General features: G+C 37.0%; 3 protein-coding genes across 5 annotated transcripts; 2 read left to right on the plus strand and 1 right to left on the minus strand.

The window, feature by feature from the left end:
• Nucleotides 1–12,268: 12,268 nt before the first annotated feature.
• LOC117337172 lies at nt 12,269–15,762 on the plus strand. Its single transcript, XM_033898019.1, has 3 exons — nt 12,269–12,801; nt 13,157–13,178; nt 14,755–15,762. The coding sequence occupies exons 1-3, from the start codon at nt 12,325–12,327 to the stop codon at nt 15,003–15,005; spliced, it is 750 nt and encodes a 249-aa protein (XP_033753910.1). The 5' UTR covers nt 12,269–12,324; the 3' UTR covers nt 15,006–15,762.
• Nucleotides 15,763–16,223: 461 nt separating this feature from the next.
• LOC117338583 (putative uncharacterized protein FLJ46204) lies at nt 16,224–16,604 on the minus strand. The gene has a single exon (XM_033899941.1). It carries the CDS (start codon nt 16,602–16,604, stop codon nt 16,224–16,226), a length of 381 nt encoding a protein of 126 aa, XP_033755832.1.
• Nucleotides 16,605–17,691: 1,087 nt separating this feature from the next.
• On the plus strand, nt 17,692–57,630 carry LOC117337305 (purine nucleoside phosphorylase-like). 3 transcript variants are annotated; one of them, XM_033898212.1, is made up of 6 exons: nt 17,692–17,825; nt 44,344–44,519; nt 48,562–48,665; nt 50,922–51,097; nt 52,055–52,248; nt 55,484–57,630. In XM_033898212.1, the coding sequence occupies exons 1-6, from the start codon at nt 17,794–17,796 to the stop codon at nt 55,684–55,686; spliced, it is 885 nt and encodes a 294-aa protein (XP_033754103.1). In that variant the 5' UTR covers nt 17,692–17,793; the 3' UTR covers nt 55,687–57,630. The 3 variants fall into 3 exon arrangements, with proteins under 3 accessions (XP_033754103.1, XP_033754104.1, XP_033754105.1); XM_033898213.1 differs by lacking the exon at nt 17,692–17,825 and adding an exon at nt 35,767–35,937 and having other exon boundaries at nt 55,484–55,686; XM_033898214.1 differs by lacking the exon at nt 17,692–17,825 and adding an exon at nt 41,995–42,411 and having other exon boundaries at nt 55,484–55,686.
• Nucleotides 57,631–72,089: the final 14,459 nt, after the last annotated feature.

The raw sequence follows: 72,089 nt of genomic DNA on the forward strand, positions 1-72,089 counted from the left end.
GTTAACATTGTATGGGATATCGTTAACATTGTGTAGGACACCGTTAACATTTTGTGGGACAACGTTAACATTGTGCGGGGTACCGTTAACATTGTATGGGACACCGTTAATATTGTGTGGGACACCGTTAACATTGTGTGGGACACCGTTAACATTGTGTAGGACACCGTTAACATTGTGCGGGGTACCGTGAACATTGTGTGGGACACCGTTAAAATTGTGTGGGACACCGTTAACATTGTGTGGGACACCGTTAACAATGTGTGTGACACCGTTAAAATTGTGTGGGGTACCGTTAACATTGTGTGGGACACCGTTAACATTGTGTGGGACACCGTTAACATTGTGTGTGACACCGTTAACATTGTGTGGGACACCGTTAACATTGTGTGTGACACCATTAACATTGTGCGGGGTACCGTTAACATTGTGTGTGACACCGTTAACATTGTGTGTGACACCGTTAACAATGTGTGGGACACCGTTAACATTGTGTGTGACACCGTTAACATTGTGTGGGACACCGTTAACATTGTGTGGGACACCGTTAACATTGTATGGGACACCGTTAACATTGTGTGGGACACCGTTAAAATTGTGTGTGACACCGTTAACATTGTGTGGGACACCGTTAACATTGTGCCGGACACCGTTAACATTGTGTGGGACACCGTTAACATTGTGTGGGACACCGTTAACATTGTGTGGGACACCGTTAAAATTGTGTGGGACACCGTTTACATTGTGTGGGACACTGTTAACAATGTGTGGGACACTGTTAACATTGTGTGTGACACCGTTAACAATGTGTGTGACACCGTTAAAATTGTGTGGGGTACCGTTAACATTGTGTGGGACACCGTTAACATTGTGTGTGACACCGTTAACATTATGTGTGACACCGTTAACATTGTGTGGGACACCGTTAACATTGTGTGGGACACTGTTAACATTGTGTGGGACATTGTTAACATTGTGTGGGACACCGTTAACATTGTGTGGGACACCGTTAACATTGTGTGGGACACTGTTAACATTATGTGTGACACCGTTAACATTGTGTGGGACACTGTTAACATTATGTGTGACACCGTTAACATTGTGTGGGACACCGTTAACATTGTGTGGGACACCGTTAACATTGTGTGTGACACCATTAACATTGTGCGGGGTACCGTTAAGATTGTGTGGGACACTGTTAACATTGTGTGGGACACCGTTAACATTGTGTGTGACACCGTTAACATTGTGTGGGACACCGTTAACATTGTGCCGGACACCGTTAACATTGTGTGGGACACCGTTAACATTGTGTGGGACACCGTTAACATTGTGTGGGACACCGTTAACATTGTGTGTGACACCGTTAACATTGTGTGGGACACCGTTAACATTGTGTGGGACACCGTTAACATTGTGTGGGACACCGTTAACATTGTGTGGGACACCGTTAACATTGTGTGGGACACCGTTAACATTGTGTGGGACACCGTTAACAATGTGTGTGACACCGTTAACAATGTGTGGGACACCGTTAACATTGTGTGTGACACCGTTAACATTGTGTGGGACACCGTTAACATTGTCTGGGACCCCGTTAACATTGTATGGGACACCGTTAACATTGTGTGGGACACCGTTAACATTGTGTGGGACACCGTTAACATTGTGTGGGACACCGTTAAAATTGTGTGGGACACCGTTAACATTGTGTGGGACACTGTTAACAATGTGTGGGACACCGTTAACATTGTGTGGGGTACCGTTAACATTGTGCGGGGTACCGTTAACATTGTGTGTGACACCGTTAACAATGTGTGTGACACCGTTAACATTGTGTGGGGTACCGTTAAAATTGTGTGGGACACCGTTAACATTGTGTGGGACACCGTTAACATTGTGTGTGACACCGTTAACATTGTGTGGGACACCGTTAACATTATGTGTGACACCGTTAACATTGTGTGGGACACCGTTAACATTGTGCCGGACACCGTTAACATTGTGTGGGACACCGTTAACATTATGTGGGACACCGTTAACATTGTGTGGGACACCGTTAACATTGTGCCGGACACCGTTAACATTGTGTGGGACACCGTTAACATTGTGTGGGACACCGTTAACATTGTGTGGGACACCGTTAAAATTGTGTGGGACACCGTTAACATTGTGTGGGACACCGTTAACATTGTGCCGGACACCGTTAACATTGTGTGGGACACCGTTAACATTGTGTGGGACACCGTTAACATTGTGTGGGACACCGTTAACAATGTGTGTGACACCGTTAACATTGTGTGGGACACCGTTAACATTGTGTGGGACACCGTTAACATTGTGCCGGACACCGTTAACATTGTGTGGGACACCGTTAACATTGTGTGGGACACCGTTAACATTGTGTGGGACACCGTTAACATTGTGTGGGACACCGTTAAACACTGTATGGGGTACCGTTAACAATGTGTGGGACACCGTTAACATTGTGTGGGACACCGTTAACAATGTGTGTGACACCGTTAACATTGTGTGGGACACCGTTAACATTGTGTGGGACACCGTTAACATTGTGTGGGACACCGTTAACATTGTGTGGGGTACTGTTAACATTGTGTGGGACACCGTTGATATTGTGTGGGACAATGTTAACATTGTGCGGGACACCGTTTACATTGTGCGGGGTACCGTTAACATTGTGCGGGGTACCGTTAACATTATATTTGGCACCGTTAAAACTGTATGGGATATTATTAACACTGTGACGCCCTACTCGTCACAATATTGACATTTCTGTTGTCAAGGCAATAGTGATCCTGATTGAGTTTTGATGTCGTCCTCTATCTACCACAGGTATCCATTCAAAAATATTTATCTATTTTCTGGTCCATTGACGATAGCAGTGCCCTTATTCCAGTAACCAGGGACCCCTCCCCAGCAATGACCGACACGGCACGTCCACATGCGCCACCTCCTAATCGATCACGTTATTTTACCTAACTGTACCAAACGGAGCTGACGCGCATCATTTTACCAGGAAACTTGTGATTATAACATATAAATGAAATGTTTGTCCTTGTATACATTGTTGACTCGAGAAGCAAAACTACATATAAAGAAGTGATCTTTTGAAAACAACTGTTGGAAATCAGATTTATGTGTGGAATTCTAACCTGTATCTTATGCTGCTTCCTTGGTAAGTATCATATCTCTAAAACGGAATTGTCATCGTTACAAAAATTGGTTTATTGGAGTACATTGCGCATATAACGTAATACCGATGCTCCGCATTAAACTAAATTCTGTACTACGGAGGTACCGATACTCCAAATTTAACTAAATTCTGTACTACGGAGGTACCGATACTCCAAATTAAACTAAATTCTGTACTACGGAGGTACCGATACTCCAAATTAAACTAAATTCTGTACTACGGAGGTACCGATACTCCAAATTTAACTAAATTCTGTACTACGGAGGTACCGATACTCCAAATTTAACTAAATTCTGTACTACGGAGGTACCGATACTCCAAATTAAACTAAATTCTGTAATATGGAGGTACCGATACTCCAAATTAAACTATATTCTGTACAACGAAGGTACCGATACTCCAAATTAAACTAAATTCTGTAATATGGAGGTACCGATACTTCGTATTTAACTATATTCTGTACTACGGAGGTACCGATACTCCAAATTAAACTAAATTCTGTACTACGGAGGTACCGATACTCCAAATTAAACTAAATTTTGTAATATGGAGGTACCGATACTCCGCATTAAACTAAATTCTGTACTACGGAGGTACCGATACTCCAAATTTAACTAAATTCTGTACTACGGAGGTACCGATACTCCAAATTAAACTAAATTCTGTAATATGGAGGTACCGATACTCCGCATTAAACTAAATTCTGTACTACGGAGGTACCGATACTCCAAATTAAACTAAATTCTGTAATGTGGAGGTACCGATACTCCAAATTTAACTATATTCTGTACTACGGAGGTACCGATACTCCAAATTTAACTAAATTATGTACTACGGAGGTACCGATACTCCAAATTTAACTATATTCTGTACTACGGAGGTACCGATACTCCAAATTTAACTATATTCTGTACTATTGCACAATGTCATGCACGATACAGGTATTAGCGAATGTCCTAACTTACTATTGGTTCGTATATAACATGCGGACGTCCCATGGTTCCCCAACAATACTCATGTTAAAGACGCGCGACACTGGACGAACACTGGGACATGGGACGAGAACTGGGACTTGGGACGAACACTGGGACGTGGAACGAGAACTGGGACCCGGGACGAACACTCGGACGAGAACTTGGACCTGGAACATGGGACGAGAACTGGGACTTGGGACGAACACTGGGACGTGGAACGAGAACTGGGACCCGGGACGAACACTCGGACGAGAACTTGGACCTGGGACATGGGACGAGAACTGGGACATGGGACGAACACTGGGACGTGGGACGAGAACTTGGACATGGGACGAACACTGGGACGAGAACTTGGACCTGATACCTGGGTTGAGAACCGGAAGCTTGGACAATAACCGGGACCTGGGACGACGAGAACTTGAACCATATGAAATACATTATAACATGATCTAACTTATTGTCACTTTTCTGATTCTACATAGATTCCGAATTTTAAACACAATTTCAGTGCGTAGATGTAATCGAAGTCGAATTTTTTTTAAGAACGGCGATACACAGTGCTGACATTATTAACATTATTCATACGGGACTGATATGAACGCAGTCTTCTCAAATACGATCTCCACCGTGAAAACTTGGTCCAAAACCCAATTGTATAAGTCATGGCTACCATTGTGAAAATGTCCATCACTTGAATATCAGTCTTATACAATGCTCGTGATGCACGTTTTAGTCATTAAAAGCATCGAAGGTTCATACAAATAGCCAATCCAGTGATATTTCACAAACATCAGTAGCCAATCCAGTTAAATCAAACGTATCTTGACCAATTGTTAATATGTATCATGGCTATCCATGGAATTGCTTTTGACATTTAGTTTGTTACTCTACCTGTTAATTTCGGCATAAAAAATGCGTAAAATACAAGTTTCATGAGAACACAGAAGCTCATGTGGATCAGACATATTGCACAAATTAACCATGCCGTTATTATGTTCACAAGTATCAATATCAGACAACGTGAGCTTAATGCGAATATAACTTAGGGATTATTACAGTTTGGCAATGAAATCTGACATTGGATACAAACTCCGATGTATTCAAACAAGTGCAAACTTCACTTCATATATTATAAACATGAATAATAATTGACAGGTTTTTTTTTATGTTATCTTTGGAATTATTGTTGTAAGGAAACGGCTTCATAATTAGTCACCGCTGCACAATTTATGATTGAATGCTTAATATGGGGGTCAACATTACAAATTGGTCAATAATTTCAACAGGCTAATGTAAATTCGAAAATCAATTATGACAGTTTATAATGTATAAATTTACTGTTATTTTGATACCTAATATGCCATACTGACATACATGAAGTAAGTGTAGTGACACATTTAATTAGAATAACATGCAATTATTTCACAAAATTAGAAATGTATGCAATCTGGTCAATTTGAATTAGTATAGGTGTAATCACAGTCAATATGTTATACTTCTTTAAAAACATTCCATATAGGTATTCTTTCTACAGAATTATTTTGAGAAAATTAAAAATCAGTAAATTACTTTTAGAGCTCATATTTCATTTTATTTGTACAGAAAAAGTCTGCATGTAAATGAAGGAAATAGCTAAAACTTCAGTACCAAGAAAAGACAAATACACAATATACTTGTAAAAATCATTTATTGTTGTTAGGTGAGGTAATAATAAGCGTAAAGGTCTTGTTTGACTACACGGTAGGGAGTGTAGTAAACTTCGAGCGTACAGGTACCTGACAGCCACAGAAAAAAATCCTCGTTCTACTCGACCGACACGGCCTCCTCTCTCCTCCATCATCTGATTTCCGGTATTTGTACGACTTTATCATTGCCGTGTCGTCATTCTCTCGCTGATTCCGATACTTTAGTGACCTATTAGGTAACCACTACTACTAGGACCCACGTCAGTAATTTTCTGTTTTGTTAGTGAGCTTGTCTGCGTATGCTCTTATGTGTAATCGTTGGCGGCGATTGATTTTGTTAGTGAGCTTGTCTGCGCATGCTCTTATGTGTAATCGTTGGCGGCGATTGATTTTGTTAGTGAGCTTGTCTGCGCATGCTCTTATGTGTAATCGTTGGCGGCGATTGATTTTCTTATTTCGGGTCGAAGTTACAATCTCAAAGACTTCACTTTCTGATTTTGGTTTATTTTTGGATTTTGGTTTATTTTTGGATTTTGAATGTAGTATTACGGTAAAGTTTATAACTTTTACTGGTTAAGAAAAAATACAAGATCTCCGTTTACATTAATTATCAAAGTACAAAATCATTTCAACGACGGAATTAACATATTACCCTTTAATGTAAACATTTCAAAACATAATGGAAATGTCGTTACTAAGACATTTCCATGTATTCCTGTTCTCTGATAAGGTTTTCCTGTGGACAAGCTTAAAAATGTGAAACGTAGCCAAATAGTGAAGCGTTTTAAACTGTCTCGTAAAACCTTAAACGAAATGGATTGAAATTGTTATTAATTGTTTATGCGAACATAGCATGACGTGATGCCGATAGAGACTACACTAGCGTCCCTGTTAAATCGCGTGGCCATACTGACTTGGACAAACAAATCATCGATGAATTATAAGCCTGATCACGACAACCGATTCATTTGTTTGTTGAATTGGTAATAGGTACACGTTATGAAATATTTTGCGAGCTTTCAGTTAATTAAATGCGGCATTGTACCGACACACATCAGTGAAATCCGCGACAGTTGTAAAGATTATGCTGGTTATACTATGCAGATTTTATCATTCCAATTTTGGATTTGTTTTTCTCCACAATTCAGAAGTCAGCTAAATGATGGCGTCCATCCCTACATACCCCTCCAGGGAACACTCGAGAAAGCTGTCATCATGAGAAAATCTTGCATAACAATATCAAAGATCGGTCACCATTTCGTTCTCAACTGACCACGCCCTTTCTACCGACACCCCTCAGCCACTCTTCTGCACTCGGTCAGTCTGTGTTTCAATCCTTATACCATGTACTTAGGGGGCTCCTACAGTCTGATAAATCTAATAAGTTATATCACCCTCTACAATACGGCAATAGCTGAAAGTGACTATATATCGCTTTACGTGACCGATCTGCTGCCAGCAATGCCATCCGTTTTATCAAACCTGTTTACACAGGGCCGGTAAACAAGATGGCTTATCGCTGACGTATTGTGGGACGATGATGCTAATGAATTTATTTAGTAACTGTAGGCATTAATATCCGGTGTAATAGGGTCTACTAATTAATTTCTCAATCAATTCAATCACGACGTTGGCTTAACATAACTTCCCGAAGCGTTAACTTTGGTGTAAAGGCACGGATGATTACATGTGTTATGTATAAAGAAAAGGACAAATTTTTTTCTATCCAAAATGAAATTATTTAGAAAACCTCGACCAGCTTTGAATAACAGTATCTAAAGATATCTGTATAAAAGTAAAGTGAGCGGGGCGTGCACAGATATACCTCACCCTCTCATCCACAGGGGCTTGGCACGATTTTCCAAATGATAGTCTATATATATATGTATACTATATACATATATATATAGACTATCATTTGAAAAATCGTGCCAAGCCCCTGTGCTCTCATCAATAAAATAAATATGGCCGGAAGTTTCATGAGATATCTTGCACAACAACTTTTCTTATTTTGAAAATGGTCAAATGCAACCTTTGACCTGGTGTGAATGTGAACTAAACACTCCAGATGTTCATGGGACATCTTGAACATTAGTTTTGTTTTCTTTTAAAAGTGGTCAAGTGTGACCTTGACCTGTAACCTTGACCGATCACCACCAAAATCTTATCAGGTGAATACCACTATGGTGTGATGGCACTGTATACACGAAATAAATATGTCCAGAGGTACATGGGATCTTGAACACACTCATAAAAGTTTTCAAGTGTGACCTTTTTACCTTTAACCTTGACCGATGACCACCAATGTCATACCAGGTGTGCATCTTGATGATGTGATGTTATTGTGTGACTATAAACTAAATATGTCGAGTCGTTCTGGAGATATCGTCTAGGCGATCTATATCTGCAAGTAATCAGGTCAGGAATCATCAAAGTTCCCTTACTTAGGGGAATTCCTAAACTTAGGGAAACTACTGAGGGAAGCTCCTTAACTTCGGGAAATTCCTTAACTCAGGGAAATTCCTTTACGTAGGGAAATTCCTTTACGTAGGGAATAATTCCGTTACTTAGGGAAATTCCGTTACTATGGGGAATTCCTAAACTTAGGGAAACTACTGAGGGAAGCTCCTTAACTTAGGGAAATTCCTTAACTTAGGGGAATTCCTAAACTTAGGGAAATTACTGAGGGAAGCTCCTTAACTTAGGGAAATTACTGAGGGAAGCTCCTTAACTTAGGGAAATTCCTAAACTTAGGGAAATTACTGAGGGGAGCTCCTTAACTTAGGCAAATTCCTCAACTTAGGGAAATTCCTTTACTTAAGGAAATTCCATTACGTAGGGAAATTCCTTTACTTCGGGAAATTCCTTAACTTAGAGAAATTCCTTTACTTAGGGAAATTCCTTTACTTAAGAGAAATTCGTTTACTTAGAGAAATTCCTTTACTTAGGGAAATTCCTTTACTTTGAGAAATTCCTTTACTAAGGGGAAATTCCGTTACTTCGGGAAATTCCTTAACTTAGAGAAATTCCTTAACTGAGGGAAATTCCTTAACTTAGGAAAATTCCTTTACTTAGATATGTAAAAATAGCATTGATCTCCCTCTTAAGTTGGTACAACTCGATATATACCTCTGCTACAAAGCAAAGGGCATCTTTGTTTTCAATGTCCGTTGAAAAACATCCTTATTTTGTCAATGGCTGTCGAAATGACATCCTTGTTTGTCAATGTCTGTCCAAATGACATCCTTGTTTGTCAATGTCTGTCCAAATGACATCCTTGTTTGTCAATGTCTGTCCAAATTCGTTCATGTTCATATCATTTGTAAAATAAGGCAACAAAAGTCTATTCACAATAACCTCCACCGCTGTATGAAGATTTTAAATGAATATCAAGATATTAAAAGCTGAGACAGAATAAAAGCTAGCCGTGCTGTTAGTGTATTGGCGTTAATGCCACGTGGTGTATTTAATCCAATCTGCTGTACCAATCCGTCATAGTAATGCTGTACTTTATCATGACGTATCTGGTTTAAAGTCTCTCTGTTTTCGAAACATTCACATTATGACAAAATTATAAAACAATATATTGAATATATACCCTAATGCTGATTCAATACGATACTTTTTCATAATTGCAATTAAAACCGTGAATCTACCTGTGGATTGCGGGTAATCTCAAATGCTGTGCTCCACTATCTATGTGTAAATGAGTCGCGGGGAAATGTCATACACACATGCACAAACTAGTTCGTTTTGAGGAATGGCGGACTGGCGATCAAAGCCATGCACCAGAAGCCCAAAGTCGATCCGACGTACTGATGGTTATTGCCGCGAAGGCAGAAAAAAGAAGTGGTCAAATTCACAACATCAACTACGACATACAGGGTCAACATGCTTCTGTTGTACAAAATAAAAAGATAGGTTAAACGTGAAAAGCCACCATGAATTGGCAGTAAAACATCTCGGCATATGATAAAATCAAAGTAATGGAAGTACTGTAGCGCTAAAACTCTTGTGTAATTTTATCAGTTGACAATGTTTCACAATTTTGTTTCTGTTGGAATGGTAACATAAGCAGAATTTCCCTTTATTTTTGAGCAAGCCAATATTCAGCTCTCCCATTGGTTCATTACTCTACTTTGACAGATGACATATTTGAAACCTGACCAACCTCAAATGTTCATTGTATGCATTTTAGTTAGTCAAAAGCCGTTTGAATGTGTTTACACATTTGTGACATTGAATATGGGTGATGTTAACTTGTTCCAGCAAACTTTGTTGAGTTACAGGAACGCACCACTCAAAAATGACTAAAGGGCATTTTGATTTTGTGAAATAGATTCAAGAAATGAATGTCGGACGGACACTGCAACATTTTGAAGCGTTTTACCTGGTCATTGTATTGAGGAGGTTCAATGATTAGACTCTTCCGACTCTAAACTCTAAGATTAGTCGAATCGGAAAGAATCGGGAAATCGCCGAAAAGGCCCGAGTGGTTTTCCGATTTTATGTAAACAAAGTACGAACGTACAGGCTTGGAAGGTTTATTAACAGATGAAAGAGGGCCCACACAGACTGATTTGATATTCATAAAGACATAAGTTTAAGATATTGAAATAATTATAAAATCATATTTGCATATGAGTTAATTGAAGATATACCCATAGGTTGTTATGAAGTTTAGCTAACTATAGCTTTTTTACTTTTTTATTTTTTAATTATAAGCAAAAATAAAGAGAGACCTTAAATGTTTGTAAGTATGGACGATATACACTTTATAGTGACCGATACCAATTGATTAAAATCTATTTACTTTCAGAACGAGCGTTAACATCGCAGAAATGAAGGCGTTCTGTACCATTTTTCCAGTGCTGTGGATGTTTTTGGACTTTAGTCAATCAAAGGTAAAATGACGACCCACGGGCCATTTCCACACAAATACGTCACCAGCACAGAACTACTTGTCATTTTGGTAGATAACAAATAAATTGACAACAGTGAAGAACAGCAATATCAGTATCTAGTGTTATTTAAGATTGACGACAGCTACCATTATCATTTAATCTGACCTGTTTTATATTACCGTGTAATTTGCGCACCTTCTAGATAGTATATCATCTTGATGATAACTCATGAGGGTTCCCATTGTTCAATTACTGTTCAGTTATATCTAGCATTATGGTACTGTATGCTGTATGATATAGCGTACAGGAAGGTAGTGCTGTCAAAGAACGTGACGAGCTGACTTCTCTAGCGAGGAGTTTATGTCAGCTCGTCCCGGATGTAATGTTCGGTCGTGCATGACAACAATCGGCGTAATCTACACGTGGTCAAGCATGTGTACGGACTTAGTTACGTATCAGCGCTAGCGTGATCGTAGACAACACTTGCCATTGTCGGCATATTATACTCATTACATTATATATAGATATATCATATTCGGTCATCTTTCATAACAATTTTGTAGGACATGCATAGTTCGGTTGGAATCTCGGTCTGGTCGTTGCTTTTCCTCTCTCCTGATACAGTATATTGTAGAACATATAGGAGTACATTGGAGAAAAGAATTGTATAATATGTAGACATTGACAAAGAGTGATATAAATGTACATGTAACGATGATTCTACTTCACTCCTTTTGCAGATGTGCCATGACCACGCCGGTAAAGAATTCATTATTGTACCCTTCACAATCACAACATCGGGGGAGGTTTTCCAGATACATATTGCCGCAAACCCAACAATGACGTCATCAACATCTGGAACCATCGGAACACCTATCCTTAAACAGGATTCAGATTCTAAATTTTCTTCTGCATTTTCAATACCTCCGTCAAATCGAGTAAGCATCAATATTCAAAATTTTGCAGCAGTTCCCGTAAACGTCATAACAGACACTGCAATTGTCTTACGCACGAGCCATGACGTGATCGTTTCGGTGACTTATGGGAAAACCGAAAGTGCTGGTAGTATTCTTGTGTTCCCTACAGAAACACTGGGGACAGAATATGTTGTTGTCACGTACAGCCCCATACCGCCGTCCACAGACAAGGCAATCCTTGTCATAGCAGCCGCGTACGAGGACACGGCAATCAAACTCTTCCCCGGAAGTGAACAAGTGGACTTAACGATTGATGGCATTTATTACATGGGAACAGATACGGCAACTCTTAATTTAGCCCAATATGAAAGTATCGTGATAGCTTCGTCAGAAGACCTTACTGGTATCCGGGTGGTAGCCACTAAACCGGTGGCTGTGTACAGCGGCAATATCAACCTGTCTATAAAGAACGACGGCGAGACTGACGCGGCCCTCGAACAAATGCCGCCTCTGTCGGAATTAGGGATGTCGTACATCGTAGTCAGCAATCCAAAAGTTAAAAAAGACTTCATAAAAATCGTGAGTGCCGTAGATAATAATAAGGTATACGTAGACAGTGTTTACTATAACATGTCACTGGCCGGAGACTTTGTAATGACAGAATTGATATCCGGATTTACGAGTTCATCTTTTGCCACTGTGACCTCGTCTTATCCTGTTCTTGTTGCCTTAATTAGTGATAAAGATGAAAATTTCGATAATGTAATGAGTGATGTAACTTTGACGATTGTTCCGCCAATAAGCAATTACGGTAACAGTTTTGTCATTCTTACGCCGACCAAGTCACTTCCGTATGAACATCACGTGGTGGTGATCTCCTCCCTGGGGTTTTCGGATGACATCCGATTGGACGGAAGCAGTATCAGTCAGTCCTGGATACCAGTGACGGACACAGCCAAGGATGTCCACCACGAGTTCGTGTCATCCATTGTGATTCCCGAAGGAGTACATGTTCTCACATCCGTCAACGACACTCATGAGTTTGGAGGGTATTTGTACGGAACTACGGCTGGGCAGTCTTACGGTACAGCTCTCGCTGCATTTTCGGTGTGTATTCAGTACTGATACGTAGGTCTAGTAAATCTCTGACCCCAGTTTAACGAACATTCCTCAACTTTCCATTGTAAACGAATTACTTTGGTCTGAGAAGCCATGTTTAGTTTTCTCACAGATAATGATTTTTCTCCCAGAGAACCTGGGCCCTGATCTCTATACAATATTTCTACATCTGTACACAATATGTGTCGTTATTTACACCATTGAAACCACTTACGAACCTTTGACGACATAGAATGAAATATAATGCCATAAAAGCGCTGTTAACCCTGTTACAAATGTATGTATATCTGTCATCGCTATGGATTTCGATGAGTCGAGCTGACCATAATTTTTTTTTTTTCAGGAACAGACATGGGATGTACAAGGTGAGAGTCTAGTGTTACAGTGTTAATGTTGGTAAAATGGAGTTTTATTAATTAAGTAACTGGCGACCGTTTGTTGACGCTTATATTGATATCCACATTTTTCGTCCCGATAATCACTGACGAGTCCTAGGAGACCAATGTAGTTGTACGATGCTTTTAAGTATAGGTCTAATGAAAGTTATCTTAGTCCCAAACCGGTCTCTCCGTCTAAAGTATGGGTACAATGCTTATTATCTTAGACCAAAATCAACCCCTCCCCCTGTTAAGTATTGACCTAAAGCTGATTATCCAGGGCCCAAACCGGCCTCTCATTCGAAAGGAATGGGAACAGCACTGATTATTATAGACCAAAACCATCCTCTCCTTGTAAAGTATAGGCCTAACTCTGATTATCTTAAGCCCAACCTAGCCTCCCCTTGTAAAGTATAGGCTTAACGACAATTATCTTAGGCCCAACCTAGAATCTCCTTGTAAAGTATAAGCTTAACGCCAATTATCTTAGGCCCAACCTAGCCTCTTCTTGTAAAGTATAGGCCTAACTCTGATTAGCATAGGCCCAGCCTAGCCTCTCCTTGTAAAGTATAGGCCTAACTCCGATTATCTTAGGCCCAGTCTAGCCTCTCCTTGTAAAGTATAGGCCTAACGCCGATTATCTTAGGCCCAACCCAGCCTCCCCTTGTAAAGTATAGGCCTAACTCTGATTAGCATAGGCCCAGCCTAGCCTCTCCTTGTAAAGTATAGGCCTAACTCCGATTATCTTAGGCCCAGTCTAGCCTCTCCTTGTAAAGTATAGGCTTAACGCTAATTATCTTAGGCCCAACCTAGCCTCTCCTTGTAAAGTATAGGCCTAACTCTGACTATCTTAGGCCCAACCTAGCCTCTCCTTGTAAAGTATAGGCTTAACGCCAATTATCTTAGGCCCAACCTAGAATCTCCTTATAAAGTATAAGCTTAACGCCAATTATCTTAGGCCCAACCTAGAATCTCCTTGTAAAGTATAAGCTTAACGCCAATTATCTTAGGCCCAACCTAGCCTCTTCTTGTAAAGTATAGGCCTAACTCTGATTATCTTAGGCCCAACCTAGCCTCTCCTTGTAAAGTATAGGCTTAACGCCAATTATCTTAGGCCCAACCTAGCCTCTCCTTGTAAAGTATAGGCCTAACTCTGACTATCTTAGGCCCAGCCTAGCCTCTCCTTGTAAAGTATAGGCCTAACTCTGATTATCTTAGGCCCAGCCTAGCCTCTCATTGTAAAGTATAGACTTAACGCCGATTATCTTAGGCCCAACCTAGCCTCTCCTTGTAAAGTATAGGCTTAACGCCGACTATGTTAGACTCAAATCATTCTCCCCTTGTAAAATATATGCCTAAAGTTGATTTTTCTGGACCCAAACTAGCATCTCCTTGTTAAGTATAGGCCTAACTCTGATTATCTTAGGCCCAAATAATCATTTTCTTGTAAAGTGTGTGTATAACAATGATGATCTTATTCCTAAATCAAGCAATGTTTTCTGATTTCCGAAAGGATATTATCCACGTTTAGTAAATTAAATGCAATCTCTTTTTCTCCACCAAGATCCATGTTTCAACTCTAAATTTGTGAAGATTGTCGATGACAAATTGCCATTTCCTGTTGAGCTGAGCAAGCAAACGACACCCAACTTCTTCCGCTGTTACCAGCTATGTTCTTTAAGCACCACGTGTGGAGTAGTTGCAGTTTCCCACCAATCGTCGACTGCCGTCGAATGTCGTTTTTATGAATCAGAAACCAAGTGCGGGCCTTTTCAGGACGCTGCCGGATTCAAACTTTACGCCAGACAAAAGTAACCAAAATCAATTCGAATATACATCGTTAGACGATCCCTTAAGACTTTTGGAAATTTGAAATTAAAGGTATAATAGTAAACCTAAGTAATGACAAATCCCCTGGTATAAGCAGTATATCAAATGAGTGTGGTTGTGTACCGGAATCGTGGACTGTTGGAGTCGTGAAACCGATCAACAAAAAGAAGCGCGACCCGAAAAATCTCGATAATAATTATTTGAAAAAATATTTAACTATGCTAAGCAAAATGATACAATAAATATATGTATATTCAGAACCAGTAATATATTTCTTCCAGTAGAGACAGGGCGATGGACTGGAACGTCTCGTGAAAATAGAATTTGTCCATTATGATTAATGTAACCCATCTATTCATATGAAAGGATTATTATCATTATGCAATAAGAGTATTATCAAATTTATCTATGTTCATCCAATTACCAGAAAGACATTTGAAAAATAATATGTGAATTTCAAACATTAATTTGTAAAATATAAATATTGTAAAATTATTGAAATGATATGTTCCAAAACATACATGATATCATAAGTACTATTGTATGGTTAAATATATCACCCTGTATTGAACGAACGTTTAAATGCAGATTATACTACATGTACAAACTTAGTCTAAATGTATGTGTTTCACTGTTCTGTACAAAATTATATACATGTATTGTATTATGCTGTTGTATTTTTGTTGACCTCTTGTCGCACATAATAGTGTGCCTGAGTGCTAATAAAAATCTTGAAAAATCATGCAAACATATCTTACCTTCGGGGCGGAAAATGAATATAGCAAATTTGCAATCATTCGGGATCAGGTGCGGATCCAGGATTTTCGGAAGGTGGGGTTCCTGTAATTTAGTGATACTCCGAACGCCGTTGGCGCGAGCCGAATTTTTTTTTTGGCGAGGGGTCTGGGGGCCTAGCGGGTCCAGGGCAGTGCCCTGGTAGGGGGTCGAGTGGGGATTCAGGTGAGAGTGGATTGCGGTGGCGGTGTTGTAATGGACAATTATGTGAGGTGGATTGTGGTGGTGTTGTAGTGGAGATTCAAGAGAGAGTGGATTGCGGTGGCGGTGTTGTAGTGGGGATTCAGGTGAGAGTGGATTGCGGTGGCAGTGTTGTAGTGGAGATTCAGGTGAGGTGGATTGAGGTGGCGGTGTTGTAGTGGGGATTCAAGTGAGAGTGGATTGAGGTGGCGATGTTGTTGTGGGGATTCATGTGAGGTGGATTGCGGTGGAGGTGTAGTAGTGGGGATTCAGGTGAGAGTGGATTGTGGTGGCGGTGTTGTAGTGGGGATTCAGGTGAGAGTGGATTGAGGTGGCAGTGTTGTAGTGGGGATTCAGGTGAGAGTGGATTGCGGTGGCAGTGTAGTAGTGGGGATTCAGGTGAGAGTGGATTGAGGTGGCAGTGTTGTAGTGGGGATTCAGGTGAGAGTGGATTGAGGTGGCAGTGTAGTAGTGGGGATTCAGGTGAGAGTGGATTGCGGTGGCGGTGTTGTAGTGGGGATTCAGGTGAGAGTGGATTGAGGTGGCAGTGTTGTAGTGGGGATTCAGGTGAGAGTGGATTGCGGTGGAGGTGTTGTAGTGGGGATTCATGTGAGGTGGATTGCGGTGGCGGTGTTGTAGTAGGGATTCAGGTGAGAGTGAATGCAGATATTTTATTTGTTACTTGTTAACTATTATAATTCAGCATGTGTCTTGTTAAGTTTTGTCGAGTTTAGAACAGGAGGTATTTCTCTTTCTTATACTCATATAGTTAACGAAGATAAGTATCTTATAGGTATCTATTGTCATATATGTCATTTAAACACCAATAAAATCCTTTTAACGTTCAGTTGCAATATATACCTAAACCGATCTGTAATGTAATATATGGTGTTGTTGTGAAATGAACATATTCTATTGTCACGCATTCAAAAGAAACATGTAAAGTTCATGAAAACAAGTCTTATCAACATTTTTGAAGGTAATAATTATGAAACAAGTCAGAACGTTAATCAGTATTCTTATTGGTTCGGGTGGAAGCGCTCAGTGGTTTTAATTAATGTTAGTGAATAAGTCGGATTACGAAACGTATGCCATTCGCAAACCGCAAAAACATATATTATGACAGTGAAAAGGGGGAGATAGGGTGATAGTTTGATAAAAAAAAAAAGATAAATATCAAACTAGATATAGAACTATATAGAAAAAAAAATCTCGATGATGCAACCGGGCAATTGCAATATTGTAACTGTAAGCTTCCTGGGCCTTTGACCCATCAAAGAACAGTACAAAAAGGAGTGCTTATAACTTGATTTTTTTTGATACTGCATATCTGAGAATAAACCACATTGTGTCATCATTGTCATTTGAAATAATACTATTTTAATTAAATCCTATTGTATTCTACAAGCAGAGGTATCAACTGCTACAATGTAATTAAGCTAACCAGTCATAAGGCGCACAATGTCAACAAACATTGCACTCATAACCGTAATGGGGATACGTTCGCGTCAATAATAAAGTCCATAATCAAATTGGAAATGGATAAAAATATATCTTATTTGCTAAGATGCTTTGGCATGAAAGCAAAGTATGTTTTCTTAGTGACAACAAAACGGCATCAAAAGGATACATATCAGAAGTATTGAGCATGCTGAATATATTACTACGCGAGGTCAAATTGTGTATTCAAGCAGAAGCTAACCACAGCTAGGACTTCCAACTGTTTATTATCATATTATTGTGAAATTAATTCAGTCGCCCAAGGAAATCTCAAAAATCGTCTACGCACAAAGATAATATGGAAAGGAACGGTGGTGACAACAATGAAAAGTAAGTATTTAACGTTCATTGACGCAAGATAATATATAAAACATGATGTTTATTTTCCACCGGATGCTGAGCCTGCAATGTGTGTATTCAGGCCATGGTAGGGAACATCAGTCTAAATCTACATCTAACTACCACGCGTTCGCCGACCGTGACGACCCACACTGTATGCACAACAGTTTTATCAAACCCGTTAATAATTGATCGATGTTGGGACCGTACTCGGAAGTCCATATGATTACCTTCATGTGAGGTAACCTAGATCGGCTAGTTGGTTACATGTGTCCCTCAAAAATGCGAACAAGGGGAAATAACTCTTATACATTTACAAGCAGTCAGATAGATACATCTCTTATTTCGCTTGAGTGACGCTTTACTTCATTTCTTATCAATTCGGAAATACGTTTGAACACTCGTATGCCATTTATTGAAACTATTACGGAATATAATCGATTGTACAACACTCTGAAAATTATTTGCAATTGTAACTAAAAGATTTTTTTTTAGAAATTGGTTAATGTGCCTGCTTGTAGTGTACATAGCTACATCAGCTTCGTCTGTCAATACATCCAATATATTATATACTCTATTGGATGTATTGACAGACGAGGCTAGGACCTGTGACTTCAGCTAGCTAAAAGGTCTCTGGCTATTTTTGGTTCTAACTATCAACGCCAACCGACCTTTAGCAACTTAACCCATTTTACACTGTGCAAGTTCTGCCCTAGCTGCGATAACGTAGCTCTGGACAACGGACAGACATTTTCTGACAGATGGTCCTGTCGGAGAGCATTGTAGGCAGGGTATGAATATTCGTTCTAGTTCAGCCCTGATTTTAGGGTCGAAAAAAAGAGATTGAAAATATCTGTATTCATAGGTCTAAACTTGGTGACAATGGTATCAGTGTGTACTTACAGCCAGATTAGGTATTATTGTATATCTCATTTAAACAGTTCAATTACTAATTCACACCAAATTAATAAAACTTTGACACAAAACACTTTGCTACGTCATTCCATCGCTTCATGTAACCTATTTCGAATGTGGTGGCATTGGTTGTAAAAATTACAGAATGTGTGTACCAAGTGGAACAAATATAAAGTCCAAAGCAATTAGCTTTTCCTTTGTTTTTGCTTTATATTCCATTTTTTGTATCTACTGCACCGCCATTTCCAATTTGAGTTGTTACCCTAATGAAGCCTGGAAATGTCAACAATCATGATTGTGTGTCTTTGAAGTTTGAGTGTTATTTTTGTGGATTTTATGATGGATTCAGGAAAAAGAGGTAATAACATGACACTGTTAAGCACATAAACGTAAATTACCTGTTTGCCATGATCAAAATCCTTGCCTTGAAAATTTGAAAATTCTGTTCAGTTAATGAATTGATTGTCATGAAAATTGACATTGTGATCTTTGCTTTGTTGCAAAAATTACTGTGCATTTTCCATGCTAATTTTCTTGATATCAAGCTATAGACTTTTTGGAGAAAAAACGATTAATTCAAAATAAGGATGAAAAAGTACAAAAAATTAATGGTTACAAGGAGAATTCAATTTTAGTTGAGAAACTTTACCTACAAATATATAAGAATGTTATTTTTGGGGACTTCTTTATTTCACCAAAACATGGAAGTTTACCTTTTTCTTGTTATTGTTTTTGTCTTTATTACCGAAAGATCACATTATTCTGTCATTTTCCTGGTGTCCCACTCTTCTTACATGGTCCTGACTATATTCGCATATCATGCATCAGCCTCACATGGGAGATAACTCTTTCAAACTGTACTCAAACATACACCTGACATATAGCTCTACAGGAATGTGTTTTTCCCCGTTATTTTACTTTGACACCCCACATACATGTACCGTATATTACTTACCCTGCAGACATCCCAGGTTTGATGGGTACTTGTGTAGCAGAACTGGACCGGGTCGATCATCGGCAACCAGGTAGATCAATCAGTAGAGCATCTGGCTAGTGTTCGGAGGTCCCAGGTTTGAACCCTGGTCTGACCATTAATTACACTTGTAACTGTTGTAGGGGAAAACCAGAAGCCTTGCAATACAATAAACAATTTATTATTTACAATATAGCCATTTACAACTTAAAATATGCAGAAAGCAATTACAATAGCCTTGGCCTAGCTAACATAGGAAATACTTCATTACCTACATGTAAAATTTCGACCCCCTCGTTCTTCTTATGACCTTATCATAATTTTAAACAAATTTATGCTAAAGCAACATATAATGTTAACTCTGTCAGTCAATTATGAATATGTTGTATATCATTACAGTAAAACCTCCACTTACACCAACCTGGTATATCGTCCATGATGTGTAACCGTTGTCATGGTCGGTCATTTGTCTGATACATGGCTATACTAATTTGAGTAATTAATAAAATAATAGCATTTCATCTATTTTAATGTTGATTGATCATTAAACTTTCTTCATTTCATGATAATTACGATCGCTTCTACATTACTGTTTATATCAATCGCAAAAAGCACACGTTTCATTTGTAACAAAATAGATAAACTTGCTTGTATTAGAAATATTAATGTTAATGTTGAGTCTCCGCGTGGTTATCTGTTTTATTTAAATCGGATACTATCGATATTTAAATGTAATGGCCGAGTCGTATTTAATTACTACCAAACTTATTTGATACCTGCAAAATTAACTATCGCTAATTGAGACTTCTGTGGTTGTTTTGACTAGACATGAATGCTTATCAGGTCACTCGGCATGACCGGACGTCCGATCCTTTCAACATGACCGCGGGTGACGCCTCGCGTGGCCTGTCTACCTAGCTTGAGGGAGCAGGTTTACAGGTAATAGTTTGATTGGAAATAATTAAGAGGTGTTCAGTCGCAATTAAATAATCAAAATACTAAGTTGACACTGCATTCAACAGTACACGGATGATTTCTAAATTTACCATACAGTACGAATACTGATAACACATGTTATTTATACATTTTCGGGGCCTAAAGTTGCAATCAGGTGTCTCGTACATGGTGTATTTTTTCACCGCTAAAATATCTGATATATATTAATTTTTTTCTGTCTCACAGACCACACTTACAACCAATTGACCTAAACGTGTCTGTTGGTCAAAGTTTGGTATATTTACTGGACTGATCGTCGCGAGCTTTCTATGGAGTTTGCCAAAAATGATCTTACTTTATGTACATGGCCAATGACATCGCAGCGCGAAAATATATTTTCATAGTGACTGACAGCGCGAAAATATCCACACCGCAAACAGTTTGGAGACTGACTAAGCGAAAATTTCAACGCGCGAAAATATCCACTTTTACAGTATTATATATCATGTAAATTTTGCTTGTTTGTAATTGTTAAAGTTCAAAATGATCTGTATACTGTATTTGACCTAATAAGGGCGCAGGGCGCAGGTAATTGACAGTGGGGGCGCCCTTATTAAGATTAGTTATTCTGAAGTTTTATGAAACAGACTATAACTTGTAGCAGAATACCCAAGGCTGTGGAAACGGTAAAATATTCAGTCATAAAAATATTCCAGATGAAGATATCTATTCATTATCATATATTAAGCTTAAACATCACTTGAATATTTCTGTAAACTTGTAAACTATGCCAGCTGATCTTCTTAGGCCAGAGAACGTGTGTGTTCCACCATTTATGTTCAAATGGAACTCTTTTGTGTTCTATTTATAGACACAGGTGATTTCCCAGATCATATCAGACATCGTTTTCTTTGACCTAATAATTGACTTACAATGTCTTTTACTAGCTTTCTGTTCTGAACAAAAGTTATTTATCAACAAGAATGAAGTCTTTTACTTTATCTTCAAATAAAGATGGTAAGTTATTATTTGTATGTGTGTTTAGTTTCGGGTGCTCTTTGCACTGACATGTCATCTGTAGGAATAGACAAAATGTGGCCAAAACTTGTGTTCCAGTTACTTTATTTGCTGAAGAAAATTGAACACATAAAGTAGCAAAACATTTCACATGAATTATTACTTTTGAACACCATTTTGACACTCAGTCAAAGATTTATTTCCTTGAAAAAAGGTAGGGGCGACCGTATTAGGTCAAATACGGTATGTCATCTTCATTGATATTGGCTCAGGCTTTCTTGATGATTATATGTATGGGATATATATACATTGTATTGCTGCATGATCATGATCAAGCCTTAAACTTGCTGACTGTGTTCTGGTCATGGCTGGTCTATGTGCATGTGTCTAATTTAAAAATGTTAATTCAAAGGTATAAGACATGTTGACCTGGTCTGATTTTGTACTTTCATGATGATTTATTTAATTCACCAGGTCAATTTTGCTAGTAAATGCATGACTGTAAATTCAAATGGAATATTGATTTAGGTATTTGTATTGTTATATTAGCTCACCTGGCCTGAAGGGTCAGGTGAGCTTATCCCATAGTGCAGAGTCTGTCATCTGTCAACATTTAGTTTAAATCCCTATTAGTCCTGAATGGACTTTGAAGAAATTTGGTCTGTAGAATTATTGGGCAAAAGAGATCTAATGTTGAATAAGCAGGGGTGTGGCTCCCCTAGTGCTGGAGAGGCGGGGCCCAAGAGGGGGAAATTGAGGTAAATCCTTTAAATCCCAACTAGTCCTTGAACGGATTTTGATGAAATTTAGTTTGGAACATATTTGGCTGGGTATACGTAAAAGACATATTATATTGTATAAACGAAGGGTGTGGTTCCCCTAGGGCCAGATGAGTGGGTCCCAATAGGGGAAATCAAAGTAAATATTTGAAATATATCTTAGAGTATTTTTCCATATGTACTGAAATATCATGGTAAGCGATGCAGGCCCTCTGGGAACTTTTGTTATATATAGCCAGAGGAACCTACCTTAACCTACCATATGTAAATTAAGCAAATGTAGTGATAAAACTATCACTAAGGTGTGTCAATGAGCTAGCTGCTGCATATATATTTATTTAAAGGTGGAGAAAATTTCACAACAGAATGCTGATTGAGGTGTGATAATTGAAGTTCTACACTCAGCAACCATATCACCTGACTGATTCAAATCCAGTTGTCCCCATATGTTTTAAATGTATTACATCACAGTTATAAAATGTGTTAACATAGTTTATGCCATGCATGGTGCAGCATCCGGCAACATTTCCTTTAAATCTCTACTTAGTCCTGACTGCCTGAATTTTTGGTGAAATTTGGTCTGGAGCATTACTGGGCAAAGGAGATTTTATATCAAATAAAAGGAGGGTGTGGCTCCCCAGGGGCCAGAGGGGTGGGGCCAAATAGAGGAATTTCAGGTAAATCATTTAAATCCCTATACTAGTCGTGAACGCCTGAATATATTTTGATGAAATTTGGTTAGGAGCACTATTGGACAAAGGAGATCTAATGTTGTATAAACAAAGGATGTTGGCCTCTTCGGTTCAGTTTTCAGATTTTATCAGTTATAAAACATTACTCTGATATTGCATGATTTCAGCCAATCAGATTTGTTGGACATTCCTATCAAGTTGCATGAGAGTGCCTTATATAATTACTGTTTTATCAAAGATGTGATATTTATATACGAAGGTTTCTGCTTCAAAGATTTTACATCCCAGAAGTAAAAGTTTAATTGTCTAGTGGCTTAATTATGCTTTTAAACCCCCATTACGTTGGCCTGCTGCTGACTCTAAAAATAACATTTATTTTACCCACAATGCCTAATCGATTTCCTGTTGGGGGGGGGGGGGGGGGGGGGGGGGACCCACGAGGCAGAACAACAACAACAGTTCTAAACATGACAAAACCCGATATAACATTATTATTTAAGGTAATATTTTACCGTTTTTTGACATTATAACCATCTAAATTACCCTATTTGTTGATAAATGTCTAAAACTAAAAGAAATATGTGACGACTTTCGTGAAAATTGGAGCATTTCTATTTTTTGGACAGATTGTCATAGTCGAATAACCGAAAAATACGACTTTTCCAACCCAATTAAACGACTTTTTTAAACATGATTCAAGAGAAAATGGTTTTGGTTTTTGAATTTTTACCCCTATAAACGAAATACCCTATTAAGCGTTACCCGATTAAGTGGAATGTACTGTATATGATAATGTGGTGAATTTCATGTATTAAAATGCAGTTTACCCCGGATCACACCTTTATCAATCTGTGCTGTTTTGATACCGAAATGTATGGTACTTTGTGTCTTGCTATACAATGATTTACGGAACTATACCAACTGAGTCCTAATTGTATGATATATGTATATTAAAAAGTATTAATATAGTTACCATGGGTAAAAGTAGAATCTTAAATGAGTTTTCCTTACATATGAGATTTTATGAATCAAGTCTTAGAAGTTTATACTGTTGTGAACATTTGCAAGCAAAAATTAAAACATTGGGATGATAGAGTTTCCAGGGCTTAATGTGGATATTATTACCAGTTGGCCTATTTGGCTACCAAGCTGTCATAAAATCTAGGGCGCCAATTGGAAAAGTTAGTCGCCTGGCCGTGTTGTCTTACATTAAAAAAAAAGTTCAGTTTAATATCTCTAACTTTTTAGCCCACCATCATCAGATGGTGGGCTATTCAAATCGCCCTGCGTCCGTGGTCCGTCGTCCGTCCGTCCGTCCCTCCGTCCGTCCGTCCGTCCGTCTGTCCGTCCGTCCCTCCGTCCGTAAACAATTCTTGTTATCGCTATTTCTGAGAAAGTGCTGATGGGATCTTTCTCAAATTTCATATGTAGGTTCCCCTTGGTGCCTAGTTGTGCATATTGCATTTTGGGACCGATCGGAAAACAACATGGCCGACAGGCAGCCATCTTGGATTTTGACAATTGAAGTTTGTTATCTCTATTTCTCAGAAAGTATTGAAGGGATCTTTCTCAAATTTCATATGTAGGTTCCCCTTGGTGCCTAGTTGTGCATATTGCATTTTGGGACCAATCGGAAAACAACATGGCCGACAGGCAGCCATCTTGGATTTTGTCAATTGAAGTTTGTTATCTCTATTTCTGAGAAAGTATTGAAGGGATCTTTCTCAAATTTCATATGTAGGTTCCCCTTGGTGCCTTGTTATGCATATTGCATTTTGGGACCGATCAGAAAACAACATGGCCGACAGGCAGCCATCTTGGATTTTGACAATTGAAGTTTGTTATCTCTATTTCTGAGAAAGTGTTGAAGGGATCTTTCTCAAATTTCATATGTAGGTTCCTCTTGGTGCCTAGATATGCATATTGCATTTTGGGACCGATCAGAAAACAACATGGCCGACAGGCAGCCATCTTGGATTTTGACAATTGGAGTTTGTTATCGCTATTCCTGAGGAAGTACTGAAGGGATCTTTCTCAAATTTCATATGTAGGTTCCCTTTGGTGCCTAGTTATGCATATTTCATTTTGGGACCAATCGGAAAACAACATGGCCGACAGGCAGCCATCTTGGATTTTGACAATTGAAGTTTGTTATCTCTATTTCTGAGAAAGTATTAAAGGGATCTTTCTCAAATTTCATATGTAGGTTCCTCTTGGTGCCTAGATATGCATATTGCATTTTGGGACCGATCAGAAAACAACATGGCCGACAGGCAGTCATCTTGGATTTTGACAATTGGAGTTTGTTATCGCTATTTCTGAGGAAGTACTGAAGGGATCTTTCTCAAATTTCGTATGTAGGTTCCCTTTGATGCCTAGTTATGCATATTTCATTTTGGGACCAATCGGAAAACAACATGGCCGACAGGCAGCCATCTTGGATTTTGACAATTGGAGTTTGTTAACGCTATTTCTGAGGAAGTACTGAAGGGATCTTTCTCAAATTTTATATGTAGGTTCCCTTTGGTGCCTAGTTATTCATATTGCATTTTGGGACCAATCGGAAAACAAAATGGCCGACAGGCAGCCATCTTGGATTCTGACAATTAAAGTTTGTTATCGCTATTTCTGTGAAAGTAATGAAGGGATCTTTCTGAAATTTCATATGCAGGTTCCCCTCAGTGCCTAGTTATGCATATTGCATTTTGAGACCAATCGGAAAACAACATGGCTGACAGGCAGCCATCTTGGATTTTGACAATTGAAATTTGTTATCGCTTTTTCTGTGAAAGAACAGAAGGGATCTTTCTCAAATTTCATATGTAGGTTCCCCTCAGTGCCTAGTTTTGCATATTGGGACCAATACGAAAACAACATGGCCGACAGACAGCCATTATAGCTAAATCTTAAATTCTGTATATAGGTTCCCCTTGTTTGAAAAGTACTAGAGGGCTGTTTCTGAATTTACACAGATAAGTAAGACTTAGAGGAAGGGAAAAGTAGGGAAAAGATCAATCTGACATGGAACCTATAAAGATCATTCAATGGTGGGCGCCAAGATCCCTCTGGGATCTCTTGTTCAATTGAGAATGGACTAAAACAGGTGCCTTATAGGTCAATAACTGGCCGCCAATGGTGAATTTAAGGCGGCATGGCCACTAAAATGGGCACCACTTTGAACCTTGAGTTTCATAAAATCTCAAATGAAATGAAGGCTTCCATTTTGACAGGTTTAATAGTCAAAATACCATGGACTTCATGTCATTGTCCTAATTATTATGACATCACAGTGCATGTACAATCAATTTCCTACTGGCACAGCCAATGAGAAACACTCCTTGGTATATTACATTAATGACATATGCAAAAATATTAGATATTCCCTGGATTACAGGCCTAATTATCTGAGATATTCCCTGGATTACAGGCTTAATTATCTGAAAATTATTAGGGCCCCGCATCGGGAGATGCGGGTGCCCTATAGTAATCAGGTTGTCTGTCCGTCCGTCCGTCTGTCCGTCTGTCCGTCCGTCTGTCTGTCTGTGGGTCTGTCTGTCTGTCCGTCCGTCCGTCTGTCCATTTTTTTTCTTCTGCACAAAAATGATTGAAGGAGATGAAGGATTTGTATCAAATTGGAACTGATGATTCCTCATGCATTCTAGATCAGATGTGTAGTATTTCATGCAAATCGGATTCAAAATGGCTGTTAGGCGGCCATATTGGATTTTAACATTAACATGAAAATACTGGATCTTTGTTGTTTTTAACTGTTCACTATCGATTATGCAAAGTTGTCAAGAAATAAACCAAGAGTTAACTGACAGAATGATCAAACTCATAGTTCAAGGTCACAAGTTCAAAGGTCAACGGTCAAGGTCATCCTGGGTCGGCTTCAAAATGCCAGGTAATCGACCCTTTTGGATTTTAGCAGTCAAAACAATTTTGACATTTTCTTATCAATGAATGATCTTGTTTTTGATATGCTTTTATATAAATTTGAAACATTAGTTATAGCAGATTGCAGAATTGTTTATTAGGGCCCCGCATCAAAGATGCGGTGCCCTATAGTAATCAGGTTGTCCGTCTGTCCGTCTGTCTGTCCGTCTGTCCGTTTTTAAACGAACATTAATGTTCGGTTATTGCCATCAAGAACTGGACTGAGAAATATGACCATATTTGGTAGCCACATTCACCAATACGCCATCTACTGTCTGTTTCAATGAAATATGGCTGCCCCCATTGCCTTACGCTTCAAATAATTTACTTGCAAAAACATCTTCGTTTTATGTAGTAGTTTTACCGAAAATGTTGAAATGTATTCAGTAGATGTTTTCAAGATGCATACGATTTGAGAAATGCATAACGCTAGCGAAATGTGAAGACTAAATGAACCTGAACTTTGCGAATAACTCCAGGTCAATAGGGCCTATATTTATGTAAACAAATATTGCGCAGGCGCATTCATCTCGGGATGTTTAGAAAGTTTTGCTCTTCCGTGTTCATTCCAAAACGGCTGGCATCGGTCTGCAAATATGTCCGCGATTTACTTAAATGTGTATTATATATATTCTAGAATGTTACATCATTATCAACTAGATGAGTATTTATATAATTTAGAGAAAGAAATATATCAATAACGGCATACGAGACGATACATTGTATCATACTATATAGTTTACTGTACAGTACATGTTTGCTAGAAAGGTAGATACTAGGTGGCATTTGTGGTCAGGGTGACTGGTCATAGCGTTAACATTGTCATCGATTTCCATATTCCATTTTCCTTTGACGAAACCGACCAATAAATCAAATGCAAATGATAATATCTTGTTGCCATGTGCACGGGATTGGTTGTTGTAGGCGATACTTAGAACGTATTTACTGTTGTAAGGGAGGTAACTGCAAGATTACGGAAATCAAACGTTAAACCAATTTGATTGGTCGATTCTTCCATGACTTTGGCAATGGGTTTACAATCGAAGTGACAGATAACTACGGCAATATTCAGATGATATCAACAATAACACTTTTAGATACGTCTGGTCGGCAGTTGTCATGTTTAAAATGAACAATTATATAGCTTGTTTTTATTTCGGCAAAGTCGAGAATATTTACTGAAACGGACCACAGGTGAAGCAGACTTGGAAATACCGAAACGAAGAAAAATGGGGCTTAATTATAATATAAATTGGCATTATTTTCAGAGAATTGACCCACATATATGTTTTTCAATGCCTAATTGTATCATATGTAAAATATTAGAGGTTTACGAATTTTAAATTAATTTTTCATTTGCGAATCGCGGCCCGATTGTCGTTAGAGTTGAATTACCGAAATGGCCGATAGTGGACCCAAATCGATATTTTTAAGAGAGAATGGACCCAATATAGGATCTATTAATCTTTGGTGTGTGTATAGAGACCATATGCATTTTTTTCCTTTACCTGGAAGTATTTTGAAAGAATTTGCAAAATACCGAATTCACGATCAAATTTTCGATTGTGACGAACTACTGAGACGGTGTTAAGTTCATATTAAGTCAATCTGATTGAAATCAGCTGTTACATATGTACACTGTACACATGGCTACGTTTACTATGCAATACGCCTACGTAATTTTTTTTCAAAGACGGAAAACGGAAATCCGGATTATCTAAAAACAAATGCAAAAAGACTTGTGATATTCACTTAATTTGACATTCAGCCATTAATTATTATTTGTAGTTTTATAACTTCTGAAATAGTGTGATCGATTCTCTATATAATATTGCTGTGGAACTTGTGCTATTTTTCAAACAAATTCATTTTGATAATTTGTTAATTTAGAACGTTCATCAAGTCATGATCAAGACTTGAAATTCTCGCTACACCATACTTCAAACACAGTAATCAATGAATTGATAAATTGAAAATTGAAGTCAAGCAAATGAGTTAATATTTACCTAAATAATTTTTCAATTATATATATACAACACATGTTCAGATGACTATTGGTGCCATGCTGTTACAAGATTTCAGTTACAATTCTAAAAGTCAAGCAAATGAGTTAATTAAATATTTACCTAAATAATTTTTCAATATACAACACATGTTCAGATGACTATTTGTGCCATGCTGTTACAAGATTTCAGTTATAATTCTAAAATTGAATTAGTATGTAAATATATGTTATACTGTCAATATCCACAAAGCGAGTGTAGTCTACTGTACCCAGTCATGCCGGTAGATAGCGGTACATATACGTACTGCTTACATCTCGTGCTTACTTGTGTGAACTATAAATCAATAACAAAAATGGTTCATATATTTCTATATATGACTTCACAAATTATGCGGTGTCTGAAGATCTGAATGAAGTGAATAAACGATGTATTGAATTATTTTTATGAAATATTCAAGTCATAGATCATTCTTTTTTTTTAAAATACTGATTTCAGGTCCATTTTGGTAATTCAACTATAACGGCAATTAAAATACTTCTCGTTTTTTTTAAAGCCGGAAAATCGAAATCCGGATTATCTAAAAACAAATGCAAAAAGACTTGTGATATTCACTTAATTTGATATTCAGCCGTTAATTGTTATTTGTAGTTTTATAACTTTTGATATATTGTGATTGATTCTCTATATAATATTGCTGTGGAACTTGTGTTATTTTTCAAACAAATTCATTTTAATAATTTGTTAATTTAAAATTTTCATCAAGTCATGATCAAGACTTGAAATTCTCACTACACCATACTTCAAACACGGAGTAATCAATGAATTGATAAACTGAAAATTTACCTTAAATAATTTTTCAATATACAACACATGTTCAGATGACTATTTGTGCCATGCTGTTACAAGATTTCAGTTACAATTCTAAAATTGAATTAGTATGTAAATATATGTTATCCTGTCAATATCCACAAAGCGAGTGTAGTTTACTGTACTCAAAGTCATGCCAGTAGGTAGCGGTACATAAACTTACTGCTTACATCTAGTGCTTACTTGTGTGAACTATAAATAATAACAAAATGGTTCATATATTTCTATATATGACTTCACAAATTATGTGGTGTCTGAAGATCTGAATGAAGTGAATAAACGATGTATTACATTATTTTTATGAAATATTCAAGTCATAGATCATTCTCTTAAAAATATTGATTTCAAGTCCATTTTGGTAATTTTACTATGACGGCAATCAGGCCTAGAATGGCGAATAAACCCCTAATATTTTACATATGATTAATTTTGACATTGGAGAACATAAAATTGTGTCAATTCTCTAAGAACTGGTAGAATGTACAGAATAGAGCTTCATAAATATATTCTCAAAATTACTAATTACCCCGGTAAATATAACATTTTACATAAACCTCCCATGACTGATGGTGAACTTAAACTTGCAAATCTCCTGTGTCATTCCAATTTTGATATGTGTAAATATATACACGTACTGTTATATATATAGTTATAGATATGGAATGCTTCACAATTTGCATACAGTTATGGAATCTTATAACACCCCCAAAAATGTTCTCACCACATAAAGGTGTGATTTGTGCAATTACATTGCTGCATTGTGTGGTTCAGTATGATTGGATGATCAACATTGGAAAAAGGACAATAAATAGGGAATGTGTCGTCCCATCAAATGGACTGTAATCTTTGTGATCAGGTTTGAAGTTGAAAAGGAATCTTGAAGTTTTCTTTTCCTGTTTGCTGAATTATTCGATGAAGATAGTCTTTATCTGGTTGTTATTCTTTATCACATTGTTTACAATACTGTAATTATAACAGAAGTTTATCTTCTCATATACAGATTCATTAACATCAAATGATTCCTGAACAAAAGGAGTCAGGATTTTTTGTTTTGATGTACCATAAATGCTTGAGTACAGTTTCAATAGGATACATTCCTAATTCGGGCCTTGATTAGCAGCTCTGGTTTTGGTTTTCAGTAATTCTTTATGTGTGTTTCATCATATTTAGTTGAAATACAACTATGTATGCCAAACTAACGATGGAACTAGCCTAAATTTAGTACATATTAGAAGTTGGCATCAATAAGGTCACAGAGTCCTGGCTGTATTATAACTGATGATGCCTTCCCGAAAGAAAGAAGACATATTTTATTTTCATCGATCCAAGATAGATCAACAAACTTCCAATTTCAATTAGGACCTTACAGAAACATGCATGTGTACAATCAAATTAGAACAGCTGCAAACATTTCAAATTATTTGCAATTAATTCCTAAACCGATATCAGTAAATTTATCAACTTAAAACTAAGAAGATTACTGATTTTGCATTAAACAATAATGTTCGTTTACAGTACTTCCAGTACTTTGATTTTCTTTTGCGCCAAATTATTGACAAGAGTTGGAGGATTTCGGTGAAAATTGGTATATAGTGGTATTTAGAGAAGCCAAACACAATGGTACCACTTACAAAATCGTCTGTTGCCATGGTAACAACTGGAGGTTTCTGATTGGTTGAAATTTCGATATTGTTCGATTTCGGTAAAAATTGGTACATAGTGGTATTTAGGGAAGCCAAACACAATGGTACCACTTATGAAACCGTCTGTTACCATGGTAACAACTGGAGGTTTCTGATTGGTTGAAATTTCGATATTGTTCGATTTCTGTGAAAATTGGTACATAATGATATTTAGGGAAGCCAAACACAATGGTACCACTTACGAAACCGTCTGTTGCCATGGTAACAAATGGAGGTTTCTGATTGGTCAAAATTTAGTTATTGTTCGATTTTGGTTAGAGAATTGGTATATAGGGGTTTTGAGGGAAGAATGGTTCACCTTTCCAAAACCTGTGTTGTCATGGGAATGAAACAGAGGCTTCTGATTGGTAGAAATTTTGATATTATTTGATTGCGGCGAAAATTGGTACATACAGGTATTGAGGGAAGCCGATTTTCGATGATGTAACATTTTACATATTGACATAAAACCACAATACACACATACATATACAATACTATTACAGTCTTCCATTAGCATAATTTATGACTTATGCAAAGTTGGTCACAATCAAACAAGATATCAACTGACCAAAGTTCAAAGTCAATGGGTCATATGTTAAGGTCGGATTGACATTTTTTAAATGGTAAATCTTAAGTTGGTCACAATCAAACAAGGTATCAACTGACCAAAGTTCAAAGTCAATGGGTCATATGTTAAGGTCGGATTGACATTTTTTAAATGGTATTAAAGATTTTGTTATGACATGATGAAGGTAAGTTGGTGTCAAATTTTGAAAATTGATTGGGTCTAAATATAAAAAGTTTTAAAACAAAAAAAGGTGAAAAAAGTACTGGTTTGGATTTCTTATACCTCAAATGACAAAAAAAGGACATTATTAAAATATTTTAAAAAATCCTTTTTTTCTCCCCTTTTCTTCACATTTGGTATGTTTTGTTTTTCAGAAAACCCTCTCAAGTTTACCTTATTAGAATAACTGCATTGAGTTTATATCAGTTTGTGTGCTCCTTGATATTAGATTTGAAACAAATTTGAAAAGTGTAATGCTTGTAGAATTCTTTTAGCTAGCTTTTCCATACAATAATAATAAGCAGTATTGTCAGTGGCCCTATTAATGCTAACATTAATGAAACAATAGCAAAGGTTAATCAAAAACATATATCTAATAGTTTCATGTCAATATATTACAATCAGTGTTTTTCCTGGGTATTTTGGGAAAACTTCAATATGCCAAATTGGGAAAATTTGAGCGCAAACTGTAAATTACACCCAAACACACACATTGAATTTTCTATGCTAACCAATTTTACAGTGCACAGTGTATTCCTAAAAACGAAACTGGGAATTTTTTCATTGATTGTGAAAAGTCGTCATACAAATGTTATTTGGAATTTTCAAGTTGATTTTGGGAAAAAATCAGGCTAAAACGCATTGAGAATGGGGTCGTTTGGCGCACCCAGTTATATAGGCAGGAAAAACACTGACAATAATTATTACATTTACCCTGAAGGGTCAGACACATAGCGGGGCCCTTTCTGACGTGTCAGTGTTCTAGTTACTTACCAGTAAATTCTGGTTGCATCCCTCTTTGAAATTACATACTTGTTTGGATTTTGACTATTTCAAATTAGAAATCAAAGAATTGAAATGAAAGCTACAGGTATTAAAATTAAGACTTCACTATTACGCACATTTTTGTTTTATCAGAAAATCTTTGAAGTCATTGCTGTAATTCATGGCATTCATGCTTATTATGTTCTGTGATAGCTGCACTGCTGCTGGTGGTCCAGATATGTTCTGTGGCCTTGACATAATATGCTGATGTAAGACCTTTACATTTCTTAAGTGAGGAAAGTTTCCGGTGGTTAGTTACTTATTACACCGTAAACTTTAAAATAAACTTTGACTGACAAAGGAAATGTGCACCAAGATCAGGTTACCTAATAGCTAGCTGGCATTGTATATGCTGGTAGGGGTCACCAAACTGTAATTTAGTTAAAATCTAAAAATAAAATTGAATTGTTTTATCGCATCTGAAAAACATATCTTGAATTGTTGGTAAGGCAATTTAAAGATATATATTGAAGTTAATTTCCTTCTTATACACACTTTTCTGTATATTTTTGTGAAAGTTTTAAAACACATGGCCTAAGCTGTTCAAGTTGAATGACCATTAATCAGTTATAAGCACGACAGATTGATGTGTGATTGAAGACAACATCCTGTAATTAATCAGTGTGATAGCTGCAGCTATAGTCTAGATCTGCTAGCTGCTTCACACTTATATATATTAGTCACCTTCAAACTGCCCCTGTGATTAAACCATGTTCAGGCATACACTAACTGGTAATTTAGTATCAATATCATACACTGTCCATACATATATCAGTCTAATGCTATTAATTGCTCCCAGCAGTTTCCTTTATGGCTTGACATTACATGCAGCATATGATGCCATTACAATTTCTTCCATTTCACTACCATGCTTGATAACAGTTAGATAAGGCAATGTTCATTAATTTGGAGTGATTTTGTTTCAATATATCACCATTTCACTACTAAATAGATCTTGTCTTAAACTGGTGAAACATGTACCCAGTTTATGGTTTATTAATGTTTTTAAGAACTGTAAATGTATCGATGCTAGTAAGGTATAACTATATAGACATACTGTAGACATGTGTAAGCCGAGAGGCTTGTCTGGAATTCAAAACAACTATTAGACTTCATGATGTATAATTTGAAAGATATCACAAGTCAAAATAGAAATCATTATAATATATATACAAACCAAACTTGTATTCAAGCTGAAAGGCCACATATTAAATTTGAAATGGCCATACATTACAGGTTTGTTTAAGAGAAATTGGAAATGAAAAACGGAGTGATCAGATGTTCGAATGTAAAATTACCGTAAATGACCTTAAAGATGTTTTAGTAAAATGCTGACACCTAGTTATTACAATAAATGAATTAATACTGTCAAGGTTAAAAACTATTCATGGGAAAATGAAATTGTTCAACCAAACATCACTTGATAAATATCCTGCTAAACAAGCAGCATTTTATACCCCCACAACTAAGTTTTCTGTCCTTTTTGTCTCTACAGTTTCCATCAAAACTTTGTGAACCAGTTATATTTATCATGCCATTGAGTTGTGTACTGGGCTAATTTTTTGTTAGTATTTATGAAGTTATACCCTTTCACTAGAGTTGAAGCCAGAACTACCCTTTTACTTGGATTGAAGCCTGAAACTAAAAGTCCAGACAATTGCAAAACCTCCAACAATTTCTATACTGGAGTTCCATGTACATATGTATGTACCTGCACTGACCGATCAAGTGACCTATTGCAATTGCCTTTTGTCCATCGTCGTCCAGCATGCAGTGTGATATGTGCATTCATAAAAAATTTACATTTTCGACTTACAAATTGCAACAAAATTTTGCAGAAACCTGCCATGGCCAATGGATAACCAAAATTGTGAATTATATTGTCCCCACCTCTGAGAGGTCTTAATTCATTATATTAGCAGTAGGGCAAAATGTGTTAGATTGATTGAAAATTCAAAAATCTTCTTCTCAATACCTGATACGGTTTAGTCAAATACTCTTCATATATGGAAGTTAATTCTACCAGGTACTTAGTTTGTATATATAAAGGGAAATCACATTGAAGTTGTACATCTGTGCTTATACTGTTCTGATCATCTTATTTTGATGGCACTTGATCATGCCCCTTCGTTTGTCTATAGGCGCTACTAAAAGGGTGGATTGAGGAGGGGTTAAGTCCGCCAGTGGCAGTTCTAGTAAATTGTTGGTGTTCGGAATCCTTTCAATAGTGTATGTACATGCATGGCTTCTATTTGGTTTCATGGTAAATTAATCCTTTTGTGAAGTTGGGTTGTTATTTATCACAACAATCCTGCTAAGTGATTTGAAAAGGAGATGAATCTAAGATAGTACTTTATGATAACTGAATGGAAAATATTTGTACATATGATTAAAAATGACCAATGTCTGTTTGGTACTGTACATGTGTGTACATATATAAAGATCACATGTGTATATGGAAGTTGTGACAGGCCATAAACCCTTAGTACTGCATGTATATATAAATATCAGCAAAGCTCGGAACAAGGTGAGTATGTAAGTACTGTTGAGCAGGTACACACAATACAGTGTCAGTGGGTGACGATCAACTGGGATTACATCAGCGTATTTGGGAGTTCAAAATACCTATATCAGTTTTCTACTACAGGATTCGAGACGTCATTTCACAATGAGCGGAATGCTTGGGTAGGTTCATTTCTAAAATCTTGAAATAATTTTGTGTTCTACTTTGAATTATGTATGGAAATGTACATTCAGAGTATGTTTGATCAGGCATAGCAAGACAGCATTTTTCATTACAATGGAACTTTAAACGGGATCTGAACTGTTAAGGAATCTGAATTGTGTATAGGGAATCTATATATACTGTGTAGGGAATATATATATACTGTGTAGGGAATATATATATACTGTGTAGGGAATATATATATACTGTGTAGGGAATCTGTACTGTGTAGGGAATCTGAACTGTGTAGGGAATCTGTACTGTGTAGGGAATCTGTACTGTGTAGGGAATCTGTACTGTGTAGGGAATCTGTACTGTGTAGGGAATCTGAACTGTGTAGGGATCTATATACTGTGTAGGGAATCTGTACTGTGTAGGGATCTATATACAAAATGTACTGTGTAGGGAATCTGTACTGTGTAGGGAATCTGAACTGTGTAGGGAATCTGTACTGTGTAGGGAATCTGAACTGTGTAGGGAATCTGAACTGTGTAGGGAATCTAAACTGTGTAGGGAATATATATATACTGTGTGGGGAATATATATATACTGTGTAGGGAATCTGAACTGTGTAGGGAATCTGTACTGTGTAGGGAATCTGAACTGTGTAGGGAATCTGAACTGTGTAGGGAATCTGTACTGTGTAGGGAATCTATATATACTGTGTTGGGAATCTGAACTGTGTAGGGAATCTGTACTGTGTAGGGAATCTGTACTGTGTAGGGAATCTGAACTGTGTAGGGAATCTAAACTCTGTAGGGAATCTGAACTGTGTAGGGAATCTGAACTGTGTAGGAAATCTAAACTGTGTAGGGAATCTATATATACTGTGTAGGGAATCTGAACTGTGTAGGGAATCTGTACTGTGTAGGGAATCTGTACTGTGTAGGGAATCTATATATACTGTGTAGGGAATCTGTACTGTGTAGGGAATCTGTACTGTGTAGGGAATCTAAACTCTGTAGGGAATCTGAACTGTGTAGGGAATCTGAACTGTGTAGGGAATCTAAACTGTGTAGGGAATCTATATATACTGTGTAGGGATCTATATACTGTGTAGGGAATCTGAACTGTGTAGGGAATCTGTACTGTGTAGGGAATCTGTACTGTGTAGGGAATCTGAACTGTGTAGGGAATCTATATATGTGTAGGGAATCTGTACTGTGTAGGGAATCTGTACTGTGTAGGGAATCTGAACTGTGTAGGGAATCTATATATACTGTGTAGGGATCTATATACTGTGTAGGGAATCTGTACTGTGTAGGGAATCTGTACTGTGTAGGGAATCTGTACTGTGTAGGGATCTATATACTGTACTGTGTAGGGATCTATATACTGTGTAGGGAATCTGTACTGTGTAGGGAATCTGTACTGTGTAGGGAATCTATATACTGTGTAGGGATCTATATACTGTGTAGGGAATCTGTACTGTGTAGGGATCTATATACTGTACTGTGTAGGGATCTATATACTGTGTAGGGATCTATATACTGTGTAGGGATCTATATACTGTGTGGGGAATCTGTACTGTGTAGGGATCTATATACTGTACTGTGTAGGAATCTATATACTGTGTAGGGATCTATATACTGTGTAGGGAATCTGTACTGTGTAGGGATCTATATACTGTACTGTGTAGGGATCTATATACTGTGTAGGGAATCTGTACTGTGTAGGGATCTATATATACTGTGTAGGGATCTATATATACTGTGTAGGGAATCTGTACTGTGTAGGGATCTATATATACTGTGTAGGGATCTATATATACTGTGTAGGGATCTATATATACTGTGTAGGGATCTATATATACTGTGTAGGGATCTATATACTGTGTAGGGATCTATATATACTGTGTAGGGATCTATATATACTGTGTAGGGATCTATATATACTGTGTAGGGATCTATATATACTGTGTAGGGATCTATATATACTGTGTAGGGATCTATATATACTGTGTAGGGATCTATATATACTGTGTAGGGATCTATATATACTGTGTAGGGATCTATATATACTGTGTAGGGATCTATATACTGTGTAGGGATCTATATATACTGTGTAGGGATCTATATATACTGTGTAGGGATCTATATATACTGTGTAGGGATCTATATATACTGTGTAGGGATCTATATATACTGTGTAGGGAATCTGTACTGTGTAGGGATCTATATATACTGTGTAGGGATCTATATATACTGTGTAGGGATCTATATATACTGTGTAGGGATCTATATATACTGTGTAGGGATCTATATATACTGTGTAGGGATCTATATATACTGTGTAGGGATCTATATACTGTGTAGGGATCTATATATACTGTGTAGGGATCTATATATACTGTGTAGGGATCTATATATACTGTGTAGGGATCTATATATACTGTGTAGGGATCTATATATACTGTGTAGGGATCTATATATACTGTGTAGGGAATCTGTACTGTGTAGGGATCTATATATACTGTGTAGGGATCTACTGTGTAGGGATCTATATATACTGTGTAGGGATCTATATATACTGTGTAGGGATCTATATATACTGTGTAGGGATCTATATATACTGTGTAGGGATCTATATACTGTGTAGGGATCTATATATACTGTGTAGGGATCTATATATACTGTGTAGGGATCTATATATACTGTGTAGGGATCTATATATACTGTGTAGGGATCTATATATACTGTGTAGGGATCTATATATACTGTGTAGGGATCTATATATACTGTGTAGGGATCTATATATACTGTGTAGGGATCTATATATACTGTGTAGGGATCTATATATACTGTGTAGGGAATCTGTACTGTGTAGGGATCTATATATACTGTGTAGGGATCTATATATACTGTGTAGGGATCTATATATACTGTGTAGGGATCTATATATACTGTGTAGGGATCTATATATACTGTGTAGGGATCTATATACTGTGTAGGGATCTATATATACTGTGTAGGGATCTATATATACTGTGTAGGGATCTATATATACTGTGTAGGGATCTATATATACTGTGTAGGGATCTATATATACTGTGTAGGGATCTATATATACTGTGTAGGGATCTATATACTGTGTAGGGATCTATATATACTGTGTAGGGATCTATATATACTGTGTAGGGATCTATATATACTGTGTAGGGATCTATATATACTGTGTAGGGATCTATATATACTGTGTAGGGATCTATATATACTGTGTAGGGATCTATATACTGTGTAGGGATCTATATATACTGTGTAGGGATCTATATACTGTGTAGGGATCTATATATACTGTGTAGGGATCTATATCAGTGTTCCAGCTAGGATTTGAAAAGGGCAGGGCGCTGCCTAAAAAAAAGGGCATTTTTGTGCGCGACATTTTTTCCGGGCCTATCTATCTTCTACCTTATTTTACAGGACAATTTAAGTACATCCATGCATTACATATGACCTGATTCATAAGAGACAAATAGAATGAGCATCAATGACACTTAGAAAAAGGGCAGTACTACAGGAAAAGGGGTGGGGCGCATTTCTAACTTTGAAATAGGGGCAGGGCGCCGCGCCCTGCTAACCCGACCTAGCTGGAACACTGTATATATACTGTGTAGGGATCTATATATACTGTGTAGGGATCTATATATACTGTAGGGATCTATATATACTGTGTAGGGATCTATATATACTGTGTAGGGATCTATATACTGTGTAGGGAATCTGTACTGTGTAGGGAATCTGAACTGTGTAGGGAATCTGTACTGTGTAGGGAATCTGTACTGTGTAGGGATCTATATATACTGTGTAGGGATCTATATATACTGTGTAGGGATCTATATATACTGTGTAGGGATCTATATACTGTGTAGGGATCTATATACTGTGTAGGGATCTATATACTGTGTAGGGATCTATATACTGTGTAGGGAATCTGTACTGTGTAGGGATCTATATATACTGTGTAGGGATCTATATATACTGTGTAGGGATCTATATACTGTGTAGGGATCTATATATACTGTGTAGGGATCTATATATACTGTGTAGGGATCTATATACTGTGTAGGGATCTATATACTGTACTGAGGAATGTATATATACTGTGTAGGGATCTATATATACTGTGTAGGGATCTATATATACTGTGTAGGGATCTATATATACTGTGTAGGGATCTATATATACTGTGTAGGGATCTATATACTGTGTAGGGATCTATATATACTGTGTAGGGATCTATATATACTGTGTAGGGATCTATATACTGTGTAGGGATCTATATATACTGTGTAGGGATCTATATATACTGTGTAGGGATCTATATACTGTGTAGGGATCTATATATACTGTGTAGGGATCTATATACTGTACTGAGGAATGTATATATACTGTGTAGGGATCTATATATACTGTGTAGGGATCTATATATACTGTGTAGGGATCTATATACTGTACTGAGGAATGTATACTAATGTATAATCTAATGGAGAATGAATTAGGACATGGTGCTGAATTGGAGATTGTCTTCAAGTGGATTTGTTATCCCTGTTGTAACAGGAAACAATACCCTTTTCTCTTTTGTTTTCACTTTTGGCCAGTATATCCCACAGGTATCTCTGCTCTTTATTAGATATAAAATGAGTTTCATGTGTCGTCATGATGATACATATTTTAAAAATTGAGTTTGCAGCTAAGAAACAGTGTATAACCTAAAATACATTGTTGTGCTATTTTATCTTTGTCAGAATGATAGGGCAAAACATTTGAGTATGGCATGCTTCTGTCAGAATGATAGGGCAAAACATTTGAGTATGGCATGCTTCTGTCAGAATGATAAGGCAAAACATTTGAGTATGGCATGCTTCTGTCAGAATGATAGGGCAAAACATTTGAGTATGGCATGCTTCTCTCAGAATGATAGGGCAAAACATTTGAGTATGGCATGCTTCTGTCAGAATGATAAGGCAAAACATTTGAGTATGGCATGCTTCGAATTCTGTCAGAATGATAGGGCAAAACATTTGAGCATGGCATGCTTCTGTCAGAATGATAGGGCAAAATATTTGAGTATGGCATGCTTCTGTCAGAATGATAGGGCAAAACATTTGAGCATGGCATGCTTCTGTCAGAATGATAGGGCAAAATATTTGAGCATGGCATGCTTCTGTCAGAATGATGGGCAAAATATTTGAGCATGGCATGCTTCTGTCAGAATGATAGGGCAAAATATTTGAGCATGGCATGCTTCTGTCAGAATGATAGGGCAAAACATTGAGTATGGCATGCTTCTGTCAGAATGATAGGGCAAAACATTTGAGTATGGCATGCTTCTGTCAGAATGATGGGGCAAAACATTTGAGTATGGCATGCTTCTGTCAGAATGATAGGGCAAAACATTTGAGTATGGCATGCTTCTGTGTTATGTCGTGATTATCAAATATTGTTCCTCTTGAATGTGTGAGCTGTTTAAATTTCTCAATCTCTCATTTTAAAACTTGAACTTAACATATACAGTGACTGTGAAACTATTTGTCCATACCTGTTGACATTTCAAATTTGAAATAGATGAGAAAACCTGGTAGAATCTTTACTACGGTAGCTAAATGTGTCGTCAATCCCTCTTTACATTTATAGTACTAACAACTTTATGGACAGATAAAGTTTATTAAACTTGTAGATCTGTCAAATGACTCAGGACATTTCTAGATATACTGGTCCAGCAGTTATTGTATCTCCTAATCTGTGTAAGGTTAGACTGTGGTAATTCCCGATTTTAATCAGCATGTACTGCTATTAATAGTTAGTAGGTGTGTCAATTTCAGACTGTCTGATTGGTCAATACTGGAGGTGTGTTTGTACAGGAATGTTAAAACTTTGTTGGCTGGGCTCCAATATTCAGGGTCAATATTGATGTAGTTCCGGAGATTCATAACAGGAGAACAAATGAAATCTAATTTAGTTTTGTTATTTTATGGTGGTAGCAGGCTTACAGTGTGTGACATTAATTTTATATAAAATATCTATTGTTGGTGCTGACAGTTTTATGAAGTGATGACAATATGAACAACATTTATAAACCGAGGAACTGTGAAATAGATCTGACCTATACTTGGACTTGCACTAGCCCTTCTGGGTCGATCTGCTCTATAACATCTTGATTTCTTTGAAACATCCGTCATTGTATTATTAGATGTTGCATCAGCAAGTTAAACAGTAAATTACCACACCTATATTTGTATAAAAGGAATAAGATTGGTTTTGTCCGGAGTGAGTCGACTGATATTTATATTGACAATATTGTTGAAATCGTGATACAGAAGCCAGTTAACGGCCTGTATATTATTGTCAATATTGATTGCTATTTCTGCTGTGCTATTGAAGTAGTAGGATCAAACTGTGTAACAACTGGAGTATCGACATGGACACAGTAAACGGGTAAATTCAGCTAACATTTGTATACTTTAATGTTTCCATTTTACTGACATGATGCAGCATCATAAAAGTAATTATCATAAAACTGTCGAGAGATCAACCCCGGCAGAACTGATCAAGATAATCTATCAATTTTTTTCCTTTGATTTGTACATGCTCATGTTTATTCTGGGTTGTTTGGCTGAATTAATAACATCTACATGTAAGTGTACAGTAAAGAATTGATTTAAGCACACTAGATATGGTGATATGATGAGACTGATGTCCATATGATTGGTACGTATACATGTATGTATACGTCGTATTTGAATTTAAATTTCAGATCAAAGATTCATTTATGTATATCATGCTTTCATTTATATAGCTGTCTGTTGAATATTCAACATGGTTATCTTTACATTTTGTGAATTATGTTCTTGTCAGCTGACACACTGAAAAACCTTCAATTCCTTTCCATTGACTTTGATGAATGCCCTATATCAGGCTCCAAGCTTAAGTCAACTAAATTAAGGGCTATTCTGTGATGATTAAAAGCTATTTAGGAGTATAATTAGCTAACGAAGAATTGGAGGATGGCCTATTTACCCTTTTGCTTTTCCAAGTTGGTAAAAAAGCATATTTAGGTCATCTGACCCAAAGGGTCAGGATGACCTATAGTCATCATGCTTCATATCCGTCATTGTGCGTCGTGTGCCGTCTGCCTTGTGTAAATTTTAACTTTTCCCATTTCAAACTTCTTCTCAAGTTCCAATGGTGGGACTGAGCTGAAACTTGCCTAGAATGATCCTGAGATGTTCCTGACCAAGTGATGTTATTTTCTGCATCAGTTTAAAATCCGAGATGGCCGCCATGGTAGCCATCTTGAAAAACACACATCAAACTTCTCTAGTTCCACTGATGCCATTCAGCTGGAAGTTGGTGAGGATGTTAAGGAAGGGAAGCCAACAAAGTTGTTATTTTTCGGCCTCGTAAAAACTTCGACATGACAGCCACGGAGGCCATTTTATAACATGATTGCACATCTGAACAATACCTATTTCAAACGTCTTCTTCTCCAGTTCCACCAGTGGGATTCAGCTCTAACTTACCTGAAATGATTTTGAGATGGTCCTGACCAAGTGTTGTTATTTTTCAGGTCAATTTGAAATTCAAGATGGCTGCCATGGTAGCCATCTTGAAAAACACATTTTAACGTCTTCTCCAGTTCCAGGACATTGGCGAGAATGTTAAGGAAGGGGAGCCAACAAAGTGTTGTTATTTTTCAGCCTCATAAAAACTTTGACATGGCAACCAAGGTGGCCATTTCAGAACATGATTGCGCAATCATGGTTTTCCTGAATAACAGAACCGATTTCAAATTTCTTCTCAAGTTCCACCAGTGGGATCCATGACTAACAGTGCCACTATACTTGCTACAGAGTATGTGTACTACAATAGTATAAGGGTCTTTAGAGTCAGATGACTGTTAAGGCCCTGGTGATGGGCCTCATGTTTATAATGATATCCCAGATTAATGCTGAATACAAATGTAGAACATCTGGTCAGTACAGACATACAATATGAGTTTTATAAATACTGAAATAAGCTGGTGAAATACAACAACTTTAGTTATTAACTTTGAAATATTTACATACACTTCAAAAAGTTATCTAGTTATGTTATTTCCACTTTCCAAAGTTTGAGCTTCTAATTGTACATGTACATGTGTCACAAAGAATTTTTTTCATGCCTCTCTTCTATATTTTGTATGTGACCCACGGTCTTAGTGTAATTTAACAATCATTATTGGGATGCTGTTGTTTTTTGTTTTCATTTGTTAGTGATGATAAGTGAAATTTGTATAATGCTATTTTATGTGTTTTTGTTAGAAACCATGTATATGCTGTCAGTAATGTAACATCTTCAATCAAAGTTTGTTGTTTTTATCTTTTGAAGTGCTGCAGCCAGCTATGAGGAAGCAAAAAAGTTGGCAGATGATATAATGGCCAAGATCAAGTGTCGGCCAGTGGTGGGAATCATTTGTGGATCAGGGCTGGGAGAACTAGCCAACATGGTAAAGGACACTGAGATCATGGGGTATGAAGAAATACCAGGGTTCCCTGTCAGTACAGGTAAAATATCACTATGTCAAAAACTAGTGCAAGAGTGCGCAAGTAAACCGGAGGGCATATTACAAGTAGCTATATAGCTAGTTATGTAGTAGAACATTATACACATGATGTTTACCTGTATGATTTATACAAATGTACGTGTTATGTAACTTAATTAGGTTTCTTGGATATGCTTTAGTAACTGGTTGTGTCAGTTCCCATGAAATGACTGTCATTTATGAAGATATTTTTAATGTCAAGTACCTGTACAAACAGTTCATGTGTATTTATCTGAGGAATAATGATTATATAACTTACTAGTATAGAATTGATACTAGCTGGTTTATTTCCGTGTTTTTTCCCCATGATTAAGTATGTATGGCATAAGTGGACTTATCTGTGTGGGTTTTTTTTCTAATGTACTTTACATGATTAAGAGGATGCTCTATTTCATTGCAAAAATTATCAACAGAATTCTGAATGATTTAAATTAAGGTTTGTAAAGGAGTCAAGTTGCCCAAGAATTTAAAGCAAAATGGATTTCTTTATAGCCTTAATCTGATTTACATAATACTCACTCTTCCATGTCTCTCGAACTTACTTTGTCTTAATTAATGTGTTTATTTATGTATAGTCATAGGCATGCCTTATTTTAAACATACCTGGTCTGAGGAACAGTTCATGCAGTAATGATACATCTCATAATTCTTTCATTTGTCCACTATCTCATTTCTTTAAAAACTGCTTTCTACTGTTGTGGAAAATTTAATCAGACCAGGAAGAATCATGATGCAAAGGCAATATTGGGGATTCAATATTGTATAAATTTGAATTATACATGTATATATTTTTAATGGAGACTAACAAAATCTCAATTCCTTCACAAGCATATTGATGACTGGAGATGTCAGACTGCAGAGTCTGCCATATTCATGGTTCATTGACTGGAGAAGTCAGACTGCAGAGTCTGCCATATTCATGGTTCACTGACTGGAGATGTCACATTGGGCAAAGTCTGTCATATTCATGGTTCATTGACTGGAGATGTCACATTGGGCAGAGTCGGCCATATTCATGGGTCATTGACTGGAGATGTCAGACTGCAGAGTCTGCCATATTCATGGTTCATTGACTGGAGATGTCACATTGGGCAAAGTCTGTCATATTCATGGTTCATTGACTGGAGATGTCACATTGGGCAGAGTCGGCCATATTCATGGGTCATTGACTGGAGATGTCACATTGGGCAGAGTCGGCCATATTCATGGTTCATTGACTGGAGATGTCACATTGGGCAGAGTCTGTCATATTCATGGTTCATTGATCATGACTGGAGATGTCACATTGTGCTGCGTCTGCCATATTTATGGTTCAGTGATCATGACTAGAGATGTCACATTGTGCTGAGTCTGCCATATTTATGGTTCAGTGACTAGAGATGTCACATTGTGCTGAGTCTGCCATATTTATGGTTCAGTGATCATGACTAGAGATGTCACATTGTGCTGAGTCTGCCATATTTATGGTTCAGTGACTAGAGATGTCACATTGTGCTGAGTCTGCCATATTTATGGTTCAGTGATCATGACTAGAGATGTCACATTGCGCTGAGTCTGCCATATATTCCCCTAGGCCTCTCCCTTCTCAGTGTGATTAAAAATCTTGATACCTGAGATTGATATTTTGTCGCACCAAATAGAAAAAAACCAAGACTGATTCCCATTAGGCTCACCTGACAGCAGGTAGTGATAGCAGTGGTGAACTATAGATTGTATCCACTGTTGGCATATGATGATAGATAATTACTCCTGCTGCCATTAACACCTGTATCCCTGTATTGATCTAGTCTGCCTTGTGTGCTGTACATGTACAAACCTGTACAAGATGATGGCCTAGTTCATTACTGTAACAGCGGATAGATAGATGGTCAGAATAATTCAGACTATATTTATTCATTTTTCTTTGCCTCTAGATATGTAATTAGATCTGGGGACCTCTGGTTAACTAGACTTGTATTCTTTACTGAATAGTGGCTAGTACTCAAACCACAATCACTGCAGACTCCATATTCTGTCTTGTCGCCTGTATTCTTTACTGAATAGTGGCTACAGTACTCAAACCACAATCACAGACTCCATATTCTGTCTTGTCACCTGTATTCTTTACTGAATAGTGGCTACAGTACTCAAACCACAATGACAGACTCCACATTCTGTCTTGTCGCCTGTATTCTTTACTGAATAGTGGCTACAGTACTCAAACCACAATGACAGACTCCATATTCTGTCTAGTCGCCTGTATTCTTTACTGAATAGTGGCTACAGTACTCAAACCACAATCACAGACTCCACATTCTGTCTTGTCTCCTGTTTGACCTGTCAAAATTTTGCAGCCTGTGGCTTCTACCGCAGGTCCCCAAAGTTGTAGAAGGGCAACAATATACAATGCTTGTAATATTCATTTTTTTTCACAAAAACAACATATTTATCCCCCAGACATGTATACATTGGAAGGCTGCCAAGGTTTGGGCCTTGGGGTCAGCCTTCAAAATATAAATAATGTCCCCACACAGGGCCCATGTATATATATGAATAGGATGAAAAGACCTCATCAATTATTTATACCTTGGGGTAAAAAGGCATACAAAAGTAGATTCAGGGTCAATTTCAATTTCTTTATTAACTGTGGGCCATATTGCCCATTAGCACATGTTAAAATATACAAAGTCGTAATATACAAAAGTATAAAAAAGAATCATAGCCTTACAATAGTAAGAATTAGGAATATTTAGATATCCAATATTACCAAGGTGGCGATATTAATCATGCTTACCAATTCTAGTTGATTATAGGATCCCTTATGATTATATTTATTAGACCCCCATCGGGAACCGAGGGTGACATAGCTAGTTTAGAGTTTGTTCTTTCGTTCTTCTATCCATCCTTCTGCTATCTTGTCTGGACTACACCGTCTACACTACTTAGTCTCCATGCATTGATATCATTAACCCATTTGGTACATGCAGTGCAAGCGAAATCCAGATATTTGCATAACATGCTTATTTGCGTAAAATTCTCAGGTCCCTATTTTCCCGCCTTTGTCTTTATATTTCAACTTGATGTATATGAAAATGTTTTGGGGGGAATGAAATGTACTGATCCATGTCTCTATGTTTCGTTTGACTGGTTATGTCAGCATGCACATAGGTTTCAAGTTCTGTTATACCTTAAATTATGTCTGAAGTACTCCCATACTTCTACCTACTGTGATTGCATTATTAATACCGGCAGACAGATATGTTGACTTGACATTTTTCATTTTCTTTTTTTTTGATTTCCATTTTCAAAAAAATTTGAATAGAATTTGTACTAATACTTCCTTAACTGATTCCATTTGTCTGCATTCCTGTGAGAATAATAGGACAATAACTTTCCTATGAAGGCAGTTTAATTCTTATATTTCTGTTTTAAATTTAAGTTTTTCTTATTGTTGAACGGTAAGAGTGTTATCAAATTTCAGAGTCAAATTTCCACGCTATCGGTTGGATCTATAAACTTGTGACATTACAAGTACATGCAAATGTTCCTGACAAAAAATATTGTTCAGGGAAATAAAAAGAAACATCAATTTAATTTAAACAATTTAATTAATATTCACCATAAGTATATTGACCTTTTATGGAACACAAGAACACAAATTGTTGTAAACTACATTGATCAATCAGGAGGAGTAACTGTCCAAGAGCCTGATGGGCGCTGGGGCCATGAAGGGGTCCATTTGGCAATATTGATATTAACTAGGGGCGTTAGGCGGGGCCAAAAGAGGTCCATGACTTTTCATGACATCAAAATTACAATACACTTAATATAGTGAGGTCAGATAAAACGACATCATTTAGTGACAATGTCACGAACATAGCTCTTCATATCACTATGTACACCAATGGAAATTATGTAAGAATTATGATCTGATAACTTCCTATATACTATAAATTCATGAGCTATAATAGATTCAGGCATATTAGTTAGTTTAGACTTGTAAAGTTTTATTGTTGTGATTGTAGTACCAGGGCATGCAGGAAAGTTGGTATTTGGACAGCTTGGAGGCAAGCCTGTGGTCCTGATGAAGGGGCGTGTACATTTCTATGAAGGAATCACTATACAAAAGGTAAGTATATAGATCAGTAGACATCACCTCTAGCAAACACAATATGTAATATTAACTCTCTAATCAAATTACCAATTGCTAAATGAACCACCATCCACTGCCTACCATTATAATCAAATTACTAATTACTAATTGAGCCACCATCCACTGCCTACCATCATAATCAAATTACCAATTACTAAATGAACCACCATCCACTGCCTACCATTATAATCAAATTACCAATTACTAAATGAACCACCATCCACTGCCTACCATCATAATCAAATTACCAATTACTAAATGAACCACCATCCACTGCCTACCATCATAATCAAATTACCAATTACTAAATGAACCACCATCCACTGCCTACCATCATAATCAAATTACTAATTACTAATTGAGCCACCATCCACTGCCTACCATTATAATCAAATTACTAATTGAGCCACCATCCACTGCCTACCATTATAATCAAATTACTAATTGAGCCACCATCCACTGCCTACCATCATAATCAAATTACTAATTACTAATTGAGCCACCATCCACTGCCTACCATTATAATCAAATTACTAATTACTAATTGAGCCACCATCCACTGCCTACCATTATAATCAAATTACTAATTGAGCCACCATCCACTGCCCACCATTATAATCAAATTACTAATTACTAATTGAGCCACCATCCACTGCCTACCATTATAATCAAATTACTAATTACTAATTGAGCCACCATCCACTGCCTACCATTATAATCAAATTACTAAATGAGTCACCATCCACTGCATCCTTGGGTGAAGGGGAACCAATTTTGTTTAAAAGGTGTGCTAGGCCCCTGAGGGGTCTGCCGGGCAGTGCCCAAGAATGGAAACATATCAAGTACTTCTACTTCGGTAGGTAGGAATGAAAGGATTTAGTCCATGTTTGGCCTGATCGAAGCATCGTTGTGAGAAGGGGAATTAATTTTATATATAAAGCTTGGGCTTGAATTGAACAAATCAAATGACCATAAGTCAAGGTCAAATTAAATAATACCATTTTACTCCCGTTTGTTTGATTACTCAGCAATTTTTTCCCAAAAATTACTCCCCTTTAATCATAACAGCTAAAAAAAGAGTATACATTTGTTTTCCAAAAAGGTTACTCCCTTATGAATATTTTAGATATATATATCTATTATTCTGATATAACTACAGGATGCTGTGAGAGAGCCCTCCTGTGTAAGGACAACGTTAACACTATTGTTCGGGGAGATGAACCCAGGGCTCACCAACCCTGGCAACTCCTATCAATTAAAGATAGGTGTATGCAATTATTGCTTACCCATAATTGTATACACATATTTTAATTTTTCAAATTTTGTATCTTTTCACTGGTGAACACTTTTACATAACGATATGAAGCAAAGTTGGTCAAAATTTAAGAAAGAGTCAACTGACCAGAGGTCACTGAAGCAAAGGTTATGTCAAATTTTGTATCTTTTCACTGATGAATATTTTGTTATGAGATTATGAAGCGAAGTTGCAGTTGGTCAGAAATAAACATCTTTTCACTGAGTAACATTTTGCTATGATATTATGAAGCAAGTTTGTTAGATTTAAACAATAAGTCAACTGACCAAAGGTCAAGGTCACTGGATCAAAGGTCAAGTGCTAATTTGGTATCTTTTCACTAACAAACATTTTATGATGAAATTTCAAAAAAGAATTTACTTGGAATTAATCATTGAGCCAACTGACATTATGAAGAAAAGATGGCTGACCAAAGATCAATTTCACTTGGTCACACTTCAAGACCATTTAGGTCCCAATTATGTTAAGGATATATTTGATCTTTGACAATGACCCTGGATCAGATAAATTTAATCAAACTTTACAAATGAGTATTATACCTGTATATGGAGATAGGAGTCATGAAACTTAGAGTGCTGGTGAATATCCAGGTGAGCGATACAGGCCCCATGGGACTCTTGTAGAGGAAGCACATTATATTGAACACACATTGTAACCATTATTTGGTGTTCTTGTAGTGATCTTGAAAAGACTCAATATACTTGTGTTAGCTCCTCTACATATAATTGCAATCTTCCTACATTCTCAGATATTTTTATATGAACGTTTGGTCTGAACTCTGCCTTTGGTACATTTATATATATGTAACACACCAATTAATGATTGTCTGTGTAAAAAGTTGTTTGGAGCACAAACATGTGTATGATACATGTAAGCTAAGTACAATACTAATTTTGTCACTTTCGTTGGTTTGACAGACTGCCCTTCCTATCAGGATGATGAAGCTGATGGGTGTGAAGATTCTAATTGTTACTAACGCAGCTGGCGGAATTAATCAGTCATACGAGATAGGAGACCTAATGATTATAAAGGACCACATCAATATGCCCGGATTTGCTGGCATGAACCCACTACATGGACAGAATGATGAAAGGTGAGACCACACAAGGCACAGTCATTACAGGTTATCTTACATGAGTGACTAGGTCATATGGAATTTATTAAACCCGTTCAATAAATTGATATGCCAGGCTAGTGGTTTATCAGATTATCATAGCCCCAGATCTTTTAAAATTTTGTGGGAATGACCAGAATAACCTGGAGATCTTCCCCTTTAAAGATTTTGCATTTTTAGAGAGTTATGCTCCTTTCATTATAAAAATTGAATACAATTTTGTCTTGCTTTTCATTCTCTCAGTTTTTAATTAATATTTAATTTTTTTTTAGTGGGAATGGCCAGTAAAGCATGGAGTTGTGCCCATGATGTAATTTATCATTTTTACCTTTTGAGAAAGTTATGCCCCTTTTATATGAAAATTGAATTCAATTTGGTCTGGCTATACATTCACTCAATTTGCATGGGATCTTTTTTAAAATCTTGTGGGACTGGGCAGTATGATATGGAGTTGTGCCTTCTCAACTGATCTTGCATATTTCCCCCCTTTCTAGGGAGTTGCCCCTTTTATATAAAATAGCACAAATATGTCTTGGAACATCAATTTAAAAAAAAAATCTGTTTTAAATATTTTGGAATGGCCAGTACAACATGAAGTGGTGCTCTCTGCAGTGATTTTCCGTCCGACTGGAAGTTCTCGAGAGCAGAAGTTTAAAACAAGTTCGACGTTATACGTAAATTTAGACATTTAAAGTTGTTGCGTATTGTCAATTTCATTATTTATTGTCAAACATTATCTCATTCAAGTAAGAATCAGTCGTGATTATTTAAATCGTTGTATCATCACTTCAAAAAATGCAGAAAAAAATCTACTTCCGTGATGCATTAATGCATCATTCGGCCCCGGCACGGTGATGCTGTTATTTTAGAACATACATTCCCATTTTATCTTGATGACAAAACTAAAGCTACTCTCCTATATATTTCTCTTTCAAGGTTTGGTCCCCGTTTTCCGGCCATTTCTAAAGCATACACCAAGCGCCTACGTGACCATGCCAAGGCTACAGCTAAGTCGATTGGATTTGAAGGTTTCAACATTCATGAGGGAGTGTACTGCATGCTTGCTGGACCCTCCTTTGAGACTGTCACAGAGTGCAAATTTCTCAGTATGATCGGGGTGGATGTCACAGGTAAGTACAGGATGCGGGTATACGTAGGAGTTACAAAGTATTCTACATTCTACAATAGACACTGGGTACCCTTATAAATGTATTAAAATATTTGCCTACTTAGTGATTTTACTTGAAATATATGTCTATAACTAATACAAGATATGGTGACTGATTATGAAATGTGATGAACATTTATATGACAAATAAATCAGCCAAGCCACTACAAAGTGTGCCTCATTGATTGTTAATGGCTGACAGTAGAATGCTGTCGTGAGTGCAGCTCGAGTTTCTGACCACTCTCTAGGACGAAGTTCTCAGATGTAAAGGTGATAAGGGTAAAGGTGACAAGGGTAAAGGTGACAAGGGTAAAGGTGATAAGGGTAAAGGTGATAAGGGTAAAGGTGGTAAAGGTGACAAGGGTAAAGGTGGTAAAGGTGATAAGGGTAAAGGTGATAAGGGTAAAGGTGATAAGGTAAAGGTGGTAAAGGTGACAAGGGTAAAGGTGGTGGTTTAAAAGGTGATCGGGTAAGGGGATAGGGTAAGGTGGTCGGTTGGTCGGTTTCCAAGGGTAAGGTGATTGGGTAAGGTGATAAGGGTGCTGATGGGTACAAGGTGGTAAAAGGGGGTGTGCCCGGGAAAAGGGGTGGGTGGTTTTGGGTAAGGTGGTAGGGTAAGGTGACGGGTGGGTGGTAAAGGTGGTAAAGGTGGTAAAGGTGACAAGGGTAAAGGTGATAAGGGTAAAGGTGACAAGGGTAAAGGTGACAAGGGTAAAGGTGATAAGGGTAAAGGTGACAAGGGTAAAGGTGATAAGGGTAAAGGTGACAAGGGTAAAGGTGGTAAAGGTGGTAAAGGTGACAAGGGTAGAGGTGGTAAAGGTGACAAGGGTAAAGGTGATAAGGGTAAAGGTGACAAGGGTAAGGTGACAAGGGTAAAGGTGATAAGGGTAAAGGTGATAAGGGTAAAGGTGACAAGGGTAAAGGTGATAAGGGTAAAGGTGACAAGGGTAAAGGTGACAAGGGTAAAGGTGATAAGGGTAAAGGTGACAAGGGTTAAGATGACAAGGGTTAATGTGATAAGGGTAAAGATGATAAGGGTAAAGGTGATAAGGGTAAAGGTGACAAGGGTAAAGGTGACAAGGGTAAAGGTGATAAGGGTAAAGATGACAAGGGTAAAGGTGATAAGGGTAAAGGTGACAAGGGTAAAGGTGATAAGGGTAAAGGTGACAAGGGTAAAGGTGACAAGGGTAAAGGTGATAGGTGTAAAGGTGGTGAGGGTAAAGGTGATAAGGGTAAAGGTTGTAAAGGTGGTAAAGGTGATAAGGGTAAAGATGGTAAAGGTGATAAGGGTAAAGGTGATAAAGGTGGTAAAGGTGATAAGGGTAAAGGTGATAAGGGTAAAGGTGACAAGGGTAAAGGTGGTAAAGGTGACAAGGGTAAAGGTGGTAAAGGTGACAAGGGTAAAGGTGGTATAGGTGACAAGGGTAAAGGTGATAAAGGTGACAAGGGTAAAGGTGATAAGGGTAAAGGTGATAAGGGGTAAAGGTGACAAGGGTAAAGGTGGTATAGGTGATAAGGGTAAAGTTGATAAGGGTAAAGGTGGTAAAGGTGACAAGGGTAAAGGTGGTAAAGGTGACAAGGGTAAAGATGGTAAGGGTAAAGGTGACAAGGGTAAAGGTGGTAAAGGTGACAAGGGTAGAGGTGGTAAAGGTGACAAGGGTAAAGGTGATAAGGGTAAAGGTGATAAGGGTAAAGATGATAAGGGTAAAGGTGACAAGGGTAAAGGTGATAAGGGTAAAGGTGATAAGGGTAAAGGTGATAAGGGTAAAGGTGGTAAGGGTAAAGGTGATAAGGTAAAGGTGGGTAAAGGTGACAAGGGTAAAGGTGGTAAAGGTGACAAGGGTAAAGGTGATAAGGGTAAAGGTGATAAGGGTAAAGATGATAAGGGTAAAGGTGGTAAGGGTAAAGGTGATAAGGGTAAAGGTGGTAAAGGTGACAAGGGTAAAGGTGGTAAAGGTGACAAGGGTAGAGGTGGTAAAGGTGACAAGGGTAAAGGTGATAAGGGTAAAGGTGACAAGGGTAAAGGTGGGTAAGGGTAAAGGTGGTAAAGGTGACAAGGGTAAAGGTGATAAGGGTAAAGGTGACAAGGGTAAGGTGACAAGGGTAAAGGTGACAAGGGTAAAGGTGATAAGGGTAAAGGTGATAAGGGTAAAGGTGACAAGGGTAAAGGTGATAAGGGTAAAGGTGATAAGGGTAAAGGTGATAAGGGTAAAGATGATAAGGGTAAAGGTGATAAGGGTAAAGGTGATAAGGGTAAAGGTGATAAGGGTAAAGGTGATAAGGGTAAAGGTGACAAGGGTAAAGGTGATAAGGGTAAAGGTGACAAGGGTAAAGGTGATAAGGGTAAAGGTGACAAGGGTAAAGATGAACAAGGGTTAAAGGTGACATAGGGTAAAGGATAGGGTAAGATGATAAGGGTAAAGGTGATAATGGTTAAAGGTGCCAAGGGTAAGGTGACAGGGTAAAGGTGATAAGGGTAAAGGTGCTAAGGGTGTAAAGATGATAAGGGTAAGGTAGTAAGGTGTAAGCGTGTTAAGGGTGATAAGGGTAACAAGTTTGATAACGGTGGTAAAGGTCGACAAGGGTATAAAGGTGACAAGGCGTAAAGGGTTAGGTGAAGGTAAAGGTGATAATGTTTTTTGTTTAACCCAGATGAAGGGTTTACATTCCCCCCGTAAAGGTGCCAAAAGGATACTTTTCTTTTGTTAGCGTATGGCAATAAAAGTTCTACAGTGCTAATGATGTTTATTGACCATGTAAACAATGTTAAATAATAGGTCGATCGGCCTAATCGCCCATTCAGAGCATGATGGAGGAAAAAAGGAAAAAAAATGCAACATATACTTCTGTAAAGTCTATAGATTATAATATGTGGAAAAAAAGTATTCTTGCATTAAATATAACAGGTTTTGGGAAATAAGATACTTAGTTTTCTTGATTTAAACTATTTAGGAAGAAAAACACAAACAAAAGATATTTGGACTTTTTGGTCCAATATGTTTCGGGGAAGTGAGGGGCTATACAGATGGAATAAACATCAATATGGGACGAAATGAGTATTTCTGGATAAAATTTTTTATTTTTCTATAGATCTAAGTGTTCTGTCATGTCAGATTTATTTTGTCTGCACCAATATCTTAGTTGAGGTGTTTTTGGCAGCCCACTGTATAACCTAAAACATTTGATGTTTGTGTTAGGAATGAGTACTTGTCCTGAGGTGATTGTAGCAGCCCACTGTGGAATGGAGGTGTTTGGGATGTCACTAGTCACCAACAAAGTTGTGATGGAATACGACGCGGATCAGGTCGCCAACCACGAAGAGGTGTTGGAGACTGGAGCCTTACGTAGCAAGGACTTACAAAAACTTGTTGCAGCCATGCTGGAGACTCTGCAGATTTAATCTCATAAATGTTAGGTACATGTATAACATTAAAATCCTGGAGTGTTCAACACCCTACATCATGGAATTGTGGAATATGAGAATAGTTAGATATAAAAACATTTGTAAAGTACCTGTTTTGTGAATGGTGTATTAAATTTAAGATCAAAACTCATTGTTTTATGACAGATTTTTAGTGCATCAGTAATACAGATGTGGTGATGAATGTAGAATTAATGAACCATACATGGGTCATTACTTTGTATGAGATCTTTGTTACTATCATTAATACGTCCAAAATTATTGATACCGGTATTTGAAAGTGCTTTTATTGGTGAAAGTCATCGACCAGTGGAAGTAACACTGGTGATGTTGGGAGGTGAATCATGGATATACGTCAAGCCCCAGTGCTTACTGTAAATGTACAAGTTTTGGTGTTGATCTTATTTTAGTGCGCTGAATGTTTTCTGCTAAATTAGGATTGTGCTAATTGCAGTTTCAGTTAATTATCTTATGACCAGCATTAATATTGTAGGTGCTGACAATTAATTACTGTGCTAATCTGTTTAAGTTATACACTAAAATTTGAGTTCACCAAAATAAATGCATTTACAGTATTTTGTGATGGTTATGGTAACCTCTTATATATTGAATTTTTCAGATTTTAATCATTTAGAAAATAATGACAATTTGAAATCATCTGTAGTTTATCCAATGTTCAATTGTCTGTGTTTAGGACATGAATGATGTTTTATGTGGTGTTGTAGCATCGTTTTTTTTTTTACTCAATACACTGAGATAGTTGCTTTTAATTGCCTGAATTAATTTATTTTCAAATATCCATGTACTACTCTTTATCTCTCAAATATCCATGTACTACTCTTTATCTCTCAAGCTTATATGTTGATACTCAATATTTTCAGCCAGGGAGAGTTATTTTACAATTGTTTTATAAAAATAGATTACGTGGTTAACATTTGATACAATTTTCTGTTAATGTTAGTTATCTGATTATGGTATTGGTGAACAATTACAAGCAGTGCTTCAGTTATTGTCCATCTATTAACAACTTCCAATTATTTCATCTTTTTTATAGCTCACTTGCCTGAAAGTATAGGTGTTCTTGGTTTGTCCTTCCAGTATCAAGCTGTTTATTAAATTACTTATGAATAACCAAGTTATCTATCTAGAATCATGTTATATTAGTTCACTAGCATACTGGAATGAAGGGCCGTCATTTTGTTCAAATGAATTAGAATAATAACCTTGACTTATTTTCAAGATAGCATGGATCAAGTGTGTTCAAATATTGAAAAGCTGTTGAATAACTGTCAGTATATAGATTACCATGGATACCGTCACAGTAATAAAATAAAGTAATTCATCTGCAACAAAAGGTATAAAATCTATGAATATGACACATATCAAAGCTGTTGATCTAAAAACATGTTATGGTAGCATATGTTTTTATCATCAGTATGAAAATCCTCAGTCAATTGGCTGTTTTCAGTCATTTTGACTCCCACAAAATAGCTAATTCCATATAAGTATATAAAAAAGTGAATTTCAGCCTTTCTGAAGATTTTCCATTTTCTTCACTGGATATATTTGAATGTGACCTACTTTGATGTTTACATTAGTAAATAAATAGCAGGTGAAGTACTGGCCCATTGGTTCTTTTGTAAGATAGTGTATTTTTTTTATAGGAAACTGGAATAATCCTGACAGCTAGCTCCATTAATTTGACAGACTTAAGAATCTGACACATCTACATTCATTTGTTCAACTTTGTAAGAAATATATGACCTTTTATGTGGGTACATTATATACCTTGGTCATGTTAAATATGATCACATGTATGTTGTAGGTAATAGTATATTATATGTCACTTGAGAATGACTGATCAGCGTGACTTGTCATGTGAAAAGATGGTGATCGGTGTCAGTCACATTATTATTTCCTATACATGATTTAATGAAAAAAATTAAAGATATACACAAAATATGTTTGCTGTTGAATGGTTCACGGTGTTTGTTTTTATGGTGATGTTTTAAAGTTTCCTATTGCATGTATATTGTACTGCTCTTTTCTGCTCCTCCTAAAAGCCAGATAAAGATAAACAGATTTTAAATGCCTTTTCTAGAAATAGCAACCCTTTGTAACCACAAGTTATACCACATGTATCTTATGAAGAACCCATCCTGTTTTATAAAAACATGGCAATGCTGTACATTCATGATTCGCATGCTGCGATGTCACCTCATCATATTTTTCACAAGTATTTTTTGCAAATACATAATTTTTTTAAAGTTCTGCTCTATTCAAGTGCTTGCATATTTTTATTGGTGTCTTTACTCCTCATTATTGTAGTTTATAAGTTTTGGAAAGGGCTGGGTACAGTGTTAGCTGGATTTAGGGTACCAGTGTTTTTTTAGCCTGATTACTGGAAAGGGCTGGGTACCAGTGTTTTTTTAGCCTGATTTCTGTTTATATGCAAACTTTATCATCCTATTTATTTCTAACTCTTCACATACTGATTTTTTTTTGCTTCATGCAGGTAAACTTCAGTTTCGAAAATTGCATGCTATGAATCACATTTGTAATGTTTGAGAGTGGCCTATCTGTATACAATCATAAAAACATTTTAAACTAAGTATTTGTAATGTTTGAGAGTGGCTGGTCTGTAATCTGTGAACATAATTGTAACAACGTTTTAGACTAATTAGTACCATACATTGATATTGATCTTGTTCCTCTTTGTTTATGGAGTGTTGGATAAATGTATCCTCTCGTAATGTTTTCACCATGTTGTAAAGTATGACCAGGTTAGATCATTCATACTTCCATGGCTCAATTTCATCAGATATTTTTGTATGGAAATTGATATTGACATGAAGAATTCTTTTGAGATATTTACAGCACTTTTTACAAACAAAAAATCATGTATTTCTTGTACATGGGATTACTTAACAGAGAGATTAAGTTACTTAACAGAAAGAGTATACATGTATGTATATAGTTTTGATTTTACCCCACATACATTGTACTGAAGCATAATAATACTGTAAACTTGTGGTTATAACACTTTACGTTTGTATAGATAATTAGGCATTGCCAAATCTAGTGATAACATTGTTTTGTTTTTAAATTATTGGGAAACAAAAGTATTTTATAACTCAACCTGAATTGAACACATTTGTCATCAATTTATACATTCCATATAATTTTAAGTTATGTGCTGTTTAATAAATATATTCGGATTTTAGTAAACTACTATATATTGCGTTTTTTTTTCAGGTTTATCCTATACATAGTGAATACTTTATACCGTATCAGCAATGTCAACTATTTTGTATGCAGAGATATTGTTATTTGTACTCGTACAGTAATATTGTTATGTTAATGTTATAAATTCGTACTTATATTTAAAATAGACAGGATGTAATCTCATTTCCAGTTTTATTATCTTTACAGTTGTTTGTCAACATATCAGGTTTTAGGGCTTCTGTTTCTGGCTGCAGGTATTCAAATCACATCTACTTATTCAGACATTAGTCGTGCATACCTGCTTTGAAACATTTGTTATTTTTTGTATTCATTTTACCTTCCTTTCAAGTTGAGATACATTAAAACTTGACTGCATGGCGCTGTCAATGTTGATGTTTAAATTCAACAACTACCAGATTTTGGAGTCATTACCAGGGTATATAGAATATTTTCAGAGTGGTGTTCAAAAGCTATTAAACTTGTTTGTAGCAGTAGAAAAAAAATGTTTTTGTACAGTATACAACCGGTCAAGTTGGAATTAGTATTCATGGAAAACACTTGTTTAGATTTAACCGACATCTTTAAATCATTAAGATACATGTTTATTTATATGTTGGGGGAACACAGATAACAGTATTCTACCTCCTTATTTGATCAACACAAAAAAGTCTTTGCCAGAACATCTCCATCTGGGATGGAATGTTTGCAGTTTTCTTTAGTTTTTTGAAAATTTTATTCAGTAGTTTGGGTCAATTTGTTTGCATCCTGTTGATTGAAAAGGCAAATCTGGTGCTTCCAGAGACAAACTTGGTTTGGGGAAGACACACAGGTTTGAAGAGGATAGTAAGGTATGTACAGCATTAGTTTGGAAGGGGATATGACAAGGTATGCTATCTATTAAAGTATATTGTTAAAGGCAAAGTACTGTTTTGTGTTAAGTATGGTGATGATATGGATTGTTTAGTACATTTGTACAATGTATATGAGTGGGTAACATGGAGAGTTAAGTTTGACATATTTCGTTGCATGCTGCATTACTGAGTGTTTTTTTGTCCCCACACTATTGTACAATCATCACGTGAAAGAGATTATATTAAAGCAGACATTTGTTAACTTGTGTTGGTGTTCTTTTTCAACTTGGTATGCTTGCTATGCTTGGTCTAAGGGACACAACCCATGTAACCAGCAGCTACATTACCAGTAACGGAACTTTGTTAGAAGCAAGGTTTAGAATGTTTACATTATACATTATTGTTGACCTCTATGGAAGCATGCAGTGAGTCTTTGTATAAGGGAAAGCAGGAGTATCTGTCGTGTGTCCTGTATAGTCACAACCTGATTAATATGTGGCTTCATATATTAGGCCAAATGGGCCTGAATTGTTCACCTGCTACTAAGGCAACATTAAAGTTGATCTTCATTATTATGTAAATGATGTAATTTGATTACCTCTTCATTCAAATTCAAGAGTAATAGGACGGACCCAAGGTTTCCTCCCGGCATGTAACTAGCCCAATATATTGACCCAGAGTCTTGGTTATTGAGATTCAATGATTTTAACAATTAAACCTTTTCTACCTGAAAAGTAGGTCAATGTTGTTCATTGGAACAGACTTTGACATCCAAGCATGCTAATGGCCCAATATCGTCAACCTGGGTCGCTTGGTAATTGAGAAGTCATTTCGCAATGTTCACATTTTTGACCCTTGTGACCTTAAAAGTAGGTCAATGTCCATTTGATCAAAATTGGTAGACCTTCATCCCAGCATGCCACTGGACCAATTCAATTTCAATTTTCAATTTATTTATTCCAAATGCAACACAGCATATAGGATAACACAATATTCATATAATATGTATACATATTGCAACTTGAATGACAAGATGGCGGAGGGCCCAACACAGGCAATATACTTACGACACATAATAATGAATAACATATTGCTTTTGAAAACTTGTAACTGATGCATAACAATTACAGCGTCTACGTATTGCATGCCTATGACGTCATGACAGTATGACGACATAATTTAAACATGTACTATTCAATATAAATAACATACTTTCTACATACATATATAATGTATATACAAGAACACTACATATGAAAACTGTGATCATAATTTCCAAAACGCATTTAATTTAGTTACTTACAAGGAGAGTTTTTCTTTCTGCAGTGGCATGTAACAAAAATTTACCCAATCTATTCAAGGTTTTAACACTTTTACTGGAAAATAATTCTATCAATTTATAAACACTTGGACGAGAATAATAATACTTTTTGATGTATGTTTTTCTTAGTTCAGAATATGCAGGACAAAGAAGCACAAAATGTACTTCGTCCTCGACGTCATTTTTGTCACAAACTGTGCAAACTCTTTGACTTCTAGGTATTTTATTGTAGCGCCCAGATTCAATATTTAGACTGTGTCCTTGCATACGGAATTGACTCAATAACTTTTTAGCCCACCATCATCAGATGGTGGGCTATTCAAATCGCCCTGCGTCCGTGGTCCGTCGTCCGTCCGTCCGTCCGTCCGTCCCTCCATCCCTCCGTCCGTAAACAATTTTTGTTATCACTATTTCTCAGAAAGTACTGAAGGGATCTTTCTCAAATTTCATATGTAGGTTCCCCTTGGTCCCTAGTTATGCATATTGCGTTTTGAGACCAATCGAAAAACAACATGGCCGACAGGCAGCCATCTTGGATTTTGACTGTTGAAGTTTGTTATCGCTATTTCTGAGAAAGTACTGAAGGGATCCTTCTCAAATTTCATATGTAGGTTTCCCTTGGTGCCTAGTTATGCATATTGCGATTTGAGACCAATCGGAAAACAACATGGCCGACAGGCAGCCATCTTGGATTTTGACAATTGAAGTTTGTTATCGCTATTTCTGAGAAAGTACTGAAGGGATCATTATCAAATTTCATATGTAGGTTCCCCTTAGGTGCCTAGTTATGCATATAGCGTTTTGAGACCAATCGGAAAGTAACATGGCCGACAGTCAGCCATCTTGGATTTTGACAATTGAAGTTTGTTATCGCTATTTCTGAGAAAGTCCTGAAGGGATCATTCTCAAATTTCATATGTAGGTTCCCCTTGGTGCCTAGTTATGCATATTGCCTTTTGAGACCAATCGGAAAACAACATGACCGACAGGCAGCCATCTTGGATTTTGATAATTGAAGTTTGTTATCGCTATTTCTGAGAAAGTACTGAAGGGATCTTTCTCAAATTTCATATGTAGGTTTCCCTTGGTGCCTAGTTATGCATATTGCGATTTGAGACTTATCGGAAAACAATATGGCCGACAGGCAGCCATCTTGGATTTTGGCAGTTGAATTTGTTATCGCTATTTCTGAGAAAGTACTGAAGGGATCTTTCTCAAATTTCATATGAAGGTTCCCCTTGGTGCCTAGTTATGCATATTGCATTTTGAGACCAATCGGATAACAACATGGCCGACAGGCAGCCATCTTGGATTTTGACAATGGAAGTTTGTTATCGCTATTTCTGAGAAAGTGCTGAAGGGATCTTTTTCAAATTTCATATGAAGGTTTCCCTTGGTGCCTAGTTATGCATATTGCGATTTGAGACCAATCGGAAAACAACATGGCCGACAGGCAGCCATCTTGGATTTTGACAATTGAAGTTTGTTATCGCTATTTCTGAGAATGTACTGAAGGGATCTTTCTCAAATTTCATATGTAGGTTCCCCTTGGTGCCTAGTTATGCATATTGCGTTTTGAGACTAATCGCAAAACAACATGGCCGACAGGCAGCCATCTTGGATTTTGACAATTGAAGTTTGTTATCGCTATTTCTGAGAAAGTACTGAAGGGATCATTATCAAATTTCATTTGTAGGTTCCCCTTAGGTGCCTAGTTATGCATATAGCGTTTTGAGACCAATCGGAAAGCAACATGGCCGACAGTCAGCCATCTTGGATTTTGACAATTGAAGTTTGTTATCGCTATTTCTGAGAAAGTACTGAAGGGATCTTTCTCAAATTTCATATGTAGATTCCCCTTGGTGCCTAGTTATGCATATTGCCTTTTGAGACCAATCGGAAAACAACATGACCGACAGGCAGCCATCTTGGATTTTGATAATTGAAGTTTGTTATCGCTATTTCTGAGAAAGTACTGAAGGGATCTTTCTCAAATTTCATATGTAGGTTTCCCTTGGTGCCTAGTTATGCATATTGCGATTTGAGACTTTTCGGAAATCAATATGGCCGACAGGCAGCCATCTTGGATTTTGGCAGTTGAATTTGTTATCGCTATTTCTGAGAAAGTACTGAAGGGATCTTTCTCAAATTTCATATGAAGGTTCCCCTTGGTGCCTAGTTATGCATATTGCATTTTGAGACCAATCGGATAACAACATGGCCGACAGGCAGCCATCTTGGATTTTGACAATGGAAGTTTGTTATCGCTATTTCTGAGAAAGTGCTGAAGGGATCTTTTTCAAATTTCATATGAAGGTTTCCCTTGGTGCCTAGTTATGCATATTGCGATTTGAGACCAATCGGAAAACAACATGGCCGACAGGCAGCCATCTTGGATTTTGACAATTGAAGTTTGTTATCGCTATTTCTGAGAATGTACAGAAGGGATCTTTCTCAAATTTCATATGTAGGTTCCCCTTGGTGCCTAGTTATGCATATTGCGTTTTGAGACTAATCGGAAAACAACATGGCCGACAGGCAGCCATCTTGGATTTTGACAATTGAAGTTTGTTATCGCTATTTCTGAGAAAGTACTGAAGGGATCATTATCAAATTTCATATGTAGGTTCCCCTTAGGTGCCTAGTTATGCATATAGCGTTTTGAGACCAATCGGAAAGCAACATGGCCGACAGTCAGCCATCTTGGATTTTGACAATTGAAGTTTGTTATCGCTATTTCTGAGAAAGTCCTGAAGGGATCATTCTCAAATTTCATATGTAGGTTCCCCTTGGTGCCTAGTTATGCATATTGCCTTTTGAGACCAATCGGAAAACAACATGACCGACAGGCAGCCATCTTGGATTTTGATAATTGAAGTTTGTTATCGCTATTTCTGAGAAAGTACTGAAGGGATCTTTCTCAAATTTCATATGTAGGTTTCCCTTGGTGCCTAGTTATGCATATTGCGTTTTGAGACCAATCGGAAAACAACATGGCCGACAGGCAGCCATCTTGGATTTTGACAATTGAAGTTTGTTATCGCTATTTCTGAGAAAGTACTGACGGGATCTTTCTCAAATTTCATATGTAGGCCCCCTTGGTGCCTAGTTATGCATATTGCATTTTGAGATCAATCGGAAAACAACATGGCCGACAGGCAGCCATCTTGGATTTTGACAATTGAAGTTTGTTATCGCTATTTCTGAGAAAGTGCTGAAGGGATCTTTCTTAAATTTCATATGAAGGTTTCCCTTGGTGCCTAGTTATGCATATTGCATTTTGAGACCAATCGGAAAACAACATGGCCGACAGACCGCCATCTTGGATTTTGACAATTGAAGTTTGTTATCTCTATTTCTCAAAGTACTGAATGGATCTTTCTCAAATTTCATAAGTAGGTTCCCCTTGGTTCCTTGTATTGCATTTTTGGACCAGTCTTTCCTGAAAACAATTTGGCAAACAAACAGCCATTATCTTTAAATCTCAACTTTCTTATATAGCTAGGATTCCCTTGTTTGAAAAGTACTGGAGGGATGTCTCGATTTGCACAGATTAGTAAAATGAAGGGAAAAGTAGAGAAAAGATCAATCTGACATGGAACCTATGAAGATCATTCAATGGTGGGCGCCAAGATCCCTCTGGGATCTCTTGTTAAATTTATAATTAATTGGCTTAATAAGATAAAATTGAGTATTGAAGGTATCCACAATATGTTTGTATAAATAACATTTCGACGATATATCAAACGCACTGCGTAATTCTTGAATAAATACATCATGAACACGCTGGACATATACTTGCATAAAATGACTTTCATTTAAAACGTATTGGCTGTTCCAAATATAACCAAAACCTAAACTACAAAGCTCATTTTTAATATGATAAACCCAATTACTTTTACAATTAGGTTTTTTATTATTCAATTCGACAAGTGCGTCATAACATGATTTTAAAACACAATTATTGGTTTTTAGTAATTTCAGCCAATATTTCATTACTGCTATTTTACGTTGCACATACAATGAATATCTACCAGTTTCGAAGAAGACCATAGAAGAATTTACCGATTTCTTAACATTAAGTAAGTCTTTGAGAAAAAGAAGATGAACTTTTTCAATTTGTGGTGAAACAGCTTGTCCCCATACTTCACATCCGTAATTCAAAACACATGCAACATAAGTGTCAAATAAAGACATTTTCGTTTCAATATTAAGGGTGAACACTTTCATTTTTCTTTTTAAATGATAATATGCTTTTCTTCCTTGGCAAGCCAAAGTATCTAATGCTGCAGTGAATCTACCGTTAAAGTTAAAAATCAGGCCAAGGTAACAAAACTTATCGACAATTTCTATAGGGTTTCCATTAAAAGTCCAGTTTTCAGAGGGTAGCATTCTTTTTCTTTTCCTAAAAACAACAATTTTTGTTTTATCAGTGTTTATTTTTAAGTTCCATTTAAGAGTATAAGTCTGTAAACTATCAAGCATATTTTGGAGGTCGGTAACGTCCTCTGAAAACAAGACTGTATCGTCTGCGTACATTAACATAAAGAGGTTAATCAGCTGTAATGAGTAACTTTGACAATTAGAATTTATAAAATGACTTTCCATATCGTTTACAAAAAGAGAATAGAGCATTGGGGATAAAGATTCTCCTTGCAATAATCCGACATGCAAATCGAACATGGCGGATAATTTACCATTTAGTTTAACACAGGAACGTACATTATCGTAAATTGATTTAATTACATTCAGTAATCGCCCTCTAATACCATTTCTCCAAAGTTTATACCATAATTTTTGATGATTAACACTATCGAAAGCCTTACTGTAATCAATAAAAACACAATACAGTCTCTTGTTCTGTTCTATTGAATTAATTATTAAACTTTGTAATGCAAAAATAGCGTCTCTAGTACCAAAACCGGGCTTAAAACCAAACTGAGCATCTGAAACAACATTTTCGCGAGAACTCCATTTTAACAGACGCTTATTTAATAAGGACGTGAACAGCTTAGCTAAATGACTAATTAATGTAATTCCCCTATAGTTATTAACATTATTTCTATCACCCTTTTTATGCAAAGGTATGATTACACCCTGAGCCCATGACTCTGGAAAATATCCAATTTGCAACATAGTATTAAACAACTTCAATAGAACTGGCAAAAATACATCTTTATATTCAATAAAATACTCATTAAGTACCATATCTACACCCGCAGTTTTACCCTTCGGTAAATCCTTAATTACTTCCAGTAACTCATTATTATTAAAATCAACATCTAATTCAGGGTATACACATTCGGCATTTCTATTATTTACAATATCACTGTTATTCACCTCACCAGCCATTTCTTTAAAATAACTGAAAAAATCTGCTAATGAAATATCACCAGTCTTAGATACCTTACGATTTGAAAAATGGCGAAAAAATTCCTTCGGATTATTACGTTTCAATATATCGAGCATGTTTCCTTCCATTCTTAAATATTCACGTTTCAACTTCATCTCACACACTTTATACTGTTTTTTAGCCTGTGCAAGATTTGTTCTCTTGGCATATGACCGTTCCCTATTAAACTCTGACAGTGCACTCTTGTATTTCTTATACAATAATCTACAATTGTTATCAAACCAGGGCTTATCTGGTCCCCTATTTACATAAGTATTGGAGTGACAAGAACATGTGCAATTCAAAACCTTTTTACTAGAAAGGCAAAATTTATCAAATAAAGTACGGGTGCATCTTACAAAATTTGCTAAACATAAATCAATACTTTCTTTTGAATCAGTAAGAGGGTCAATCGAGCTTTCAATCAAAAGTCTAGCATCTAAAATTTCGTTTGTTACACTGCTACTGGCTTCACCAGACCATGCTACATTAGTTATTGTAGAATACTTATCATTAACACAACAGCAATTGCAATGAGTAATTTCTGACAACAGACAATTAATCATTAAAAATATTGGCGCATGATCCGAATGCTCATTAAAACAACCTACTTCAAAAGATTTAATAGATGGTATTGATATTTTATCAGTTAAGACGTAATCTATAACGCTAGTTCCATTATAATTACAAAATGTTAATTTTCCGTCAGGGTCACCTGACGTCCGTCCATTAAGGATCTGGACCCCCGTAGATTTACATAGCTGTAGCAGATAGCGACCAAACGTATTAACTTGTGTGTCCTCAGAGTTACGCGAGACGTCACATGACTCTTGGGGATAACGGATGAACCCATCGAGCTGCCGATGGACACTGTCGTGTAGCGCGTCTATCGGTATATAGTCCGGTTCCCGGCCAGTCCTACTGTTAAGGTCTCCGATTACAAAAACCTTACCTAGAGTACTATAGTGACCGATAGTATTCTCCAACAATGCGAAGAAGTCTTCGTCGTAAGTACGATGAAACACCGAGCCATCTGGTGGTAAATACGTCAGTGCTATGTACACACTAATTTGATCTTGGAACAGACGACCGTCGACTCTAATCCATAGTATACTGTCTAAATGTACCGAGTCTAGTGTAATATAATCACGCAGCCAAGGTTTGTAAAGACAAACCAGGCCACCACCTTTACATTTGGATCTCACAACTGGCCTAAAACACTCAAAACCGCTCACCTTACAGTCATCAGCATTGTCTAGCCAACATTCTGAAAGGCCAACAATGTCCGCTTCACCAAATACACTACAAAAATCAGCGTTCTCGATCTTGTTTCTCAAACCCCTCTGCACGTTCCAACTGCAAATATGTAAACTGGTATTGACCTCCGACGACCGCTATTCGACCCCTTTAACGAATGTTTCCTCAGACTGAGATGATGAACTACTTGCCTGCCTATCCTTTTCCTGTCCACTATGATCCTCATTACTAGAGCTATGGTCATGACGAGATTTTGTAACAGTTCGGTTGTCAACTTGGGGCTGTAACACTTCAAATCTGTTAGACGTTTCAACATCTACTGGGACACCCACGTTCCTTGGGGATTGCGGATGTGAAGAGTTTCGACGACGTTTAGCTTCCCTGTCGCTATAATATGTTGGTCTATTGCTATGAGCAGACGAGTCAGTGAGTGCTAACGATTCTTCGCCAGTGTAGAGTACGCCATTCACGAACATTTTGTCCCTCACAAACTTCACCCGATTGTTCTGTTTCCTAAGACGCTTAGCTACTGGATAAAGCTGCCTACGCACATCCTCCACTACGGATGGGAATTGTTCATTCACGCCGTACCGCGTGTTCTTGAGCTTATGAGTACGGGACAATACCAGGCTATGTTGATGTTGGTACAGAAATCGAGCCACGATAGGGCGAGGTCTAACCCTCTTCTTTTTTCCAAATCGGTGAACATTCCCGAACTCAATTACTCCTTGGATGTCTAGCTCGTTGTGTAGGAATGCTCTTACTAGAGACTCAGTGTCCTCTCTGACGTTCTCACTTAATCCCGTGAACACGAGGTTAGACTTCATAGAACGACATTGAAGGTCAGTTACCATAGATATCAGTTTTTTCCTTTCATCACTAGCTTTGACCACCTCTGAATATAAAGCACCGGAGTTCGATTCCTCAACCCGTTTTTTTAATGCATCAATTTCCTCATCTTGCTTGTCAGTTTTAGATTTCATAGTCTCATATCTCTGGCCAATCACTTCTGTACTATGCTCTAGTTCTCGCGTTTGGATGACCAATAGGATGACCCCTGACATCAATGTAAATGACGGACGCCACACGACGGTAAAAGCTCGCGTGCCTTTCGGGCAGATGAACTGATATTCTACCTAAAGTCCTGTTTATTTCCGATTTTGTTACCATTCATTCTGGCATTATTAATATATAGTGTAAATTGGAAGAAAGTTGTGATGATGAATTTTACAGCAGAAAAGGAATAAAAAAACGTGAATACATTGTATGACATGTATCCATATGCCATAAGTTTTCGTAAGAAAGAAAAAAATAAAAAAAAGTAAATTCCCCTTCTAAAACCGTGATGTTTGTTGAAAATAAAATTAACAACACATCATAACCGCTTACATCGATCGTTATGATCAACAGAATATTTGATACTAAAGGTAAGATACTCGTTTTTATTTCGTCTCTCCTTTATGAGCTTTCCTTTTCTTGATGCTGAACACCGTATCCCGATCTACTGAATTCGCGTGTCTATCTCGATTCGATATTAAAGTTCTTGTTCGCTATATTAGTTTCCTTTTATTAACAACACCGGCTCGTGAAACGATATAGTAAAGTTTTACGACCATTATAATGAGTTTCAATTGGTTATGTTTAGAGTAAAGATGAGGTAGGTGGATTTTTTTCCTCCAGGAAGGTAATACACAATATGTATATAGACAATAAAAATCGTGGTATTTTACATCCCATTACAAACATCAATCATTCATCACATTCGATTTAGAATTTCGATAAATCGAAGTGAAATTAAATGGGTTATTGTCTGGATAGCATCTTAACATAAACCCCGTCTCATATAAAACAAATCTATCAATATCGGGGCCTAATTTTTCACGTGGGTATGCCTATAGTCTATTCAGGAACATTGCTACTAAATTAGACCGATCCCTCAATGTCAGCCTTCGTATAATTCATCTTGGCATTGACCGCGTCTTCCACGAAGTATATTTTGTTTTACTGTCGACCATATCTTTATATCGCCGTTCGCTTCTCATGGTCAAAGGAAAATCTTCGAATCAAGACAATTTTTGAATTTGGAATATATAATGGGTTTATACAGCTTTAAAAAGTCCATTGTTCGGAATAGATGGCCAAAACTTATCAACAGCACATTGGAGTTAGAATCCACTGATATTTACTTTGGAATCATATTGGAATTCGAATCCACTGGCATTTATATTGGGAGCACTTTTGAGTTCTAATCCACTGGCATTTATATTGTAGACTGGATGCCTATATGGATAAGGTATACTAATATACTGATTGGTTTAGCAACGAGACGGACCGTCAAGTGATATGTATTATGTTAATGATTCCTGGGAATTCTGGGCATCTTATTGTCGTGTCCGTGTTATAAACCAGTATATAAGATTGTATAACTGATTATGATGAGCTAGTATTTCGTATTTAGAAAAGAAAATGACGAAGCAACCCTACATTTTCAGGAAAAATAGCTGTTATTTCATTTAAAACAGTTTTGCTGCAAAACTCATTCTTCAAAAAATTGTAGAATTATTGGTAACAAAGTGCAAGCGTGTATTAATTCCTGACCCCGTTTGCCTATACAAGAAAGGGCCGCGATGGCCGAGTGGTTAAGGTGTCCCGACACTTTATCACTAGCCGTCTACCTCTGGGTTGCGCGTTCGAAACCTACGTGGGGCAGTTGCCAGGTACTGACTGTAGGCCGGTGGTTTTTCTCCGTGTACTCCGGCGTTCCTCCACCTCCAAAACCTGGCACGTCCTTAAATGACCCTGGCTGTTAATATGACGTTAAACAAAAACAAACCAAAATTGCCTGTACAAGAGTCGCATTATTAGAGGAAATGTCTGCAGACACAACGCAGACTTATCGGGCAGTGTGGTTTTCTTTGATTTACTTTAGAAATCCATTTTGACTCTACTTTATCTAACCCTCAATTTGTATGAAGCGTTGCTCATATTTTGTGTCTTCGGCACAGCCTTTACCAACTGACGCCAAGAAATACAGATATGCCTTTGCTCTTTATATTGGTTTTTATTTAGTTTTATAAGACGATCATATTTCTCATTCAAAGTCCAAAATAGGTTCACTTAGCATCAGTTTGACCCCATATTATAATACTTAATTGGGGAAAACAAGAAAAAAACTCACCTTAACAATCCTGAGGAAACCGTGTACACTCATTCGGCCTCATACATTTCGAATAAACTGATGATTTAAAAATAAATACAGCAAATATTTTCACTGACTGTTATATCTTAAACAGTTTTTGAGTGACAAGATTCACCAGCCATTAGTCGTCGATGAGGCAGAAGACACCCTTCACACATGGCATTCTTGTATTGTCAAAGTTCTCCATTTGAAATTATTCTTTCTTGGATGTATTTGTTCACTTCCCGCCGATGATGATATTTTCCAAATCGTTATCTTTTTGTCTTTTCGTACAAAAGTCAAATCCTTCTTTTATCTTTATTTTACATTGTTTACCCGTACAGAATTCAAATCCATTGTCGGTATATGTCTTTATTTTACATTGTTTTCCCGTACAGAATTCAAATACATGGTCGGTATATGTCTTTATTTTACATTGTTTTCCTGTTTATAATTCAAATCCCTTTTTGGTATATGTCTTCAGTTTACATTGTTACAAAATAACAAGGTTTGGGACCGACTACGACGGAGATAAAACACCGAAGGGATAAACTATAAACTTATAATCAACACAAAATGGGGGAAGCCCAGGAGACATATTATAACATTCTAAAGACTAGAAGAGCAAGATATATTAAAATAAAAGTTTTGGCACAAACCTTAGGAAACATCTAAATTTATTAAAGATATAAAAACTCAAGGACACAAGGAGACGTCAAAATCCAAGACAAGATAACTGAAAGATCAAAATTGTTATCAGAACAAAGATAAAACAACAATAGGAACTGGGGAGATACAAACAGAGGATAAAACAACAATAGGAACTGGGGAGATACAAACAGAGGATAAAACAACAATAGGAACTGGGGAGATACAAACAGAGGATAAAACAACAATAGGAACTGGGGAGATACAAACAAAAGATAACACAACAATAGGAACTGGGGAGATACAAACAGAGGATAAAACAACAATAGGAACTGGGGAGATACAAACAAAAGATAACACAACAATAGGAACTGGGGAGATACAACAAAAGGATAAACAACAATAGGAACTGGGGAGTTACAAAGAAAGTATAACACAACAATAGGAACTGGGGAGATACAAACAAAAGATAAAACAACAATAGGAACTGGGGAGTTACAAAGAAAGTAT

Source organism: Pecten maximus, chromosome 11, assembly GCF_902652985.1.
Source record: "Pecten maximus chromosome 11, xPecMax1.1, whole genome shotgun sequence".
Lineage (NCBI taxonomy): Eukaryota > Metazoa > Mollusca > Bivalvia > Pectinida > Pectinidae > Pecten > Pecten maximus.

Coding starts and splice junctions, on each gene's coding strand:
- LOC117337172 (XM_033898019.1), top strand. CDS start 12,325: ATGTCACTGGCCGGAGACTTTGTAATGACAGAATTGATATCCGGATTT. Junction 12,802..13,156: donor CAGCTCTCGCTGCATTTTCG/GTGTGTATTCAG, acceptor TTTTTTTTTCAG/GAACAGACATGGGATGTACA. Junction 13,179..14,754: donor ACAGACATGGGATGTACAAG/GTGAGAGTCTAG, acceptor TTCTCCACCAAG/ATCCATGTTTCAACTCTAAA.
- LOC117338583 (XM_033899941.1), bottom strand. CDS start 16,604: ATGAATCCCCACTACAACACCTCCACCGCAATCCACTCTCACCTGAAT.
- LOC117337305 (XM_033898212.1), top strand. CDS start 17,794: ATGGAAAGGAACGGTGGTGACAACAATGAAAA. Junction 44,520..48,561: donor AGGGTTCCCTGTCAGTACAG/GTAAAATATCAC, acceptor TTGTGATTGTAG/TACCAGGGCATGCAGGAAAG. Junction 51,098..52,054: donor CATGGACAGAATGATGAAAG/GTGAGACCACAC, acceptor TTCTCTTTCAAG/GTTTGGTCCCCGTTTTCCGG.